This window comes from Beta vulgaris, chromosome 4 (assembly GCF_026745355.1).
Source record: "Beta vulgaris subsp. vulgaris cultivar EL10 chromosome 4, EL10.2, whole genome shotgun sequence".
Lineage (NCBI taxonomy): Eukaryota > Viridiplantae > Streptophyta > Magnoliopsida > Caryophyllales > Amaranthaceae > Beta > Beta vulgaris.
Window position 1 is genome coordinate 27,516,911 of NC_079205.1, and position 72,089 is coordinate 27,588,999.

Here is a 72,089-nt window from a genome sequence, read left to right on the forward strand (position 1 = left end):
AGTTGAGAGGAACTGTTGTTAAGGGAACAGTGGCTCAAGAACTTGAGTTTAGGAACTCAAGGTGTGGCTCGTAAGTAGAATTAGATTGTAACAGAGTTGTTCGGCCTAATTAGTGAAAGAGTTGAGTTTAAAATCCCTAGTGGTCGAGGTTGTTTCTTCTTATTGGGCCCAAAACATTTTTCCTCGTAAAAATCCCTTGTGTCCCTTTAGCTTGTTTATTTGTTTAAGTTTGAATTTCCGCAAAAAATTATGTTTATTTCTACACATACAATTCATCCCCCCTCTTGTAGTGTTCCTAGTAGAGATGACAATGGATCTTGGACCCGTTCCAGATCCGTGGATCCAGATCCGTTTTGAAGGATTTGGATCTTAGCATTTTGGACCCTGCGGATCTGGGTCGGATCTGGATCTCGCACAAAAAATACGGAACTGGATCTGGATCTTATGGAGAAGATCCAGATCCGATCCGTAGATTCATTTTTTATAGTTTGAATATTTTAATTAGTAACTTAATGCTATTGTTTATCTTATTCTCATATAAGATTGAATATTTTAAATGTTGGTATGTTGCTATATTGTAGTTTGGTGAATGTTATAATAAATATATCATTTAGTGATAAAATATTGGCAATTATTTGTACAACTTTTTGGGGAAACAGTTATATCCAGATCCGTAGAACCGTGAATCTAGTGGATCCGGATCTGGATAATGCTTTTTAAGATCCGTAAAATACGGTTCTGATTTGGATCCATGCTCAAAAAACGGATCTGGTACCACCAAGATCCGGTCTAGATTCGGCCCGTTGCCATCCCTAGTTCCTAGTGAAATAACAGCAAGCCTATTATTCTTAATGAAATGGGAAAGCCTATTGGTCCAGGTAAGAAAACTGTGGATAAATTTTCAAGATTCTTGGTTACTTTAGCTCATAATTCTTCTCTAGCGCCATTAAATTAAACAAGCTTAATTGGCATCATGTGGTAGACAAGGAAAATATTTGGAGTTATGTTAAGGTATACGCCTCTTAAAATGCCCTTTTTGATTCCCTATTTTCTTTAATAACTGTATCTAACAGTGTGTCTCATGTTATTGATTATGCTAGAAAAAATATATGATATCTGAAGAAGGTAAAGATCTTGTGTTGGCATCAATTGGGAGGCTTTGGCGTAGACATAAGTGCATGCACCATAAAACTTCTTATTACACTTGAATACTTTAGCTGAGTAACAACTCTATCGTTATTCTTTTCAAGCTCATAAGAAGAATCATAAGGGGAGTTAGCCTCTTTTATATTCAGATTAAGTATTGTATCAACATAATGAGGTTGACTCAATGTATAACTCCATTATGTTTTATAGCTTTGATTCATAATATAGTATCAACTTTATCGAAATCTTTCATTTGAAAGCATGAAGATATGTATTTCATAGTTTCATCAATGCCTTTCATATTGGTACCAAACATTAACATATCATTTACAAACAATTACAAGCATACTATGATTCCATAATCTTTTGTAAACTTTGGATAAATACACCTATCCACCGATTTGTAAGTAAAAACATGTGACATAACTGCATGATCAATTTTTTCATGCCATTATTTTGGAGCTTGTTTTAATAATCCATATAAGGACTTAACTAAAAATCATAAAGTAATATTGTATTCTGAAGAATGTTGGTGACTCTAGAAAACTTGATCGTTAGCCGGGACAAACTTCTCTCGATGGAAGGAGACTTTGAAATTTTTTCTCATTACTATGAAGATTTTCTTACATTTTGGGTTATGACGTAAAGCCTTTCATGGAACCAAGTGCAGAGGATATATATTCTGCACCATCTTTGTGATCATATGTATGATCTTTACATTCTGGTCAAAAGGGCAAAAGAAATATGGGACTCCTTGGAAAAGAAATATAATTATGAGAAACAAGGGACACATGTTTATTACTATGTAATTTTTGGTATTTACTATGAATAATGAAAATTTTCTTCTTGATCAAATTTATGTATTTCTTATCTTGACCACAAAATTCATGAAAACCTTATCTTTCTTGCACACTCCTCTCACTACCTCATTACTTTTCCTTTTATTTTAATTTTATTTTATCATTTTTCTTACATGGAACCAAATGAAAATCTAATTTTGAAATTGTATTTTCTATTGTAAATTGTTTTTTCACGATAATCATTTTACCCCGAAAATGTTTTTACAATCAAGCAAATGTAGATGTAGTCATAATTCCACCTTGGCACCGGCCAAGAAGCAGTTCCGAAATTATGTCACATGGCAAATGGGGTACACAAATTATTAGAATAGGCGGTCTAGTTTTAACATAAAATTAGACGAACCCAAAAACCGAATTTTTCTAACAAGTTCATTCCATTTCGCTCTAACCTAAAATTATCTTAGTCATCCCTTCTCTTCTACTTCCTTTTGTTCTTGATTATCGAACTACAACAGATAATTTCAAAAAACTAACTCGAGAATCTTACCAAACGGATTAAACTAGTCACTAAATGGATTAAACTAGTCACTGAATGAATTAAAGAATATCATTATTAAATAGATTAAACTGATAACGAAATAAATTAACCTGATCCATAAATATATTAAACTAGTCATTATATTAAAAAAGTTGACATGTTCTTTTCTTAATATTAGGTTGTCTCTTGCAAGACCAACTGAATGGGGGTGATTTAGGAATAAAAGAAACGAATACATAGTGGTGTCAAAACAGGTTCTCAAACAGGTTCTAGGAATACCTAGGCCGAACTAGGTCAGACCAGGACAGGTCAGGATTCTGTCAGTCAATGTTCCAAGTCGTGATTGGTCAGGTTTTGTTCAACTGGGTCGATCACATTTGAGTCATGGGATTGTCGGGTGCCGAACAGGTCTAAACGTTCCATTTACAAGTCGATCCATTACCGGGTATGATCGCTTGTGGATAATTTTTAACCGGGTTTGCGCAAGTCGTATTTGGGTTTCATGCACGCTTGGGTTGAGTCAAGTGTACTCAAGTTGAATCACTAATGACCATAGTTCGATCATTGTGAAGCATCGGGTCCTTCGCTATTGAACGTTAATTCAACTTCGATTGACTCCTTGTCGGGTCATTTTGATTTTGTTACGGATTTTGTAAACGAAGCATAATATTAAGCATTAAGATCGACATATATATACATATGTAAGTGTACGTGCGATAAATATATGGATGAAAAAAAAAAAAACTAACAAAAACAATATATTGTTTACCGTGATATTTAGTGTATTCTCTTAGTTAACTCTTATTTCGACTAATCAATTGTGTAAAACCACTCTAACGAGTGAAGGAATAGAACATCTCTTCATATGTTCTAATATTATATATTATAACCAACGACAATAATAACAAGTAGACGATCAATTCCAAGGTTTATATAAATGATTTATTATTATAAGCATTATAATTGATATATAAGTTTGTAAATAGCTATGATGATAATGAGAATAATAATAATAAACATAAAGCGATAATGATAATGATAATGATAATGATAATGATAATGATAATGATAATGATAATGATGATAATAATAATAATAATAATAATAATAATAATAAATAATAATAATAATAATAATAATAATAATAATAATAATAATAATAATAATAATAATAATAATAATAATAATACAAATAATAACAGTAATAGTAACAATGCTGACAATAGTAATAACAATACAAATAAGAACAAGAATACTAACAACAATCACAATATAAATACTAATAGTAATAGTAGCAACAATGCTAATAATAACAACAACAATAACAAACATATATAACATGGTATATATGTATTATGTTGTGACTATATATGGCGGAGTATAAACAAACTAGTTTATCAATATGTTTAATCATTTTAGTAGTACATTGGTATTCATATAATTGTAAAACCATTGTGATACTATATTGATTATAAATTAGTACACGACTCTTGATCTATTATGATATAATAACAAATGACAATCATATATTCATAACAATATTTCATATGAGGCCTAACTGCCTAAGTGATTATAACGAGAGTTAATATGTTGTACAATAATAACAATAAACATAACAATAGTTTATATAAATGATGGTAAACATAACAACCATAAGTCAATAAGTTAACAAGTACTCCCTCCGTTTTCTAAAGATCTTCCCACTTACTGTTCCTACAGATACCAAGGTAAATCAAGTTGTGTGGGGCATGGTGTGAGTAAAGTAGGAGAAAGAAAGGGGTTAAGATAAATAAACAAATAAAAAGGGGTTAAAGTAGGAGAGAGAAAGGGAGTAAAATTGAATTAATAATGTAATGGTGGACCATATGATAGTGACATGAGAGGGTAAATAGGGAAATTTGTTTTGCCAAATAAGGAATAAAGCAAAAGAGGGAAGATCTTTAGGAAACGGAAAGAGGGAAGATCTTTAGGAAACGGAGGGAGTACTTACTAGTTAGTAACGTGTTAGCAAGCATATGTTAACTTAGCATTTAGTCAGTTACTCACTTAGAATAATACCAACTCAGTAACTCACTAACTTGTTCCACGGTAATTGAAAGAAGTTGTTACTAGATAAGATTAATGAATCACTAGTGGAATAAAACGCAAGGGCTACGTTTTTGGCCAGCAGCCCTTTCCATAGTAGCCCTTCGGTAAAAATGAAGGGTTGCGGTTTTTAACCTCAACCCTTCACAACAAAGGGATGCGGTTTTGACCATAACCGCAACCCTTTTGACCCAAAAAAATTATAAAAAACAACTTTTTTTTTGCATTTTTTTACTCCTAGCTAAATATACCAAGAATAGCTGAAATTTACAAACGAAATTACTTGTGACCGCAACATTATATAGATGAAAGGAACAAATTAATACTTCAACAAAACGAAATTATAAATTAACAATTAACAAGAACATCAAATTAGTTCCACAAAATACAAAAAAAAAAGTCACAAACGCTCAACTAAACATTAAATATCACAAGTAACAAAAAAATTACAAAAAAAATTAAAAATGATAAAAACTAAATCTGACCAAACCCTAGATTTCGATCAGCAACAGCGACGTCCCAAATTCATCATTCTCCTCCTCCACCTCCCGCCGTCGCCGGAAATATTTAACTCTAGCGACTCGGAAACTCCGGCAATTCGAGCTTTGTGTGAGAGAATTTGACGGTTGGAAGTTAGATTTGTGAGAGAAGAGAGAGAGGAGAAACAAAATTTGAAAAGAAAAAAATCCGGCTATTCTTCAACTTCTTCGCACGGTGTGAGGGGTTTGAGACGGACCCAATGGTGGCGCAACAACGCGTATCGATGAGCTTGTCGACGCCAGAGGGGAGGCGGACGAGGTCGCGACGAGAAAAAGAGGGTTCCGGCGGAATGGACGAGTTATCGCGGCCTACATTGACGGAGAGAAGGGGAAGGAGAATTGTGAGAGAGAGGAGAGAGGAGAGAGAATGAGGGAAGGAGATTGTGTTGTGAGATTGTGAGAAATCCTAGCCATCCCACCTTTTAATTAAGCCCATAAAGCCATCCCACCGTGCGATCAAATTGATTTCAAAATTTTTTAAAAAAAGCGCATAAAGGGTTGCGATCAACCAAAAAACCGTAGCCCTTTATTATTTATAGGGCTGCGGTTTCGGCTAACCGCAACCCTTCACTAAAAGGGCTGCGTTTTTCTTTAAAACCGCAACCTTTCCTTTTTTTTTCCCCTAGTAAATGTATCAATATAGATTATAAGCTAGTTCAAGAACAATACAATATTTTATCTAATAGTCTTCATGTGAAATGTATTTCGAAACTAAAAACATGCATTTGGATTGAAAAAAGTTGTTATTTGACGAAATCAATAAATGTATCATTGTAAATCGATAATCTATGTCAATGTAACACTACTTATAAGTTTAATTAAGTAAATATTATTGTACTACTACTTAATTGAGTAATTGACAAATAGTTGTATAAGTAATGCTATAAAAATTCTAATGTTAGAAACTCGATTTATAACTCCAATTTTCATAACTCCAATTAAATAATACTTAAACACTAATCATAATAATTTCAATAAAAATAACCAAAATTTCAAATTAATAAAATAATTGACTAATTATTAAAGTTAGAAGTTACTAAACCAAGACAAGAATTAGTAAGATTATAAAAAATACTCCCTCCGTTTCTTTTTAATCTACTCACTTTCCTTATTAGTCCGATTCTTTTTAATATACACAATGTTGCTTTTTCTATTTTTGGTAACATATCACATCTCACTAGTAGAAAAAGGTCGATTTGTGTCGGACCCTGGACCCCTATTTGCGTCGGACTTTGGTCCGACGGCAAAGGTCTCGAAGCAAATGACCCAGAACTGATTTGCGTCGTATGCGGAAACACATTGCACAAGGTGCGACGCAAATGGGTCTTGCCAGCCCCCCAATTCCATCCCCAGCAGCCAAGGTCAATGTGCGTCGCACATTGCCCTGCTATCCCAGGCTAGCCTGGGGGGGGGGGATGTGCGTCACACATTGCACAAGGTGCGACGCACATTGGTAATGTGCGTCGCACCCAGGCAATGTGCAACACACATTGCCCTCCCCAAGCTAGCCTGGGATAGCAGGCCAATGTGCGTTGCACATTGCCTAGGTGCGACGCACATTACCAATGTGCGTCACACCTTGTGCAATGTGCGACGCACATGGTGGAGCATCTGCGTCGCACTTTGTGCCATGTGCGACGCAAATGTTTGATTAATTTTTTTTTCGTTTTTTTCAGCTTTTTTGTTGGTTTGTTTACATATTGCTAAAATTTGATGATTCACAACTAAACAAGCATTCATATTAATAATTGTGAGGGGAAAATTCGGCATAGTCTCCTTTGTAATATGGATAACCCAAGAAATCGTTGGGAAAAAAAAAATATATATATATATAATATATATATATATATATATATATATATATATATATATATAATATATATATATATATATATATATATATATATATATATATCAAAACCTGTTTCAATACATCTCAAATGGTCTCAAGCAAGCAACCAATGTTGCAATAATCAACCAATAATGTACAACTACTACACTTACTACAGTAACAAGTTACTTGGCCCTTTCTTCATACATGAGATGTTTAAAGTATTGCGCAAAATGGTCTTTGAGTTCGTTGATATCTTCTATGGTGTATAGCTCAACGCTTGAAGGAAAATCCTATAAATATGTTAACTTAGTTAATAAACTTTAAAATTATATAAGTAAAGTAACGAATTTACAACATATATATACCGAGAGTAAGGAACGAGAATGAGAGAGAGGGAGAGAGAGAGAGATAGAGAGAGTCGCACCAGAAGAGGAAGTCGCCGACGAGATTGAGGGTGCACCGGCGAGATTGTGAGTGAGGGTGCGCCGGCGAGAGTGTGAGCGCCGGTTTGTTTGAGTGTGAATGAGAGTGTCGCAGGAGAGAGAGATAGAGTAGAGCAGTAGTTGTATTGAGTTAGGGCTCGAAAAAAAAAGGCCGTTGGGAAATTTACAAAAAGGAGGGAAGTAATTTGCGTCGGAGAGGTCAGAGGGTCCGATGCATATTACCTTTGTTCGTCGCACCCATCCCCTAGTGCGACGCACATTAGCCTCACTTTACTCCCACTACACGCAGCAATATGCGTCGCACCATAGTAGCATGCGATGCAAAAAGGTAATATGCGTCGCACATACTGAGGGTGCGACGCATATTGCTCGTATCCTGATATGGTTTTTGATGTTTTGCGTCGTACTCTGTTTGTCATGCGACGCAAATAGGTTTTTTTGCGTCACTTCCATGTCAGTGCGACGCACATCAGGAGACGCAAATCTTCGTTTTTCTACTAGTGTCTACTTTCTCCTCGTTTTCCACCCATGTCATTCACTTTTTAATATTTTAACCCACTCTTTTATTTATTTCTCTCACTTTTCAGTTTCTCTCTCCACCTTTTCAATTTATCTCTCCACCTTTTCAATTTATCTCTCCACCTTTTTAATTTCTCTCTCATACTTTTGTACTTCCTCCTTGGTTCTCTCCTAAAGTGAAATGAGTAAATTAAAATGAAATGGAGGGAGTATAAAATTGTCAATCATGGGATAAGTCATTAATCCATGTGTTAGGTCATTCTCTTTTCATATTGGCCAAAGATTAATATCATGGATCATGAATTAGAACCCTTGATTTGAGAAGGATCAAAATCTAACCATCAATCTCTGAAAGACTCAACCCCATTTTCCATTTCCCTTGTCTCTCTTCCATATCTCCTCTCTAAAACCCTAATCCCCATCCCCCTCTCATCCGCCCACCTCCGATTGCTTCGATCATTCTCTCTTCTTAGTCTACCATCCACTCAACCACCTACTCAACCACTCCTCTCTCGCTACACTCTCAACCACACCACGACGTTGGTCGTCGAAGACTGCACTACCCCCTGAATGTTAACCAAACGATAAACATGCTTTGAGATTGTCACCTGAATGTTAACCATTCATTGAATTGAATGTCAATCTCTAACTCTCTTACAGAATGAAGAATGGTAGTACTAATTACAAATTTCTTCAAAAAACGCAAAAAAAATAAAATTCAGTGGATGATAGTTGTATTAGAAGTAGAACAACCAATCAGTTTCAGTAAATGAGAAGGGATACAGAAATCGGTCAAATCGAGGCAGGTAATATGAGAGATCTTGTCTACATAATTTCCATCTGGTCTAAGACACCTTGTCATCATCAAATTACATGCTTGAATGGATAGACAACAAAGAGACGAGGGTAAGTCGTCAGAGAACTGAATAAGCTCCCTGCATTCTCGTATCTCAAGTTCACGGAGGTTGACTACACGTTGAAGCTCCTTACAATTGATTGACCTTAGCCTCTCAAAATCGTTAAATAGTCGAAGGAAGTCGAGTGTGTTGGGCAGGAAAACGACTCCACATCATTACTTCCTTCAATTTTCATAATATTAAGAGAGATGAGTCCACCAACTTGTCAATCTACATATTTTCGACAAAGCTTCCCACAGTCGGCAACTGGCGTTGACTATAAGCTAGGAAACAACCTACCTAGAGGAGATGAGTTAAGATTTTGACAACCCCTGATTTCCAAGTGCTTCAGGGTCCCACACAGTCTATCAGGCAAAGATGCAAGACTGTTACAATCATTTATGTTCAAGCTTTCAAGGTTAGCAGGTAGACCACTTGCAGGAAACCACGCAAATGCACAATTGTTGAGAAAATGATTAGAACCCTCTGGTTCTTATCAATCTCTCAAATTATGTGGTGTCCAAAGGAAGTTTTAAGTGCATAAGTCATTCTAATTTAGTTTTCTTTATACTTTGTTTCTTATCAAAGGGTTTGATTAATTTCTGATTTGGATTCCAATTAATTAGTATTACTTAAATGTTGGTAATATTGAAGATTGAAAAGCCTTACAAAATCAGTTTTATGATTTATGGAAAAGGGTTTAATTAGAATATGGATTCTATTGTTGAGAAATATTAGTATTGTTTGAGGGAATTGGAGTTAGCTTATAAGGTTTAAGTCAATTAATATATCTATTTGAATAATTTGCAGGTGTATGTCGGAGGCTTGATGTGGAGCGAAAAAAAGAGTTGGTTATGAAGTTGTAATTAGATTTAATGATTTAGAGGTTGTATTTAGGAGTATATATATATATATATATATATATATATATATATATATCCTTATTTAAGAATAAAATATTATATTATTTTGGGAATCGAGTAAAGTATTATGTAATCTGTAATTTGATTTTGAAGATGATTTGTTGTGGGCCTGACCTATAGGTCCAAGATCATATAAAAAGGTTTTGTTCCGCTGCAAGATGATGTAAATCCGAGTTTATTGAGATGAATTAAGATTTATGAAGGTTAAGTGTGATTAGCTAGCAGCTCGGAAGTGCGGGCTGTTAGCGGTCGGTATTGAGAATACCTATCGAAGCTCCAAATCTTTGTCGCCGTTCAGCTACAAATGTTTTGGGATATTTGGATAAGAATGTCATATCTGGTTACAAGCTCATTGTTGTTGTGTAGTATAGGGTTACGAGAATTTGAGATATTATTTGGTAGAAAATTTGGTAGAATATTAAAAATGGGATAATTTGGTAGAAAAAATGGAGAAATTTTGGTAGAATATTAAAATGGGATAATAAATTTAAATTATAGGGTTTAACCAGATATTTTTTAATATTATTTGAAAATGGGGAGATTGGGTAATTAAATAAAAATATAAACAAGTACATGATATTCAAAGTTTAACCCTTAAATTAAATATAATATAATTTTTTATTTATTAATTATTAAAGGTAAGAAATTTTATAAATTAATATATTAAAATGATTTTGTGGATATAAAAAATAATTGAATTTTAGGAATATCTGCTTGAGTATGGTCGGGTTCGAGTTTGAATGTAGGTTTGTCTGGTCACATCAACCTATAATCTTGTCAGGTGCCGGTCAGGTCTAGATAATCCCAAGTCAGATTTCGATCAAGTCTCGAGACTAAAGCTCAAATCAAATTGACCCAGCAGTCAGATCTGATTCTGACACCCCTGCGAATACATGAGATTTAGAAAACATTTTGTCCCTCCCGAAAGCCCCTCCTCTATCATTGAGCAGGGTTCCACATTAAGGAAAGAAAATAAGAGGAAAAACCCATTTTCAATTTATCAACCATCAATTTTCAATGTAGATTGAATTTGATTGTAAAAATACAGAGAGGAAAGAGGATTCCAATTTCAAATAGAAATCTAGAGGGTTATTGATCAAGAGGTGGATCGTGCATTAGCGGGGTCAGAGGAGAGAGAAAGACCCCGGTAAAAAAGAGAATGCCAAGCGTAGCGGTGAAGTTATACAGCGTTTTTTTCAAATTCCTGTTGAAGCACCGTCTTCAGAATCGAATCCAAAGCACGGCAGATGAATCGGTGAACGGCAAATTAAATAACGGGTTCGGAGTCACGACTCGGCCTGAGGAATCGGTGGTAGCAGCAAATCCTGTGTTCACCGACAGCGTTGCTACCAAAGACATCCACATTGACCCTTCTACTTCTCTCTCCGTTAGAATATTCCTCCCTGAGACGGCTCTGTCATCAGCACCGGAGTCCAGGGCTCCACCTAGGGCTTTCAATAAACGAGTCGAATCAAGTCAAGAAGAATCCGGATCTTTTATCCGGAGGAAGAGCTTTGGACCGTCCTCCGTTGATCCGGTCAACGGGGATCATTCTTCCAGGAGAAATAGTTATGGTATTGTGGGTGTTGAAAATGGGGTTTATAGGGGTTACTTGCCGTCTATTGAGCATAGCAAGGGTGATAAGTTGAGGAAATTGCCAGTTATGTTGCAGTTTCATGGGGGTGGCTTTGTTAGTGGGAGTAATGATTGTGTTGCCAATGATTTCTTCTGTCGCCGGATTGCCAAATATTGTGATGTTATCGTATTGGCTGTTGGCTATAGGTTAGCGCCTGAGAATAGATACCCGGCTGCTTTTGAAGATGGTTGGAAGGTTTTGAATTGGCTTGCTAAGCAGGCTAATTTGGCCGAGTGTACCAAATCATTGATTACTAGAGGTGCTGGTGGCATAGGAGGTGGAGGTAGTGGCGACAGCGGCGCTGCTGGTGGCGAGAGTAAGAAATCAGATGTGCTTCGGCATACTGTTGCGGATACTTTTGGCGCATCCATGGTGGAGCCTTGGTTGGCTGCTCACGCAGACCCTTCCAGGTTAGTGTCTCCTCTCACCTTCATCTGTTTCAATCAGCTCTTTAATGGTTTAGATTGTTTGATGCATAGAGCAACTAATTTGAAACTGGAGATTTTTCCATCCACCAACGCACATTGTGCTTGTGTTGTCTGGTGCAACGAGGCAATGCTACATGATACTTCGAGTCTTGATAAGCTCCTTGGTATGCTAGAATATTATCTGTGTTGAAACCCATTGAAAGGCCCACTTATGAGTGTCCCACATTGGAAAAAGAGGAGAGAATAAACCACTTTATAAGATTAGGAGTACTCCTCCTATCACCAATTGGTTTTAGGATGGAACCTCCTAGCTTGTAAGTGGGCTAAACTCTCCTCTTCCTTATTGGGTTACCAGGCCCATTTTCATATAATCTAAAAATTAACAATCTGCCAAGCCAAACCGCAAGAAAAAAAATGTTTTGTGTTTTCAGTTTTATTGATTTATGCTATGATTGAATGACAACAAATAAAAGTCGACTTTGGAAGATGTGGGTAGGCAGAACATTGTTGCCTGATGGGAACTTCCCCCATATTGCTATCAATGTCTTCATGTCGCACGACCTCTTAACATTACACCACTGAAGCCCCAATCCTTTGCTTGCTGCGCAGTGACAGTACCAATATCCACTAATCGTTGTTTCCAGATACGGGATCAAAATTTAAATTTTAATGAAACTCTCAACCAAGTAGGAACAATGGAACTAAGATTTGATTGGGTCAAGAATGATAGAACCTCCTAACACTCACAAGGAGCTAATTAGTTCTTAAGTTTGAACCGTAAAAATTATGTAGTTAACAAGGAGATTCAAGTGTTAGTCAGAAGTGAAGGTATTTGGCTAGTCTATCTCAATTATAGTACCAGGATCTTGAGGAGTCTAATTATCCCTAGACATCACTCTTACCCAAACGATAGGAAATAGGACATGGCAAGGAATTACCGAATAAGGGGTATACCAAATTTTGAGTCCTATCATAAGTAGCATGAGCAACCTGTATCTCTTAGGATTGATTAGTTTTAGGTAATTTTTTTATTTGAGAATGGTACAAATTAAGATATGTGATCTTTTTGCTCTGCCAATTTCTAATTCTTTATTATGTTTGAGTGTTTGGAAGCCTAAATAGTCCTTAAATGTAGTTTTGTACTTTGATGCTTTTGACAAATGCACACATACGCTAACATAACTCACTCCTCCTTTTGTGCTTACATGCTTAGTATCCAACATTTAAGGCAACAATTAGCCATGTTTAGACGTGTGACTACCTTTGGACTGGTGTGAACCTCTAATGCACATGTTGGAAAAATTGAATATTGAATTAGTGGTTTGCTCAAATCTGGTCAAATACGCTCCTCGTAGCAACATTTGCAAGAGAGGATGGTCTTTCTATTCTATAAGGGAAGAGGAGGGGGACATCCGTACCCCCATAAAAAACAATATCTCAAGTTCGTTAAAAACATAATGATAATAATAAAAACACAAACCCACAAATGACTACTTTACCTGGAAATAATAATTTCAATATTATCAACATTAATTCTTTTTACAGAAAAAATCCCTAAATTAATGGCACAACTCTCTCTCCATGAGTAATTGGCACTACTTCGTCACATGTTCATCCTTTCTCTCTGCCTACTTAATCATTGAGTCTCTCTAATTTAACTCCTAGGAAATTGAGATGGAAGAACTTGGATCTTTTTCACCAAAGTGGTTTTTTATGAAGCAACAACCTTGCTCTTTTTTTTCTACCTTGCAAAGTATAATTTGTTGCAAAACTCTACCTTTGGCTGGATTATGGGATTTTAGACTCTTTTTGTGGCTTTGACCCAATGACTTGCCATGGACATGTTTATGACCCTTCTCTTTGCTTTCACCTTCCATTTTCCAGCAGCCCTTAACTCCCCTTTTTCCCCTTGCCTTTTTCTTTCGTTCTTCCCTATTAGCCGAGAAACCTTGCTTCCCCTTTTTCCCATTCTCCATTTGATCCTCCACCCTAAATTTTCTGACATGTTTACGTCTGACTACGATAGGAATACCATCTGTAGGAAGCACCACTATTTTCCGAATACTTTGCACATGTCCTAGTTGAATTGCGGATCCTTTATTGAGATGTCTCTTCTTGCACCCACTTGACTTCCATTAATCTATTCGTTAAAGTAATCTCCATCTATCGTTTATATCTTCATCGGGACAAGGACCCGTTGAGTTTTATTCTTCACATACTTAACCATAGAGAGATACCAAATTGTCACATAGTATCCTTTTATATTATTTATTCTTTAATATAAGGAAAAATACGATAGTTAGGTCAATGTTATCTTAAGAACTCATGAAAAGAAAGAAAATCGGAAAATTCATTATCTAAAGTTACAACATAGTCTACATGATTGGCTTCCTCATAGACATGCCTTAAATCGGTGGTGTCAAAATCGTTCGGGGTTCTCCTTCTAATTATCTTATAATATAACTTTAACCATTTCTCTAAGTTCAATTTAGTGCATAGGTTCTATATATTTTTGAAACAAAGTCGAACTACACTCCCATCCCAATATTTTCTCCTTTCTAATCGGTTTGCTACTTTTATGTTCCAATCAAACAATGTGGTACCATTAGTGATTTGTTGTCCAAGCACACACAAATTAATGCCCTAAAACAACTAAGTTGTTAATTGGTGTAAGTAGGGGTCGATCCCACAAAGGAAGTGTTAGTCGGCTAATTAAGAATAAGATTTAAGACAGAGACACAACAAGACAAATAACATAAAGGTTTGGAGAAATAAGAATAGGAACTAATTAAAGCTAAAACTAATTACAATAGGAACTACGTGCAAAACGAGGAACTAATATCGGAACAATTGAAGAGACTAAGTCGGGACATCTTTAGCAGCATTAAACTTCCATCACGTAACATAGTCTAATCCTATATAGATTGACTGTGGGACATTTCCCACTATCTTCCCTTATGTTTAGTTAGTTTAGATACGACCTTCACTAACTCTATCAATGAATAACCCCAATACTACGAGCATGAAATTCAACTCAAGGACAACATATAAAACTAGAAAGCACCATCCTTAGACGACCAGCATATTATCAATGACTTGATTTTTACATAAATTATGGACCCCCAATTGGAAAGTTTTAAGGTATAATCCCCTTGCAATTGGTTGCTACTTAGACAAAGACCCTTAAGCAATTACGGACTCAGAGTCCTTAGTTGTAGAAATCCGCCTCAAATAAGTAGTTGGCCAGTAGGCACATTCACATACTCATTCGAAGTTCTCATAGATGTAATCTAATATATAATTTACAGAAATTTGAAATTAATAATTTCTGTTCAGTTTAAAGTGTCTCATAAACTTCATTACATGGGTCGGATCTAATATATATTGGGCATAATAAACTAAGGATCTATAATAACCAAATAGAGAAAAAGAGAAGAACTTAATGAGGAACAACATATTCGAACAGGTGTTCGTTGCCGGCTGTGTTCTTTTTATTTTTTATACTAGAATCATTGTCTTAAAGCCTCATTGATGAGTTAGAATTGGGGTTGAACTAGGGAAGTATATAAGATAAGATCTTGGAAAATATGTCATTTTCATATCTTCTTAATCACTAAAAAATTATCCAAATATGATTTGGATATTATCTCTAGCTATAGATAATTTAGATTATCCTTCAATCACTTATGAATGCGATCCAGAGTAGTTAGCAAACTTTCTAACATTCGCGCCAGCAGTTGTTTGCGCATCAGTTTATTGCACGAGGAACAGAGATAGTTCTTCTTGAGGTAGACAAAACCAATGACGTTCTAGGCATTATGTGCTGAAGGCTGGAGCGGAAAAATGTAGTAGACTGATTTTTCTTCAAAAGTTGTCTTCTCCAAAAGTTGTATTCTCTAACGGGAACGCACAACTAAGAACAACAGTGAGGAACAAGGATCAAGAACTTTAATTTCTTTCTTTTGGGACAATTCCTTCTTTACTTTAAATGATTGAAATACCTACAAAAACGCACAAAAGAAAAATGAAATACAAAATACTAAAACTATAATAAGACACTAAAATCACTTAAGGAACTAACCAAGCACATAGTAGAGAGTATTAGGAACTATGCTATAAATGATGTTTTATGTATTGGGGTTTTCCCCTTTCATTCTCTTTAAATAATCCGGGCTACAATGGATTCGATTTTTCATCCATATTCACGTAGATTTGAGGTCCTTCTATGAGGCGCAATCACTTTTGTAACCACTGTATCACTAAAAAAATTTAACACTAATATATTTTAAGGCCTCTCTCTAATTGTCCTCCATGCTATTTTGGTAGTTCACGAATATTGTCTAGTTACTTCAAATGGAAAATTCACCCCACCCAACCTATACTACACATGTGATATGAGTTCCTTTGCTAAATATGTGTCTCTCTCATACCCTTTCTTCATATTCATGTGATAGTGGGCAATGGGGCCGTCCATCCCCCTTACTAAATCAACTTTGACTCTATTGAACTAGAAAGATCTCCACTCCCTTATCATTTACTCGTAGTATGCCTGTCCAAATATACTAAATGATTAAGTGAGGATGGAGGAGGTTTTTCCTCTTAGATTTGCTTTAATATGAAGGTGAACTCTAGTATAGGATTACCTTATAGTTAAGGCCACTCTTATCCGTATGTGTGAAATTTTGGACAATTTTCGTACATGGGCGTATTGCTTATTATGTACCAAACTTTCCTCCATCCTTATAGTGTAACTCATCGGTGCACATACATTGTCGGAGTGCCCTTTTTGGTTTTCGTTCTTTACCTATAAATGTAAGTGTTTAGAAAGACATTACGTGAGATGGAGTTAAATCAACTTACCGAACATATAAGAAAGAATTGCACTAAGTGGCTTGAGCCAAGCTCTCACTTGATATAATTAGAATGTTTGCACCAGAATTAGGCGATATACAACATTGGAATATAAGGCATCCTGTGTTGTTTGCAAACACCAAATAATTTGAATTTATATAGCCAATTTTGTTTTCATAGTTCACAAATTAACAAAATCATCTTTAGGAGTAGGACCCTCTTTTAAACTCTTAAATCCAAAGTTTTATCTTCAGTATTATTCTCTAAGTTAGTATTATTCTCTAAGTTAATTACTGTGTAGTTCATGAAATTGCACCCTCCTTGGTCATTGTTGCGCATGCTAACTCTTGCTAGTGAACTAAAAGGATGAAATTTTTCCTTCAAGAGAATGATAATTTTAAACATATTATGGACCTTTTGTTTCCTTGTTAGGGACTTAGAGCCATAACTTCCATTCTAGTAATGTTTTTCACATTTTGGTGTAATTCATTTTTTCATTTTTAAATAATTAATAAAATTATAGAGTATTTTGTAACATTTCTCGAAGGTTAAAGCCGGGTTGTGTGATCACTAACATTGATGACTATCTTTTAAAACCATATATTCTTAAATTTGAATGATAATAAATGTATGAAATTACCTTTTAAAAATAAACCTAGCTTTGATAGTTGAACACATATTCTTCCCCCCTCCGTTTTTACGAATATGTCTTATCTAAGATGTTAGCATACAGCCATGTATAGATCATAGATATAATATTTACTTCAAAAGGTAATGGATATCTGCGTGATGTGGTCATAACACTGATGTGGTCCCCAAAAAATACAAAAGTATCCCCACATCTTGTCATAACCAGTCATAACAATGATGTGGTCGCTGCTTGCTTATTAGATCATACAATCGACTTTCCTATCTGCGTGAGATGATATTTTGGCACTGCAAGCTGCTTAAAAGACGTTAAATTTACTGTATGCCATCATGTTCCAGTTAAATATGTTCCCAGGTCTTTTTTTCACATAGTAGATCCCCCTTTAGTGTCTCCTCTACAACACCCCTAACGCCCACTTGGTAAATACTGGTAATAGATCTCAGTGTAATTTTGTAGGATAATTTCCATGCCGAAGCCCCATGGTAATGGAACTTTATCAACATTTTCTTCATAGATTCCTGACACCACTCTATGCCACCTTTCAAGATGGTAATGGATGTCATTGATATATTATGAAGGAAAAGGATATGCTTTAGGGTAGACAAGAATCATGATGGATTATGGATATTGAAATGGAATAGCCCTCGCAAGTTACACCAACATTCTTATCAATCTTTCTATTGCTCACAGTATTCATTTCCTATACAGCTTTCTTCAAGGTGCTAGCATTAAGTGGGTAGTAGTTTAGTAGACCTGTTAACAAGTTCAATGTATCTTTTACCCGTCTAAAACTAACAGACCCTTCAATTAGAAATCACCTTTTCTTTTTATAACTTGCATACTCATACCTAAACTCATGCCATGACTGTAATTTATCCTGCCTCAACAACTTCAGTGTATCTTTACCCGTGTAAAACTAACAGACCCTTCAATTAGAAATCACCTTTTCTTTTTATAACTTACATAGTCGTACCTTAAATCATACCATGACTGTCATTTATCCTGCCTCAAATATCGAAAGTTACACATAAAAAAACTAATATCAACTCAATTGAGAATGACAAACAGAAGCCATATTTAGTTCAGTGACTTCAATAACATGGTAATGATCCATATATAGCAAGTAGGAGGCAGATATTGGTCGCTAGAGTAAAAGAAAGTTGCCTCCACTGAAGTATGATTATATATTAGCAACAAGCTTAACAATGAAGACACCAAAATCACATGAAAATTTTCACCTTGGGCTACCACTTTTCAACTATGTTTTAGCAACAAAATATTAGTGGTTAAAGATTCGATTGAATCACAACAGTTAATTTAGATACTAAGATAACTAACAGTTTTGAAGCCATGTTCTGATTTCACCACCCTAGTGACTCACACAACCGGAAAGTCGAAATATTTTAACTTATTTATGGCTCTATTAGTTGGCAGCTGGGTCAACTTTTTTTAGTCTCCCAATCGTAGCTCTACCGTGATTGCTCACAGGACCCACCATTTTGACTTGTAGTCTTAGTTTTTGTTAACTCAACCATGTGTAGAAATTTGTGTAAATATTTTATTATTATGCATTGCCAACGATAGCTAAGATAGCTAGGGTGTAGAAATCCATACTAAAAAAAACAATAATATGAGTCTATAATCAAACTAAGATGGGATGTGGTTGTATTATCCGAATCAAAATAACTACTACTTTCGGTCTTTATTAGTTTACCTGTATTTCTTTTTGGGATGTCCCTTATTAGTTTACCCATTTCTTTTGTTTTTATTTTTGGAATGGGACCACTAATTTTCCATCACACATACATTCAACTTTAATATAAAATAATAGTTTATCTTTCTTTCTATGTCCCACGATATTATTTCTCCTAAAACTCCGTGTAAAAGAAACGGGTAAACTGATAATGATCGAAGAGAGTACTTGTTAAAACCTTATTTTGCAAGCTATGATTTTTCACTGCTCACAGATAAACTTAGGTCCTTTAGGTCCTTATTACATAAGTTCATATTTAACAAACACTAGAATTATGACTCGGTTTGTTCTAAGTGATTGGTTAGAAGTGTCTATCTTTATTGTTTGCGCATCACAACGACTTCATTATCATTAGAGGCGGATCGAGGTCTAAAATTTTGGTGAGGCACCCATTCATAAAGAAATGCTCCAATTGTTTTTATATACTAAAAGCAATACTTTAAATTTCAAGCCCCCCCCACAAACAACTTTAACCATTGATATTGATTATCTATACTAAAAATAAATTGGAATTTCATATACATTTCGTATAATACAATGAGGCAAATCTTACACGTCTTAAACAGTGGCATTTGTTTTTGTATATTAGTCAAAAGATTTTTTCGTTAGCTTTAAACTCCCTTGAAAGACAGTATTCTTGCTCCCTCGAGAGAAGGTAAACCCTACCTTATTCTTGATGCTGATCTTTGCCGTTTTTCCGGCAAAATTCTTCTATCGCGATGGCCGATGAATTGGCAACCTCAACATTGAGGATGATGCTGATTGTCTTTAGGAGGTGCCGGATTGACAGAAGTCAATGATAAAGTTACGCTGATGTTAATTGGACGTTTGCTAATAACACGCTCAATAAATTTTGATGCTTTTAAACGTACTATGACTCAATCATGGCATTTGCAAGGAAGATAATAATTAGAATTATTGAGATAAATCTTTTTGCTTTCCAGTTTTTTCATTTGAGAGGTAAGAGAAAATATTGGGAGGAGGTCCTTGGTGTTTTACTCAGCAATTGTTGATCTTGAACACAATTATTGGTAACGAGCATCTGCATCAGGAATTTCTTGATTACTCTCCTTATTGGGTTCGAAACTATAATCTGCCATTTAATTGTCGATCTGATGATGATGTGAGCGCTATTACCCCAAATATGGGGGATTTAATCGAACTTGAAGAAGATGAGTATGGTCTGATGCGTCGAGTTAAATAATTAATCGATGTCAGTAAATCGTTGCGACATTATCAATGTATTTGTAATAAGAATGGGGAGGTGGTTCAAATTGAGTTTAATTATGAACATGTACCATTCTTTTGTTTCTTGTGTGGAAGATTTGGACATAGTGAAAAGTACTGTAGCCATGTTAATGTTGAACAAATGGAGAAGGGTTTTGGTTGGGGACGCTGGATCAAAGCTTCGCCTCGCAAAAGGTGTAAGCGTGAGAAAGAAGAGGTTCAGGCTCTGTGTGCTCAGAGGAAGAGTTTGTTTGTGTGCAAAAAACCGCTGGATGTATCACCCTTAGCGTCGGGGAACGAAGAAAGTCAGGAGGGTCCATATCCAGTACATAATGAGGGGGCAATGTTGTTGTTCAACCATCGGTAGGAGGTGATGATATGAATTCGGTTAGGGATCCTAGCTTAAGTTTTCACAAGCTTCACTCACTTATGAATTATGATTGCTTAAGGGTTCTAAAACAAATTAAAGGCTTTACTCACCTTAAACCTGATTTAGATAGGGGTTTAGATTGATTAGTTTGGCTTCATTCACCAACTAAAACAACCTAACTTAAACTAAGCTTCACTCACTTAGATTAAGGGTTTTATGTTTGAGTTTACTCCTTAAACACAAGAAAAACTTGGATAAATACCTCCAAATTTGAATAAGCAACAAGCTCACCTTTCATTCATCAAAGCATGCTCATACAAGAGAATACCTTAAGGGTATTTATAGAGTTTCTAAACTTACTAAACTAATAAAAAAAGGAAATTACAAAATATCTTCCTAAAGCTAGCTGAAATGAGCACACTTGCTTAGGGGTGTAAGTTCGGTTTTTGGTTTGGTTTTAGGTCAAAACCAAACCAAACCGAAATAAATTCGGTTTTGAAATTTCCAAACCAAATCCAAACCGAAATTCGACTCAATCCAAACCAAACCAAACCAAAATATGAAACCAAAAACCAAACCAAACCAAACCAAACCAAACCAAACCGGATTTTTTTATCTTTCAAAATCCAAACCAAAACAAACCAATTTTTTTCATATTCCAAAATCCAAACCAAACCGAAATGAAATTAAATCAAACCAAGATAAAAACCAAACCGAATTTAAACCAAACTTTCTGATAATTTGTATTTTAAGTGACAATATTTTTGTATTTTCATAATTAATATTAAAAAAAGAAACACAAAAAAATAATAGACAATAATTCGGTTTTTTCGGTTTTCCAAAACCAAAACCAATCCAAACCGAAAAACCGAAAAAATATTTTTTTTGAATCCAAACCAAACCGAATTTCAAAAAAAACCAAACCAAATTACTAATTCGGTTTGGTTTGGTTTGGTTTTCGGTTTTTAACCAAATAACTTACACCCCTACACTTGCTAGCTTCCTTTCTTCACTTGGACGTGGGGTATAAGGAGGGAACTAATAGGAACCTTTCCTATACATGAAGAAATCTCAAACCAAGAAAAGAGATCATTGCTTTGTTGTAAAATACACTTGCACAAATCAGCACAAAGGGGCTGCTATTACACACCTATTTAGGAAGCTTTGTGTGTTTAGGCGAATAGGAAGCTTTCCTAGCTAGGAAGGAAATCTTATCATTGGCTCCATTTCTACAAGTAACCTTAAGCACCTCCATGAATAAGCTAGGAGCTTGTATGATCACATATTACACATCCCATTACATCCTAAACTAAGCAAAATAAAACCAGTTGTGCAAAACAGAAAATTACAAAAAATGATTGAGGAGCTAAGTAACTAATAAACATAATTAGTGAAAGTAAAGCATGTTTAGAACTAAACTAACATTAATTAGCCTCAAGCACCTCAAGCACACACCTCACCACCACTCATAGACAGCTGCTTGCTTCATCTACTTAGCTTCTTCGTCATTTGTCATAATCAGTGAAATGACTCCTCAATTGAAAGGCTACTGCAACTTCGTTTCTTCATGGAATCTCACTAAATTTGGTAGGATGAAACTTCAAGATGTTAGAAATCCAACAAAAAAAGAATCTCTGGGAAATGATTTGTAGATTGCTCACAATAACCAAAACAATTTCACTGTGCCAAAATCTCCGGATGAATGTGAACGTCTTCACTTCTATTCTACTTATTACAAAATGAAGCTCATACTCTTACTTAACATACAATAATTAAGATTAAGATGAACAAAATATAGATATCAGTTTTAAACAAAATAACTGAAAGAAACAAAATGGGATGTGAATCCAATATGCATCAGGTGATTTGTTGGGAAAGGGGGATGATGTTGAGCAGAGATTCCTGAATAGGTCAACCATTCGAACTTCTGCTGAATCCATGGGCATGCAAGAGATAATCTGGCGAATTGATGTGAGTAGGGTGGAACAACAAAATAATGATGATGCTTGTATGTCTCCAGCACTAGGAATTGGTGTGGTGGGTGGATGTAGTAGATAAAAAGAAGAAATTCTCCAAGCATGGGTAGCAAAAGGGTGATACACACTTACACAAGCAATCTGCAATGGTGATTTCGGATTATAATATGAAGTGTAGTAAAAGGAAAGAGATGGAGGATGATTTTGATGCTGAGATGTTGGAAATTAGTGATCCGAGGAAGAAGTTAAAAATGTTCATTGATGACAATAAAGTAGCGGAGGTGGGTGTGCTCTGTGACCTGGGCTATTGTGGTAGTTGCTACACATGGCAAAGCGGAAAGTCTCCGGGAACTATTGTGAGGGAAAGACTTGACAGGTTTCTAGCTAAAGAGAGTTATATAACAATGGTGGAAAATTTTGAAGTCATTAACATGCCTATTCACCAGTTCGATCACTCGCATATTCTTTTTAAAGCAGGGAGTGAGGAGCATTTCAAGAGGGGAGTTAAGGCTTTTAAGTTTGAAGCTTTATGGCTCTCCACGGAGGAGTGTAGAGAAGTGGTGCCTCTAAAAATTACAAGAGTGGCTACCAGTTTAACAAAGTGACAAAGTGACAAAGTGGGCTGGGATAACTTTTTGGGATGTGAAGCGCCAAACAAAGGCGACTGTAAAATCGCTTAAAGAAGCCCAAAATGGGACGCCAGATGCTGCAATGCTTATGCGATGCAAAGAGTTATCTTGTAAGCTTGATGAACTTCACAGACTTACGAATCACATGCGTGTGCGAGAACAAACGAGCTTGAAGATGGTGATAAAAATACAAAGTACTTTCACCATAAGGCATCCCAGAGATGTAGAAGAAATCATATTTGAACTGATGAGGCAGAGGGGCTTGGGTGATTTCGGATGATGGAATGACGAGTGTAGTTTAAAAGTACTTTAAGAGTCTTTTTGAATCTAGTAATCCGGAGGATATTGAGGAGGCTTTGGAGGGAATTAATCACGTTGTTTCGTCTGAGATGAACATGATGCTAAACAAGGAGCCCATTGGAGAACAAGTGAGAAATGCTTTGTTTCAAAAGCACCCTAACGAAGCGCTTGACATTCACGGTATGCACCATAGTTCGAAAATACAGTTTTGGTCACGGATGCGGTAACGGTCACGGTGATGCAAGAACGAGTGTCATGCGGTTGTCGTATCGCTGAATGTTGGCTTAAACCTTGAAATATCCCTAAAAAAGTCCCTAAAATGCGGTTTTTTACAACTTTACGTTGCGGGTAATATTGGATCGGTAGATTTGAAAACCTTTACGATACAGGTGATACGATACGATGCAGCCTTGTTTTGACACCATGGTATGCACGCATTATTTTTTTGAGATTTTTTGGGACATTTTGGGTGGGGATATTGTGGCGTATGTGTAAAGTTGGTGGGAGGGAGATAATCTAGATGAGAGTAACAAAACTTGTATACTTCTAATCCCAAAGTTTATGACCCGAAAATTATGGGTAAGTTCCGTCCCGTGAGTCTGTGTAACGGGATTTACAAGATAATCTCTAAAGTGATGGCGAATAAATTGAAACCATACCTTTGTTCGATTATTTCTCCAAACCAAAGTGCTTCTGCCTCGAAACGTATAATTACGATAATACTTTGGTGGCTTTAAGGCAAAGATGGTTCGGTGGCGCTGAAACTCGATATGAGTAAGGCCAATGATAGTTGAATGGAGCTTCCTTAAGCGTGTTATGTATAAAATGGGGTTTTGTAGTTCTTGAGCGGCTCGTATCCTGCGGTGTATTACAAGTGTGTCCTTTTCTTTCAAGCTCAATGGCTCTATTTCGGGCTCCATAACACCTTCTCGAGGGCTACATCAAGGTGATCCAATTTCTCCATATTTATTTCTAATTTGTGCTGATGCTTTTCTCGAAAGCGGCTCGTCGAAATTTGATTCATGGGACGAAAATCTTCAAGGATGCACCAAGGATATCACATCTTTTCTTCGCGGATGATAGTATCTTATTTGCCAAAGCTAGTCCAGAGGAATGCTCTATAATTGTTGCTATTATCAGTACATATGAGAGAGCTTCTGGAGCAAGACGGAGGTGGCTTTTAGTAAATGTGTTTCACAAGTTAGAAGAGGAGAAATTGTTGCTACGCTTGGTGTCAAAGAAGTAGAGAGATGTGAAAAATATTTGGGTCTCCCGACTATTATAGAAAAATCAAAGAAGGTTATTTTTGCGTGTTTGATAGAGGATATGGAAAAAATTGCAGGGATGGAAAGAGAAGTTGTTATCCCGGGGAAGGAAATTTTTATTAAAGCTGTTGCACAAGCTATTCCTACCTATATGATGTCCATTTTTCGCATTTCTGATGGGCTTATTGATGAGATTCATGGTTTAATGGCAAGATTTTGGTGGAGTGCTAATGGAACGGAGCGCAAATTGCACAGGCATAGTTCGGAGTCTTTATATCTTCCAAAGTCGATGGGAGGAATGGGTTTAGGGATCTAAAAGTTTTTCATCAAGCTCTTTTAGCAAAGCAAGCATGGATGTTATGCACTAATGAAAGCTCAATTTTACATTCTCTTCTCAAAGCCCGTTATTTAAAAAATTCTAACTTTCTTGATGCCGCTAAGGGATATGATCCGAATACTTGGAGGAGTATTTGGGGAGCGAAATCATTATTGTTGGAAGGATTGAAGTGGTAGGTGGGAAATGGCTTGAATATTAATGTATGGTCTGATTCTTGGTTGCTGGGGGAGGGTGCGTATAGTGTGCCAACTCCAAGAAGTGATAGTAACATGGAGATGCATGTTTCGGAGCTTAGTAACTATGAGCAAGGGTGCTGGGACGCTGTTGCTGTTGAAGCTACGTTTGCGGAGGAGGACAGGACTTTGATGTGGGATGTTCCTTTATGTTCACTTTTGCCGTGTGATAGCTTGTAATGGTGGTCTTGTAACAACGGTGTGTACTATGTCAAAACAACATATTGGCTTGGGAGATTGGGGAGAGTGAGATGGGATGTTCCTTTATCTTCACTTTGGCGGTGTGATAGCTTGTAATGGTTGTCTTGTAACAACGTGTGTACTATGTCAAAACAACATATTGGCTTGGGAGATTGGGGAGAGTGAGAGCATGGGAGCTGCAGCTTGGTGCGAGAGATAATAACTTGTAGAAGGTGTGGGGTGTTAAGAACCTCCCAAACTAAAACACTTTATATGGCGGGCTTGTAAGGGGAGTTTGGCTGTGAAGGAGAGGTTATAGCATAAACATATTACGGAAGGCATGAATTGTACAATTTGTCAACATGAGCAAGAAACTACTATACTCCATTCACTCTTTGAATGCACTTATGCGTGGCGGAATAGCGAGTTTAGGGAGTTGTTGGTGGCTGCTCCTTCTACGTCTTTTCAGGAGTGTTTTGAATTGGGTGTGCTCAAGCTAGATAAAGAGGTTGTGAGTACCTTCCTTGCTTTGACATGGGTTGCGTGGCACTGCCGTAACGTAGTCTTATTCGAAGAAAATACTCCGGATGTTGTGCGTGTGGCTACGAGTTTTGTGAAGTTGGTTCATGACTACAGTCAGTATGCTGCCAAAGTTTCAATGTTTATGCGGGTGGTGGCGTGTGTTGTGGAGTGGTGATTTGTGACTGGAAGGGAAGTTGGTTCTTGCATTTATCATTTGAACAAAATTACCTCTTTTTTTATCAAAAGCCTATAAGTGTTTCTCCCTTGTCTAATGTTGGTCACATGTCAATAACGATCAAAGACCATGATTTGCATCAAAAAGAAAGTCTGAATTTTCTACGGAAGCCGGCTCGAAATATTTGATCTTAGGTTCATAGGTAGCTTGACCGCCCTACTCTCGACCCCTATAGAGCGAAAGAGCTGCCTGGTGATCCCTAGCTTGTAGCTCGTCTCCGCAATACAACTCATTTACGCTAGGTGTTGCATCTATTCCTGTACTCGTTATGTTAATACATACATGTCAGTAGATCAAAGTTTCCGCTGATAATTTTTTCGGCCTTAAATCGGGACATAATATCTAGTAGTAGACCAGCTCGGGATTTGGTTGTGGCTCAGACACAACCTAACTTGGCATGGTGCAATTAGTAGGTTGGATCAGATTGGATTTTTCAAGCTTGTTATATGATCCACCGCTATATGGACTGAAATTTTATTTCTCAATCTGATCACATTTATTTTCTTAGGATTGTTTCGGATTTGAATCGGATTCATTGATCATTTAAGATCACGATAATTAGATTGTTAGAAAAAACTATGAATGATTTTAGTTGATTTGATCTTCTCAAATTGAGATTGAGTAGGACTAGGATTAAAATCAGACTGAATTGGCTTCTCTAGTCTAGCTTGTATCCCACCAACTCGGTTCAACTGGTCCCATCTTGACTGGTTAACTGGTTAAGTTTTTAGCCATTTTTCTTTTTTTGAAAAAACACAATTTTACTTCCCCATCTTTTGACGGACCTTGTTCCCAATTCAGATCGATCTGTGACCCTACCCACCTGCATAGTTTAGTGAGTCACGTGTTTGGTTTTTCCAATCTGGCCTATCGGCAGGGTACTAATATCCCATGTAATTGTAGCTACTTTAATATGTAGATTAAGCCATATGCAAAAGCTTAATAATCAAATTAAATAATCAATAATGGGTAATATGATGCTGCCTAGCCTGCGTCATACAAAATTGATACGACTCCAAGTAACCTATTGACCGAACATGCCATACTTTGGTTTCATGAAGCTTGAATGACAAATATATCTAAGTGTTAGTAATATGTTGAGCCTTGAGGGTTAAATCTAAGTTCTCCAAGGACTTGCACGTTGCAAGTTTGAAATTACCATTGAACACATGTTTTATCCACGCAAAAGATTGTATTGTTTAATACCTCACTTGTGATAAACAACGTAGTATAACGCAAATTGGCAATGATATCATCCACATTATGTTCAGATGCATTTATCAGATGCGTATGTTAATTGTGTACGTTAGTGGAGTCTTTCTTGGGGTAGAGGGGGGTGGACGGTGGTTGTGTATCTTAGTTTTGAAACTGATCTTCTGCAATGTTTTATGGTTAAATGTATTTTTAAACTTCATTTTGCTGATAAAAATACCTGTCCATCAGATGTGTTCTCCTTGGCGTTAGTTGTGGGGCAAATATCTCGGATTATGTGGCTAGGAAAGCTGTTGAATCTGGGAAGCTGCTCGATCCTGTGAAGGTTGTGGCACAGGTTTTAATGTACCCGTTCTTTATTGGTAGCGTTCCTACACATTCAGAGATAAAGTTGGCCAATTCATACTTCTATGACAAGGCTATGTGTGTGCTTGCATGGAAGCTCTTTTTGCCAGAAGATGAGTTTAACTTAGACCACCCAGCCGCAAATCCATTAATTCCAAATAGAGGGCCTCCATTAAAACTCATGCCCCCAACCCTGACGGTGGTAGCAGAACATGATTGGATGAGGGACCGCGCCATTGCCTACTCAGAGGAGTTGCGGAAGGTCAATGTGGATGCCCCGGTTCTAGAGTACAAAGATGCAGTCCATGAATTTGCTACCCTTGATATGCTTTTGAAGACCCCTCAAGCCCAGGCATGCGCTGAAGATATTGCCATCTGGGTTAAGAAGTACATCTCAATTCGTGGTCATGAATTCTCTTACTGAGTTGCAGATTCTTAAAAGACGTTTTGAGATTGCGTCTTTAATGCTGCTCTTGAGCTCATGTCTTCCGAGATTATATTGGAGAGTCAAAGCTGCTGTAATCAAAATAGGGAATCATGCATCAAAGGGGGAATTTTCTTGTTTACCTTGAGTCATTAGTCATTACCAGTCTCTATACGGTGTGGCATTTTAAAGTCTTATTCCATTTGTTTTTTGGTTGTAACATAGGGCTTGATGGTGATTGCGGAGTAGAATTAGCCACTTGTAATTTGCACTTGTAACCGCTGGTCACCAATTGGTGACGCTTTGTGAAAATTTTCTCCTGTATTAAGCTGTACGGATATGAAATGAACATTCACTTATGCTCCTCAAATGTCGAAAGAGAAATGTTATTTTTTCGAAGGCATGCCTTCACTTATGTAACAGAGGGGGTCGGGGGGTGCAAAATCTATTATGTACCTGTAGCTGGGGTTAATATCAGTTTGTAATTTTTCGGTAATTTGGAGAGCACTAGATGAACTACACGTAAAATCCAAAACTACTTGCAAACCATGCTCTAAACCAAAAATAAACTGTTCAAAAAGTTACTGATCCAATTCTTATGCTTATTCCTATTATATAAAGCAAACAAACTAATAAAGCTTAGGAAAATTTATCAAAAACAACTTTTATATCACTTCTTGTCAAAAACAATCTTTTATTATTATCTTGGTAGATCCATACCTTAATTCCTTTTTTGGCTTTGTGACAAACAACCTCAATTGAATCTCGAGTTCCGACGTTGACTCATTAAACACCTCCACATGACACGAATTTTCTCTTTTTTCACCTCTCCCTACCTTAGCCCTTATGGTACCTTAGACAAAACCCTTCCCCCTATTAATTCTCCTAATTCAACGATAATTTCGTCCATCAATCCAATTGCAGACATTAGACATTAATGAAACCAAGTTGCGGATGCGTTCAATTGTGTATATTGGCAGCCATCATTGGATGAACCCAACTACCTGGAGCAAGTAAGTTTTCAGTTTATGCTTTTGAATTTTCGAAAACTATCACCTTTCCTTTCTTCAAAATTTGATGAAAAATTATACTTTCTATCACCATGGACAAAGGCAAAGTAGCCAATGTTGTGTCATTATCAAAAGGAAGCAAGGGGAGGGGGACCAAATTCAGTACAATTCGAAAACATAGATAACCCTAAATTCCGTGCACAAATTAAAGTATTAGTTTTCTTCCCTTTGCTTGAGTATTTTATTCTTTTTTTGTTGTTTTATATGGACCAGGTTTATTTATAGGATAAAAAACTATCACAATTGGTAAAAGTAAATGGATCCCGATAAGATTAGGTTATATCATAGTGGTCATTTTGCGACAAAAAAGAATACAACAACATATGAGAAGAGGGTTGGTATTGCATTTGTTGATTTGATTACAAGTGAGTTAGCTTATGCTAAAGTAGGTTAAATATGGTTTAGGAGGCATGTATTTGCTTTATTTAGTGGAATGAAAGACATTAGGAGTGATGTTAATAAATCTCAATTTCTACAAGCACCTAAAAAAGATGGGTGGTACCATCTATACTTGGTCAATGAAGACAAGAGGGAGAAAGGGAATCATAATCGACTTGGAAAAAGGAGTTTCAGGTGAGGGTAATAACTAGTGGAGGGGTTTTAATAATGCTGAGTCAACAAGCACTACTATTGGTGGCCCACATGGTAACTCTTTAAGCCAGAAAAACCCTCTCCTTTTTTTTTATCATTCCATCTCTCATATAAGATAGAAACTGCCCATTTTTTTAGCCACAAAGACAAAAACCTGTGAGCCTCAAAATAGTGTGAGAAATCCAATGCTTGAGATTGATGAAGAAGATTAAGAAGAGACAGATGGGCTTGACAGTGAGGATTCTGATGTTAATGTTTTATTGAGTGATGAGGACTTTGATGAGGATGATAGTGATGATGATCTATTTCACAAAAATGTGGATCATGACATGTATGAGGTAGTTACAAGGAGTTTAGGAGGGTTTATATAGCAATCATAGGATATATGTGTGCATGGGCATTGAAAATGATTCTTGGGGATGCTAGCATGGATTATAAGAGGGTATGGGGTTATGCAAAGGTTGTAAGAATGTTCAATCCAAGTAGCATTGTTGTGGTTAAGGTGTCAAGGATATACGTGTGCCTCTAAGCATGCAAGGAAGGGTTTATTGTAGGCCCATAATAGGTGTTGATGGAGATCATTTGAGAGGACCTTATACTGGTATATTGTTGACAACTATAGACAAGACGTTAACATTAATTATATCTTGTTGCATGGGTTGTTGTAGAGACTGTGAGTTCAGAAACATAGGTAGAGGTTGGCATGGGCCGGATCGGGCCTGTTCACGGGCTCGGCCCGCGGGCTTGAGTAAATGGCGGGCCGGGCTGGGCTTGAAATTTTAAAAATCTGTCCACGGGCCGACCTAGGCCCGCGGGCCGGGCTCGTGCTTCCCGTGGGCCTGACCCATATTTTATGTTGTATATTTGAGAGTTTTAGGGTAAAAAACAAAAGAAAAGGAGCGTTGGCCCGCGGGTCGGCCCACGTGGGCTCGTGCTGGTGCGGGCCGGAAATAAAATTTCTTGATCGTGGCAGGCCCGCGGCCCACGTAGCGGACAACAGGTCGGGCCGGGCCCAAATCGTGCCGCCCCGGCCCATGCCCACCTCTAAACATAGGCTTGGTTGCTAGAGTTGCCGAGGAATGACATCATTTATCTGGCTAACTCCATCACTTGAGTGAATGAAAAAGATGAGCTTACCTACATGAGTGACAGGTAGAAGGTAAGACTTCCTCTTTTCATGTTCAATCATTTTTTTTCATGTCATTGATTTTGAACATTGGTTTTGAATTTATTTCAGGGTTTACTTGATGCCTTTAGTACAATGATGCCTAATGTAGAGACTAGATATTGTTACAAGCATATATAGTCTATATCAAAAACAAGTTCCGTGGTGTGCTATACAAGGAACATATTTGGAAGGCTGCAAGAGCTTCCACAAAGGTGTAATTATTGTGTTTTCACTCACACACTTGATTTCCCCCCCTCCAAAAAATGTACTATATGTTAATGTGGTTGCAGCATAATTTCAGGTTGCAAATGGAAGCTATAAAGGCTTTGATCTTTGAATATGGAGGCATTTGAGTTGTTGGAAGAAATTTCCACTTGCCATTGGTCAAAACATGGTTTTAGTTCATCTTCTAAATCTGGTATGCTGCTAAACAATTGTTGTGAGAGTTTTAATGATTTTTTGAGGGAGGCAAGAACAAAAACTATCCTACAGTCGATGGAATGGATTTGGAGGTATGTGATAATATTTTGTGCAAAAAGAGAGAGAATAAAGAGCTTTTATGGTTTGATTATGCCTCCTGTAGTGAAGATGGTTCATAAGGGATTAGAGGAAGTGACAAACATGAGGGTAAATCAAATCGACTTACATGAATTTGAAGTTATCCGTAAGGAATACACATTTGTAATGTATTTGGAAACCAAAGTGTGTGGTTGTTATAGATGAACTCTAACATGTATTCCTTATTGGCATGCAGTAACATATATCCAATTAAGAGAAATTAAAGAAAGAACTATGGAAGAAGCATATAACACACCCGATTGGTTCATCTTTGAAGGGATAAGTTGATTAAAGAGTTGAACCATCAATTCTAGTGGAAAGGGGTGAAACGAGATGTTATGCGGTTTGTCAGCAAATGATTGACATGCCAAAGAGTGAAGTTGGAGCATTAGAAACCAACCTGCTTACTATGGAATAATCAAACAATTTTTTAATACACCCTGAAAATAGTCAGTCTAAGTTGGTTCGGGACACACATAAAAAGACTAATTATTTAGTGACAAGTTATTATGCAAACATATTACAATGTTCCTCACAGGTTGTCCAATTTATCTGAATTAATTAGAACAATTCTTTTGGTCTTGTTTTAGCAATACATAACATGTGGGTGATAAAAGCAATAAAACATGCATAGAACAATCATATACTAACATGAATATTATGTACAAAAATAAGAGAAAAATATGTTAGAATTTACAAAGAGAAGCGATTATTACTTAAAAATCTACATCATGACAAGAGACGATTAGTAACTTCGATAAAATAAAATATAATTATTCAAGGATCCTCAGGATTATACCTATGCGGTGTAGATCTAAGAGCGCAATGACATTCAGGCGAAGCAATCTTGGAACCAGGAATATAGTATGAGTAGAAACAGGAATTGATTTAAAAGATTGAAAATAATAATTCAAATCTGCCTCTGATTCGGGAAATCAACTTGTATATATAGGCGAACAAACGCATGCGCCTCACGCATGCTCTACGCCAGGCGCATGCCTAAGTGGCGGACACAAAGACATGCGTCAGGCACACATTGGCGCACTGACGTGGTCCATCTTGTTAAAACACTACACGTGGAAACGCATTTTCGAAAATATAAAAAAGTATGTTGCGTTTCACGCAAGACTTGCGTTAGGCGCAAGACTCTGTGTGAGTCACAAGTACACGTGTCAGGCGCTCATTAGCGCGCCTGACACGAACTGACCAATGTGCTGGATCCATGTGGCGAGGGTGAGTGCAGCCACCGTGTCCGGCGCAAAATCCGGGATATTCGCTGTTGAACCCTAGTTTTATGATGACAAAGGAACAAAGATGCAAACTAAGTAGTGGACTAACGAGTTATTTAAGTGCATGAATTTCAAGGTATCATTGAAAGGAACAAAGAGAATACTAAGTCAAGGAAGAAATCAAGTTTGGATTTTGAAGACTAAGTGAAGATGTTTTCCTATTTGGTACTGGAGCAGCATTGGGGCAAGAAGAATAAAGCGAGGCGTTTTATTTCTAGTTCCATTATAAAGGAACGAGTAAAGATGGTAAGGAACTGTGGCAGTTTTTATTTAAGAATGATAGTTTGTTCCTTTGTAAGGGACAGACGAATTGGCACTAAACTAATGAGTTAAAGGAACTAACAAATAAAATGAACTAGACTTAGGTTGAAGCATTACAACGGTACATTGATGGCAGTTGAGAAGATAATGCCTAGAATATAGGTAACCGTTTTTATCTAAGGAAAAATATGATTTTATGGAAAATCTTTTTAAGGAAAAGATTTTATTTTTCAAAAGATAATAAAAATATTATTCGATTTTTACGGAATTTATTTAAAGATAATATTTTTATTAAAATAATTTAATTTCAGATTTAATATTTAATGTGTTTTAAATTAAATCTGATTTTCGAGTAATGCTCAAAGTAGTTACTATAATTAAGGAGCGGTAACTAAAAACACTCCTACGTCTAACAGTAATCATGGGATCATGGGATGTTTTGAGGAACGTGTTCCTTGGGGTAAGGAATATCGTGGGATAATGGTTTTTCACAAATGCATGCTTTAATTCCCACGTTCTAAATTACTATCAATATAAATAATAATGTCTAAGTAAGTTCCAAATTGTGTCTGACTAAGTGTTTTAGTGAGTTTAACTAATTAAAGTGTCAGTGCCTTCATTCTCTCATAATAGCCATTTGTTCTTTGCTTTCTTACTCTAATTCCACTAAGCTTATTTCGATCAACTGTATTTTGGTTTTTGAGGTAAGGGGACTTTGAGTGAAGTTCTGTAAGAGAGAAGCTTTGAGTAAAGCTAAAAAGAGTGAGAAAACTTCGAGTGAAGTTGAGAGGAACTGCTGTTAAGGGAACAATGGTTCAGGAACTTGAGTTTAGGAACTCAAGGTGTGGCTCATAAGTAGAATTAGGTTGTAACAGAGTTGTTTGGCCTAATTAGTGAAAGAGTTGAGTTTAAAATCCCTAGTGACCGAGGTTGTTTCTTCTTGTTGGGCCCAAGAAGTTTTTCCTCGTAAAAATTCCTTGTATTCCTTTAGCTTGTTTATTTGTTTAAGTTTGAATTTGTGCAAAAAGTTACGTTTATTTCTACTCATACAATTCACCCCCCCTCTTGTAGTGTTCCTAGTGAAATAACATTCGCTTTTTTATTCTACGCGTGCTTTTAAGATCCATTTTTATCCCTAAATATCAGGAGATCAAATTTTTACAGGTTGAAAATCTGATTTATGTTCTAAAGATAATAAAGACTTTGATGAGAATATTTATTAAAACAATAAATATTCAATTGGGCTTTAAAAATGGACTTAAAACATTTTACGGGTTAAATTTGCAATTAATCATCATGGATAATCAATTGGGCTCTTATAATATTATTTCAAAACATATATGGCCTAGTTATTCGGATTTTTCTCCATTTGGCCGTGCCAACTAATACCGCAGTATATTTCATCATTGGCCCCTTAAATGGGAGACACGGTTATGTGTCTATAGAAGCCCCTAGTTTGAGTGAGGTTTTCAATATTGAAAGTCAAAGTACACATGTATCAAATACCAGAGTAAATAGAGTATGGTGAATAGTGGACTATCGACCGACGTAATCACACTGGAATGCCTCAAGAAGTTGAGGTACATCGAAAGGGATGCCACCCCCCCCCCCCCCCTCAATCAGCCACTCATAGGCTTAAGGGAAAACTTGGTACATCCAGTCGGCTTGATAAAGCTACCCACTCGGATAGGAGAAAAAGGAAAGGGCAAAAGCATACTGATTGACTTCCTAGTAGTGGACATCCCTCTACCATATAACATCATAATGGGAAAACCAACTCTGAACAAGGTCAAAACCGCAATCTCCATCTATCAGCTCCTCATGCAATTTGAAGCCAATGAGGGTAAGGTTGGAAAGATCCATGGAGATCAGCAAGCAGCAAGAGAGTGCTATGTAAACAGTCTCAAAAGCAAGAACGACCTCGTCGGTTTCAAGGATTTTATAAATATATTTTAGTATTTATATATTTATATTTAAACACAAGTTAGTTTTAAAATAATTTGACTATTTAAAAAGGTTGACTATTTTAAAAGTCAAATGAAATTATTTTAACGATTTAAGAAAGTGAAAAATATTTTAATTAAGTATGTTTTGATAAAAGTTTTAAATACTAATTTCTATTGGAAAAGAAGTCTAATGGACTTGAGGAACCCAATAAGGAAAAGGAGTCATATTGATGATAAAAGTTCTAATTTGTTTATCATATTCATCATCAATTTTCAGTAAGCCCAATCTCCTTTTCCTAAGCCCAAAAGGGAAGGTCCTTATAAATATCTTAATATCCAATTATTTTAGGGAAATTCCATCTAGTACCACTCAGTTTTTGCAAATTCCATTTGATACCCAAATTTTAAGAATTGTCCAACTAATACCACTATAATTACACCCTAATTGCTACCATGACTTTACTATTAACAAAAAGTTAGGAAACATTATGTTAGTTAGGTTATGTTGAGTTAGATCCTTTAAAATAAAAAAGTAAAATATTAAAAACCTAATTACTAACCTAACTATGTAAACCTATTCAATTTCTACCATGACTCTACTGTTAACTATGTAAACCCATTCAAATTTTAAGAATTGTCCAACTAATACCACTATAATTACACCCTAATTGCTACCATGACTCTACTCTAACAAAAAGTTAGGAAACATTATGTTAGTTAGGTTATGTTGAGTTAGATCCTTTAAAATAAAAAAGTAAAATATTAAAAACCTAAGTACTAACCTAACTATGTAAACCCATTCAATTTCCTCCCTATTGCTACTACTCAAAATACAAAGCAAAACAAAATAAAACCAAAACCTATCTTCTTCGTTGCTCTGCTTTCTTGGTTGGTCTTCGATAATTCTACTCCACCACCGAAGGTTGATCGAGATTTGCTCTGGGACAATTCTACACTACCATCTGTAAGTCTTGTATTTGAGATTTTTTTTGCATGATTTGTTCAATTTTACGAAGGAAATCACAAAAAGCTTTGTTCAATTCTGTTTTCAATTTGCTTATCACAAATTTATGGCTTTTCAATTGTTTGATACTGAATTTTGTAGCTTTGAATTGTTGTGATTAGAACTGTTTGAAAATTCTGTTTTAAATTTGACTATCTTGAAATATTTTGTTTGGTGCAATGATGGTAGTGCATCTGATCTTCATTATAATCTATTTTGTCATGTACTGTAACCATGGATACTGGTGTTGCACTACATTCTTATATTTAGAAATAGAAGAGTATGATGGGTTATTTTTCCTTTGGAGATGTATAATTACTTTTGTTATTTGTGCTGCACTACATTAGGTTAGCAATTGTTTTTAGTTATCTTTTACAGGAAGTTTCCAAAAGTTTGAAACTTTTACAACATTGATATGGTTAGCTCCGAAGCTAAAATTATATCGATTAATATAAACTAACAAATTGATGTACTTGTTTTTAGTTCTAAATGTATTGAGTGAATGTTGTTACTATTTTTTGTTGAATTGTTGCTAAAATTCAAATAAAATTGGTGTTGATTAAAAGGGTTTAATTTCTTGCAGAATGGGGGTTGATGAAAAGTTTTTGAGGTTTCAATATGATGGAAACCATGTTGATGTTGCTGTTGATATGGATAGCAGTAATTTGCTGGATGTAATCATTGATTACGAGGATGAAGCAACGAAACTTGGGTATGAGACTGCTAGGAACCCGATTTCAACTATGTGTGGCAAATGAAGCATTGGCCATTGAAACAGGACAAAGACTTGATGGTAATGTTTGAAAGGATTCCCAATCATCAGATGATATACATTTGGGTAGGGACTCAATCTAAACCTAGTGCATTGAATAAATTGGTTGTGGATCTTAGGAAGAGACAGGACAATGCAAATGGTTTCCTTGAAGTGATTCATAATGGTTCTACTGAGGTTAGAGATCATGTAGGAAAGCCTAAGAAACTTCCTGTGAGAAGGAATGTCAGGACAAAACAACTCAAGGAAGTGACTGAATCTTTTGTTGTGGTGGAAAATCAAGTTAGTGAAGTCATTAAGGAAAAGAACAATGCTATGGAAGTGAGTGATGATGTAAATGATGATCTGAATAATGATAGAGTTGAGACACACATGAAGACATTTGTTTTCACTAGAATGGATGGACTGGACACTGAGCCTATCAACCTAGCAAATGAAGAGACTTGGGCTGACATAGAGCATGAAATACCACCTGATGATCCTAAGACATTTATAAAGTTCATGAAAGACATGCAAAAGAAAGAGAAGGCCGCTGCAAAGAGATTGAAGAAGGGGGCTTCGAAAACCACCAATGGCGAACAGGGGAATCCATCAGCTTCTACAACTCAACCTACTGAGGTTATGGCAACTATTCCAACTCAACCTGTTTCGACTGCAGCCACTGCTACTCCAGTTGCTACAAATGTAACTCATGTGACTTCAAGCTCAGTTCAAAGTCCTAGGAGGAGCCCTAGGATTTCAGCCAAGATTGTCAATGTTGAAACGAAAGAAAAAGGACCCGAGCGTACAAGGATGCAGGGATTGAAGCAACCTGATCCTACCTTATATGCTAGAAAAGTCCCAAGAACTACCGCAGTTAGGAAAGGGCTATGGGTTGGATAAAAAAAGACAACTGATGATAGTGTTATAAATGAAGTTGTGGTTGAAAGTTCAAGATAGATTGTCACAAGATCATTAAGGTCAACTTCCGTTGATGGAGATGATAGTGAAAGTGACAGTGACAATGACTTTGTTCCAGAGCACTCATCTCATGTGCATGCTGATGAGAGAGGAGAAGACTTCTCTTTGGCAACAGTAGAAGACAAATGGCATCCTCATCAATGGCATGATTTCATTGATCCTGATGACAATGATGATGACTACTTTGCTAAACTGTACAAGAATGGAGAAATTTATGAAGAAAAAGCATTTGGAAAGATAGAGCTCAGGCCTTGGATGATTTTTATTGAGAAAAGTCATTTTAGGGACACACTAAGGGTGCGTTCTGTTCAACTTAAAAAATTAAGTTTCAGGTCCAATAAGTTCAGATAAGTTTAGATATGTTCAGATAAGTTGCAATAAGGTCTAATAAGTGCAATAAGTTCCAATAAGGTCTAATAAGGTCCAATAAGTTCCAATCAGGTGCAATAAGTTCCAATCAGGTCTAATAAGGTCCAATAAGGTCCAAATAGTCAATGTTTAATAAACATTTGTATTATTGTCCACTATTTTGTTATTCATAATTTCATATCACTATTAGCGGATTATGTTATTATTAGAATTTTAATTAAAGTACCACAATGATTATATAGTATTATACTTGTATTAGTGTCTATTATTTTATTATTTATTTGTATTATGCCTATTATTTTATTATTCATATTACTATTAGCTGATTATGTTATTATTAGAATTTTTTATTAAAGTACCACAATGTATAGTATTATACTTGTATTATTGTCTATTATTTAATTATTCATATTGCTATTGAATAATATTATAATCATGGTCAAATAATTAAGGTTAACAATAATAATAATAATAATAATAATAATAATAACAATAATAATAATAATAATAATAATAATAATAATAATAATAATAATAATAATAATAATAATAATTATAATTACAATATTTTGCAATTCGTCTTTAAATAACTAGAGATAACATGTTTTCGTTACTAATAACTATGAAAGATATAAATGTTATCAATTGATTGCTTCATTATCATCATTGGAGTATCTTTCTTCATCGGAGTATCTTTCTTCATCTTCTACATCATCCTCTTCAATCAATACGTTTTCTTCATCAACAACCAACCATATTTCATCTGCAAATATATAAATAGTAATTTTTTTGTTAAATTAATTATCATAAGAGATAATTAATAATCATTATTTTTTAAAGGACGAATTATAATAATTATTATTCCATAAAAAAATTTGAGGGGTAGTATTTACGTTAGGTAATATTTATGTTATTCATGGTCAATGTTTTTGTCTAATAAGGTCAAATAAGTTTCAATCAGGTTCAATAAGGTCTAATAAGTTTCAATCAGGTCCAATAAGGTCTAATAAGTTTCAATCAGGGTCCATAAGTTCCAATAAGTTCCAATAAGGTCAATCAGGTTCAATCAGGTCCAATAAGTTCCAATCAGGTTCAATCAGGTTCAATAAGTTGAATCAGGTCCAATCAGGTCCAATCAGGTTTAATAAGTTCCAATAAGTTCAGTTCAGGTTCAATAAGTTCAGTTCAGATAAGTTCCAATAAGTTCAGGTCCAATAAGTTGAATAGAACGCACCCTAAAGGTTTACTGTGTGCAAGAAGGATTTGCAATCACAGTGCTTTGGGCTGATTCAATAAGGTATACTGCCATATGCACTGCTCAATGTTGTTGTTGGAGAATCCATGTTTCAAGACTAATAGATGGTAGGACATGGGCTATTAAGAAGATTTGGCCCAACTTTCACAATTGTAGGGGCCTAGAAATCTTCAACCCTATTTGCACTGTGAAATGGGCAGGAAGAAAACTGATGGATGACTTAAGAGCAAACGCTGACATTAAGGGAAATGATTTGAATGCAATGTTGTTCCAAAAATTTGGGTTGTACATGAAAAAGTCTTCACTGTACAACATGAAGAATTATGTGATTAATGAGCTTTTTGGAGGCCATGATAAGAGTTATGGGTTGCTCCCTGCCTATGTCAAGATGATACATGAGACTAATACAGGTTCATTAGCATTTTGTTCTTATGTTGATATTGGTCATCCACAAAGGGCAATGCAATTTGGGACTGTGTTCATCTCATTTGGTGGTCAAGTGAAAGGGTTCCTAGGAGGGTGTAGATCACTGATTGGGGTTGATGGGGCACATCTAAAAGGGAACTATGGTGGCATATTGCTATCTGTCATTGCAATGGATGGAAATAATGAAATATTCCCACTTGCTTATGCCATTGTTGATGTCGAGAATGAGGAGAACTGGGCATTCTTTTTCTGGCATTTATACAACATGGTGAAGGATGATGGCAGGAACAATTGGACAATCAAATCTGATAGGCAGAAAGTAATAATTTTCGAATTCTGTTTTTTAATTAATTTTCGTATTAGGATTTTGCTATAACATTTCAAACTTATGTTGTCCTTTATTTTCTTGTGTGTTGCAGGGAGTTGACCTTGCTTTGAAGAAGGTGTGGCCTGCAGCAAAGAGGAGATATTGTTGCAGGCATTTGAGCAGAAATTTCAAGAAGGCATTCCCAGGCCCACTTATGTACATTTTGTTTTGGAGAGCATGCAATGCTACAAATCCTTACACATTCAAGAATACAAAGGAAAGGTTGAGAAAGGAAGGGAAAACTGCATGCATGAAGTGGTTTGCTTGTCTTGGGAGTCAGTCCAAATGGACAAAACACAAATTTGATCCAAGTGTCTGTTCTGACATTAACACTTCAAACTTTGTTGAGAGTTTTAACTCAACCTTGGGTGTGGACAGGTGCAGACCTGTGTTGACACTTCTGGAAGGTAAACACCACTTATATACTTTTCTTTGAATCTTTCCGACTGCATCATACACTAATTTTGGTTATATGCCTAACTGTAGGCATCAGAAGGGTTTGCATGGTTCGAATAGCTACTAGGCAGTAGCAGGTAGGGTCTTGGGATGAAGATGGCATTTATCCGAAGATAGTGAAGATGGTGAAAGCAATTGGCCAGGCTACAAGATTCTGCAAGTCTCACATGTCTGCCCCTGGTGAGTTTGAGATACATGAAGGGAAGAGTCAATTTCCGCTTAGCTTTACCAATATGAAGTCTGCATGTGGGGCTTGGCAGCTTACAGGAATCCCTTGTAGGCATGCAATCAGGGTTATGATAGCATCTAAGATTGATCCACACATGTATGTGAGTTCCTGGTACTCAGTGAAAAAGTATAAGGCCACTTACTGTCACAACATTGCACCAATTCTCGATAAAGATCAGTGGCCAGAGTTTGATGACCTGCCACAAGTACTCCCACCACCACTGAAAAGGGGAGTTGGTAGACCCAGCAGAAATAGGAGAATAGAGGAAGGAGAGGAAGCTAAGGGTAAAAGGTCAAAAATAGTGAAATGTAAGAACTGTGGACACTTTGGTCATAACATCAGGACATGCAAAGGAGCACCTACAATGAGAGAATTGACCAACACTGAACCAATTGTGACCAAGAACAAGAGGAAGTCAACCTCAGCAAGCAACAACAAGAGCAAGAAAGCTAAGCAAAAGCAACAAGATCAGCAGGAAGTGTTACACAGTCTCCAAGACGTAACTTTGACCTTTAATATCTTCAATTCCGTATTAATAAAAAATACAAATGAGAATATTCGGTCAAAAATTTTAAAGTTTTTGGCCAACCAAAAATGAAGTAGGCACTATATTATGGGACGGAGGGAGTAATAATGAATTTTGTGTGATTTGAAGTTGGTTTATTATTGATTGTTGAACTATACTAAATGGAAAGTGAGTCTAATCAAAACAATTGCTCCTATTTTTGGGAATGCCTCTGTTTTTATGATTTAAGTGTTCTAAGTACCTTTTTGATGATTTCTTAAACAACTGAAACCAAATCTTTGCATGATATGTCAATGGTAATACTTTATGCCTGCACCCTAATAATCTTCACAGTGGGCGAAATAAGTTTTAGCTTTTGGAGGGAAGCACACATAAAAAAGAATGGGTATTAAATAAGGGAGGGAAGTTAATTTATTAGTTAAACTAAGCTAACATAATGTTTCCTAACTTTTTGTTAACAGTAGAGTCATGGTAGTAATTAGGGTGTAATTATAGTAGTATTAGTTGGACAATTCTTAAAATTTGGGTATCAAATGGAATTTGCAAAAACTGGGTGGTACTAGAATGAATTTCCCTTTATTTTATTCCACACAAAGATTTATATTCTCTTTCTCTCTCAAAATTTTCGGCCAACCCTTATTCTCTTTCTCTCCTTTCACTTGTTTTTTTTCTCTCACCCGAATCTGATTGGCCAAATTTCTCATAGTTCCGTTTATTTTTAGCCAAAACTTCCTTCTTGAAAATTGTAGATCTCGAAAAGTTATTGAATTTAGGCTCAAGAATCACTCAATTCCGATTCTTATTCTCAGTTATGGCCTCTGCAAGTTTCGCAATTCTGCTACCATATTTCACTCGCGATTTTAGTATATTTCACTCTTTTTCCCCCTTTTTCTTTTCTTCTTCCTCAAGATTCCATTAAAGACTATATTTTTATGCTTTCTTTTAATGTTAATCATGATTATTGGTTTTAATTTACTATTTTAATAAGTAATCTTGATTCATATATATTTTATATTATAAGAATAAAAATTCAGATTTGTTTATTATGGTTAGATTGAAGTTTTAATCATTAAAACATGGATTTTTAGGGTTTTAATTACTAGAAAACCATAGTAGCATATTAGATACTATGAGATTGATTTAGATTATGATTTTAAACATGTTTATATATGTTTAAAGAAGGTTTATTGATTTTTAAAGCTGCTGGAATTTTAGAAAGGTTTTTATTAATGGAGTTTTAAGAATTTTAATTACTAGTATGGTAGTACTGTGCTAGGAATTAAAAGTAATTGGAGTTTTGATATTAAAATCAGCTTTTGAATATATTTAAAGGGGATTTTAAATATTTTAGAGTTGCTCTATTTTTATGGAAGGGTATTGATTTTAGTTTATATTGATTTCTAGGCGGAGAATATTCTATAGGGCACTTTTAAGGAGTTAAAAGTGGCCTACCGACCATTTACACGAGGTACGTATGTTGTATAATATGAGCACTATAAGAGGGGGGGGTGAATTATAGTGAGAGAATAAGCACTACTTTTTGCGGAATTAAAAGTAAACTTGGGAACAAACAATGGGAACACGAGAGATTTTACGAGGAAAAACTTCCTAGGCCTAGTAGGAAGAAACAACCTCGACCACAAGGGATTTTAAACAACTTTCCACTATAATAGGCCAAAACAACTCTGATTACAACCTATTACTTTTCTCTCGATTCTCAACTTAAGTCACTCAACTCAAGTTCCCAACGACAGTTCCCAACAACTGACGTTTTCTCTCAAACTTCACTCGAAGTTCCTTTCTCTTTCTCTTTCTCTTTCTCTTGCTTCACTCAAAGCTTTCTCACACTTACAAGAGTTCACTCAAACCCTTTTTCTCAAAAATACACTTTGTAAAACAATGGAAGAGTAATGAAAACTCGATTAATGTAAGTATGAATTCTCTTAAGGAAAGGCACTGACACTTTAGATAACTTAAGACAAATTAACTAAGTCAGACACAATTTTTCTCAAGTGAATTAGGCGTCTATTTATAGACCTTTAAGACAGACATGATTTCCACTAACTTAGACCATTATCACATGTTCTCCATGATTTCTAATTAATTAATTAAATTAAATTATTTATTCTAAGTCATGTGCATCATCCACTAACCCATTACTTCATTTCATAGAAGCAGTAACAAAGTACGTGGTTTTGCAAACTTGGAGAATAATTAATCTTATTTAATTTAATTAAATACTTGGAGGATAATTAACTTAGGCCACTAAATCCACTAACTCCATAAACATGAAGCAGTAAATCATTTAGGCGTGTAAGCTAGAATTTAGGAAATAAATAAATAAAAATCCTTTAGCTAGTTTTTAGGAGAAAAAATCTTTTTCGAAATCTTTTACAAAAACCGGAAAACAGATTTTTTATTTCGAAAAATCCGAAGCTCTTAAAAATCGGAAATAATATATTTTCGAAAGTTAAATCTTTTAAATAAAATATAAAAGATAAAATATATATTTTAAAAAGATAAGATTTGAAAATCAGAGATTTTAAAATCAGAAAATCTATTTAAAATCTTTTCCTAACAAACTTAAACTAACTTCCTAAAATAATGGATCTTAGTCAAATTATCCCTAAAAACTCTAACAACTATATTGGGCACACAATACTTAGGCGCACAATATTAGTCACTTAGTAGTTCCTAAATTAGTTTTAAAGTCTTGTTCCCTAATTATTAAGTCTTGTTCCTAAGCCTTGTTCCTATAGTGCCAGGTCTGTTCCTTTCATGGGAACAGAACCAAGTTCCTTTGAGAATTCACCACGAACTTAATAAAGCTATTACTCAACCTTAACAAGAAGATTAAATAAATACCCTAATGTATTCTAATCTTCATTCCATGCTTGATTCTTCATTTCTCGAACATCTTTACTTCGATCTTGATTAATTCTCCGCTTTAATCTTCAATCAAGTATTCTCTTAGCTCGAGCATGAATTACCTTGCAACAACATAAATAAAATATACTATGTCTTTTGTGGTTAGGTCATCTTCAAAACTCAAGGGTCAACAACGTACATACACATGTGCTATGTGATTAGTATTATGGGTTAAGGAGAAAGAAATTTTAGTATCATGTATAGGAACTTATTATGTTCATATATATATGATTTCTAGTATTTGATTGTTATATGTTTTATGCCTGTGTGCAAGCATGTGATTTGAGATTTATTATGAGTACTATATTGTATGTTTATATGGAATATTTGATACAAGCATGAAAAAAGTTTTATTTATTAATTTGCATGAGAAATTAATATATGTTATAGAGATCGAATCATGTTATTCATGTATTCCCTGACAAGTTTTATTTTCACTATCTTATGAGGACTGTGGGCCTTATTTGGTAAGTTGATAAATTATGCCTTTGTAAAGGTAAGTTTGATTGTTGGCTATGCTCAACAAATAAGAAAGTTCATACTAAAAAGAAAAATAAGTCTTGGATTATAAGTTGTGATCACTTATTAAATTCTAAGATAAAAGAAGTTCAGTTGTGACTGTTTGATTATTATTTCTGTGTTGCTTGTATGTGAGTCATAACAAGTGATAATTGGAAATTAACGTAAAGTGTAACGAGAATAGTTATAGACTTTAGACTGGTGCACGTCTAGAGTTGGACATTAAGGGTTGGAGTACATGGTGGTAGCCCATGGCTTTTCTAGGAATGGATTGATCACCATCCGTCTTTTAGTTCAAAGGTTCCTCGATATCGCAGGTCATTCTGGAATACAGAGTCATGACCGTATTTCATCTTCTTAGTAAAGGCATTAGTAGATAAGTCAACTCGTTCCAATAACTATTCCATTAAAGTAACAAAAAGATGTTTAGAGTTTAGTTCAGTAAGAGTTGTTTGCAGAATGTTATATGATTATACTATTATTTATCCCTGCACGTTACTATTTAGTATCATGTAAGGAATGCTTATGTTTTAGTATGTAGTACTCAGCTTTGCTGATTATGTGCTTTGTTTGTGTGTGTGATCATTGCTTTGCCTTATTGATCCTATGATGATCCATTTTGGTGAGCAGATTCAGTACAACATTGACATTACAGGTTCGAAGATGTGCATCATTGCGAATCTGAAATGGAGAGAATGTGTAAGTAGTATAGTTTACTTTCTGCATTTAGTAAGAACATATTTTATTAAGTTTGTGTGTTTTGACCAAAGTAGGTTGTTTAAGCTCTAAACGCTTGTTTCTTTATTTATTGAGTTATAATAAAGTTAAAGTTTTGTTAATTGTTTTCCGCTGCAAAAATTCTGAATAAGCCGATAAGTTATCACACGGGCGATAATACTTGGGTAATTCTCTACTTGTGTATTATAAAGTAGTTTCTAAAAGGAGAGAATTATCGGGGTGTTACAAGCTCGGTCGGACGATGAGGGTAGGCAAAGCCTGGAGCCTAAAAACAAGAGAATAGATCATCTACGTACTCACCGGGTACAAAGATGTCTTTGCATAGGAAACCTCAAAAATGGGGCTGGGCCCCAAAATCATGTGCCACGAGCTTAACATCAAAGAGGGGTCAAGCAAGCAAAATTTGAGGCACAAGGTTCCTGAGAGGAATAACGTAGGCGCTGCGGATGTTAAAAAATTGCTTGAGGTAGGCTTCATATAAAAGTGCTAATATTTGGAGTAGTTGGCCAACGTGGTATCGGTAAAAAAGTCGAGTGGGGCATGGAGATGTGCGTGGATTTTACGGACCTGAAAAAGGCATGTCCAAAAGACAACCACCCTCTCCCCCAACATTAACAAGTTGGTTGACTCAACTGCAGGGCATGCTCTCTTGAGCTCATGGATGCAAACGCAGGGTACCACCAAATCCCAATGGTTGAGAACGACCAAGTCCACACCGCCTCTATCACGATTTAAGGGATGTACTGCTACAAGATGAATTCAAACTTAAAAATGCAGGGGCTACATATCAGCGAGCAGTGAACAAGATCTTCAATGAACATCTAGGTAGGAACATGGAGGTTTACGTTGACGACATGATCGTCAAAAGGAAAGCCATAGGGATCACCCCTCAGACTTAAGAGAGACCCTCGAAACATTGAGCCGGTTCTGCTTGACGTTGAATTTGAAGAAGTGTGTCTTCGAAGTGAAAGGAGGGAAGTAACTCGGATTTCTTGTGGATGAGAGAGGAATCGAGGCCCGACAAGATTAAAGCTATAATGGAGATGAAATTCCTTCGAAATGTTCGAGAGGTATAGCACCTAACCGGCTACTTGGTGGCCCTTGGATGTTTCATCTCCCAGTTAGCAGACAAAAGCTTGTATTTTTTCAAAGCTCTAAAGAGAAAAGAGTTCACATTGGACGACAAGGTTGAACAAACATTCGCCTCCCTCAAAATGCACCTATCAAATCTCCCAAAATTGATCTCCCTCTTGCCGGGGAAAACATTGTTCATTTACTTAGTTGTATTAGAATATGAACTAACGATGTTCTGATAGCTAAGAGAGAAGAAAAGCAGCACCCAGTCTACTTTATAAGTCACGCCTTTCGATGGGCGGAACCCAAGTACAGCGAGATAGAGAAGATGGTATTTGCCCTAGTGATGGCTAGTATAAAGCTCAAACCCTACTTTTAAGCCCATCAAATCAAGGTCCTTACCAGACAACCCCTCAGGTAGGTGACCGAAAGCCAAAATCACTCTAGTCGGATGACCAACTGCTCATATCAGCTCTCAAACTTCGGGTTAGAGTATGATCCAAGGAGGGAAATCAAGGCCCAATCATTGACAAATTTTATCACTAAGTGCAGCACCAGACCTCCGGTTGGTGAGTAGGATGGATGGGAGCTCCAAGTAGACGGCTTATCCACTAAGATGGGATGTGGAGTCGGTCTGGTCATCAAGCCCCGGGTCGGAGAAAAGATGGAATATGCCGTTAAGTTTGACTTTTTGTGATCGAACAATGAAGCGAAGTATGATGCACGCATACTCGGACTCCAACTATGCATCCTGAAAGGGGTCACATCCGTCAAGGCAAAATCTGACTCACAACTAATAGTGAGTCACTCATATACCCCAGTCGGAAAATCAACAAGCTGGCGCTTTGGCTCATATGGCCAACTTAGCAAAAGGTTAAGCCCCATCGGACCATCATGTGGGAGCTACTATATCAACCAAGCATCAATGCCAACGAACATCTGGTATTGAATCGAACGACCACATGGATGGAAGAGGTTTAAGTATCTGAGAGATGGGACACTACCCGAGGACAACAAAGAAGCCGAGCAGGTTAAGCACACAGCATGATGGTTCTTATGGCACAAAGACCAACTCTACAAGAAGTCCTTCACCCACCGTATACTCAAATGTGTGACTCCAAAGAGGGAGACTACATCCTAAGGGAAATCCACTAAGGAGCCTGTAACAGCCGGTAACTAATGAGGGTTTAATACGTGATTAAGTAACCTAAGTCACTGAATTTAAATGTGATCGTACGTAGATAATACGTATGATAAGTTGTATGTGAAAATGAATTGTGGATAAATTGTGCTTAGTGTAATTGTTGCCTAGAAGAAAAAAAATATATAATAATAAATGTATCATTACGTAAATGAGAATATGAATAATGTTATCTGCGTACTAGGATCGACATATTATTTTAAGGATTTGAAATTTGTGGGAGTTGAGAATTGTTGCAAGATAGAAAATTGAGATTCAACTATTAAGCACATTAATGGGTACGCTTAATAGAATGGACTTTGAAGTTTCTTTTAATGAATGGGCTTAGATAAATTAAGGAAAACTATGTTAAGGGTATTTAGAGTGGAATAATCATTTTGTGAGAATTTAGGCCACTAGCATGTAATATAATATAAAATTATGGATTAGGTTAGGACAAAAGAAGATCCGAAATTTTTGTGAAGGATCAAGTGTGAAGGAAGACCCCATTTAACTTGCTGAAGGGTAAATCACATGAAATAAATACCTCCAAACCTTGTTTACATGTACCCAAAGTCATCACAAAAATGTCATCACAAAACTCCAAAGAAAAGTTGATGCCTAGAAGAGATCTTCTCTCCCTTGCCTTCCTCACCAGACCTGCGGTAATGCAGGGGTCTGCGTTTGTTTTCTTCAATTTGTCTCTCTACAATATTTCATACAAAGCTTAATTCTTATTCTATATATATATATATAGGTGAATACAAGGAATGAAAGAATTCAAGGTTTAAGTACCAAAAAGTAAGGCCATCTTCTTCAATCAAGGAAACAATAAGTGTATTGAATGTTTTGGGTTAATTAATGTACTTCCTTTAGGTATTTTCTTACGAAAGTTTGTTTGAATGTCACCTAATGTTTTAGGAGAAGAAAGGAGCAAGAATCACACCTTGAGGAGAAGGAGAAGTTGAGTTGCTACCTTTGGAAGTGAAGGTACACAAAAATCAATCTCTTTTGGAGTATTAGTTAAGTGTAAATCTTGGAAAAATCACTAAGAACGATTTTAAGGATAAATTTCTTTGGTTTAGGTTATCATTAGCTACTGTATATTGGTATAAAATAAGGATTTTCATTGCATGTTCATAAACCAAGTGAAATTTCTGTTCTTTTTCTATGCTAGAAACTAGTAACATGTTTACTCGATTCTATTCAGAAGATTTTGTGTGTGTTGGTATTTGAAGTATTTTGGAATGATGTTGGTTGGTAGAGCAGTAGCTTAATTGATGATTAAGAGGTTTCATGTATAGGTATTCATGGTTAAAAAGAATTTCTTGTTTTTGTAATTGATTTTTACATTAAAAGGGCGACTAAACTACCTTGTTTTCATATTTCTTATAAGGATATGTTTAGCAAATGATAAATGAATGTTTTGGAATTTATTACAAAGACTCATGTCATTAAGTTACTGTATTTGAGTAGTAAACATTGTTTGAATTACTTCTTTATTCAATAACACACCAAAGGTGGAGGAAATACACTTAGAAATCACATTTTTAAGGACAAAATATGTTTAAATTTTCTATGAAGTTTCGAGAAATGGATTTCTTTACATTAGTTGGAAATTTCAGTAGGTTAAGGGTTTAAGAACTTATATTATCAAAGGTTAGTTTTAAAGTAATGATTTATGCTAATTGAATCTTCGTTTAGGAAATCTAAAAATCTCCTTTTTACTTACGATAATTCAAGTTTCATTACGAGTTGAACTGTATGGTCAAATCTTGATTTTGATAACTCATTATGCACCTCAATTTTCATTGAACTACTGTCCTAAGTTTCTCCAACCATTCCTATCAAAGTTAGAAAGAGTTTTCTTTTAATAAAGGAACATTTATGAATTGTTTTAGAAATTGTGATAGACTGTTTTGAATTCTTTTTGCATATCGAAGAGGAGTGTGTGTATGAAGTGTGAGGTATGTCCTATAAAAGCTTGCAAGCGAGTAAAATAGTAGGAGCTTAGACTCCGAACTGTGTGAAGGTTAGCACCTTAGTGCCCCTCAATGTGAAATCTCTTCTTCATGCGCTCTATTCAAGATAACAACCTGTGTTCATGATAAGACATGTTTCTGAAGAGCTCATTTTCATACTTTGTTTTATGTAACTAAGATAGTGATACCTTTTACATTCAAAGTTCGTTAACGAGAAACATTTGAGTGTGATTCTTCAACTCTAGTTTTCTAGCCACCAGTAATCATTTTGAGATTGATCTGTGTACTAGTGTAAGCTGATTTTGTTCTGTGAACCTGTCCTGGTGGGGGCAGACTTTTGTGCAAGTGTTAGCGAACCAAGGTAGACAGCTGGAAAGCTATAGATTATAATCTGGTCATCATCCATAGAAGCTAGAGCTTGAACATGATCATCGTTTATTTCCAAATGACTTTCGTCAAAGATACAAGAATGTATTTTGGGTGTTAAGATTTATTTTTGTTTGTAATAACTAAACTATATTCTGTGTTATGTATGGTTTTTATTTCTCTCTCATAGAGTTAGCTCAACCATATTAATGGGCTGACTTCAGCATGTGACATCCTCCATATCGTTTTTTCTTCGAGATTACTTCCGCTAATGCTAGTATTAGCAAACTTTTAATAATTTTTGTTAGATAGAAATGAAGGGTTGTTACATGTGATATGAGCCAAGGTTTTAACTTTTTCCTTTCTTTTAAAAAATATATATATATATTTTTACTACTTATACGCATATAGGTAGTATTATATGTTAAAAGCACGTATATTCTTGAAAAAAGTTTGATTGATCATGTTCAAGGGGATAGTTATGTGGTGATTGTAGATATAGTATAGCTGTTATAAAAAAAATGAATATGTGTAATTTGTATGTAATTTGAATATGTGTTATGTATGTGTAAATTAGAGGTCTGCGAGAGGCAATAGTAGTGGCAGTGGATTAAGAATCATCAGAAGGGGTAGCGTGTATTGGGGAGTAAGTAGGGATGGTACTCGTAGGTACCAAGCAGAACCGGATATGCATAAAATGAGGGACAAGACCCTCTCGAGTTTACAAAAGCCAAAATGATCGAGATAGAGGAGTATAATCTGTTATATGGAGTCGGAGATCGTAACCCCTTCACCCGTTCGGGAATCCAAGCATATAATTTAATCAAGACGCTGCCTCAGTACGAACCTTGGATAACCTTTCATCTCACTTACTAGAAGTTGTTCGCACTATATGTAGCAACATCGTCCTTCCTGGACGATGATACCACGATGGAAACAATTGACAAGAACTTGATACGATGGGACGGGAAATCGGAAGACGTGCTGATGGAGATAGAGAGAACCAAGCAAGCGGCCGGTACACGGGATATGAGTCGAGGGGCTGATTGTTGGGATGACATGTTTAACCGGGTATCTCTGCATGAATACAACAAAACGACAGAAGGGAGAGGTTCCATCCATACTCCTCCTGGATCTGCCGCTAGCATGACTCCGTCCCGACCACGGAGGTCGGATGATTCCGCTACTAGCATGGCTCCTCCTCGGTCGAGAGGCTCCATAGGATCAAGCAGGGATTTCGTAGTGCCATGAATAATGTTTCAAGGTAGTAAATCCCGAGTAAGCGATCTGGATTATGCTCTAGAGACTCCCTTATCTAGTAGTGACGATAGTGGTTACGCTGACGATCCCTACAATGTACGCTAGGCTAAAATGGAAGAACAAGTTGATTAGTTAAGGAAGAAGTTGATCAGTTGTTATTTCTTTTTAAGAAGTATCATGTTAAGTTTATGGATCCTAAGTTGTATGGTTAGGTGGTTTTATATGTTATATTAAAGGTTGCAATTATTATTACTACAATCAAGAGTTGTTGTATGAAGAATGTGTGTAGAACGTGTAGGAGGAAATTATTTCTTCAATGTAGTTAATGATTAATGAAATGTGTGGGTTAAATTGCTTATGAACCATTCGTTTCCAATTAAGTCAGTACTATTGATGGGAGCTACTAAGAATCTACAAATATTATTTTTTAGGTTATGGCAAACATCGAAGTGACCAATGAAATCCGGTAAAATGTGCGAACTACTGAGCAACAAGGACAGTCGGATAATTCGCGAGATGAACAGATACGCCAGTTAAGGGAGATGAATACCCGATTACTGGCAATTCTGAAAAAGCAAGAGCAGAACAAGGATAATGAGGACGGAAAATATTATAAGAGACTCGCGGCTCATAAGCCACGAGGATACGTTGGTGAAGCAGACCCAATGAAATTCGAAGATTGTGTAGCCTATATGGAAAAGCTACTAGAAGTAGTTAGTTGCCCCGAGAATCTGAAAGTAAAATTGGCATCTTCCTACTTGGAGGGACCCGCTGACATGAGGTTTGGAACAATCAAGAAAACCTCTACTCAGGCTATTTCTACCTAGGAAATATTTGTAGAAAAACTGAGAAATAAGTTTTTCCCTCCAGCCTTGAGGAGGAAGAAAGAGAATGAGCTCCTATTCTTGAGACAAGGACAAATGTCGGTAGTAGAGTACACTGCCAAATTCGTAGAGCTCTCGAGATTTGCTACAGATTTTACTAGTAATGAAAGGGTGAAGTCCATGCGATTCTTTGAAGGATTAAGCCTGAAGTATTAGAAGAGAATCGGGGGTTACAATAGTTTTGAGGACTTGTATGACTGAGTTTTGGAGCATGAATGCATTGAAAAGAAGGATGAAAGTTCGAAAAGAAAGAAGAGGGGAAACGAAAAAGTTTAGGGAAGGAGGTAATAAGAAATTCAAGTCAGATACAACTGGGACGTCTATGGCTTTAGTCCCTGCAAAGACTGCAGAAGTAAGGAAAAAGGAATGGAAGTGTCGCAGCTGCGGAAAGGAACATTATGGAAAAAATTGCGAAGGCCAGAACATTTGTTTTAGATGTATGAAGACGGGGAATAAGATCAAGGAATGTCCCATTTTGAACCAATTCGGGAATGCTCGAGGTAACCAAGGGCCTGGTGAAGTATTACTTCTCAAAGTAGTGGGTGAGTCAAGCTCGGGTCGCAACATCAAGGGGGGATCGAAGGCACCCGAGAGGGCATTTCCCTTAAAATCTGAACCATCCGAGGAACCGGAGATTATGGAATAAAGAGGTAACGTGATTACTGGGACTTTCGATGTGTGTGAATTACATGCATTTGTATTATTTGATTTAGGAGCATCCCACTCTTTTATTTCAGACGTATTTGCATCCTTCATAGAGCATAAACCCAATGTAACTTTATGTAATTTAAATGTAACTCTGCCTGATAAAACCACTTTCCGATGTAAATATATGTTGAAAGAATGTGATATTAAAATTGTGGAGGTGGATTTGAAGGCAGATTTGATAATATTTAACTTGGGTGTGTATGATGTCATTTTGGGTATGGATTGGCTGAGTAAAAATCGAGCTATAATAGAGTGTTATACACGAGTGGTGAAACTCCGGCTATTCCTGGAAGAGACCATTACCCATCAGGGTAGAGGCGGAGAAAGTGCCATAGAAGGACATATTTGTTAGGTAACAGAGCTAAGTGAAGTTGGATCGAAATTGATAAATATACTAGTAATTCGGGAATTTCCTGATGTGTTTCCGGAGGACTTACCAGGGTTGCCTCCACATCGAATAGTGGATTTTCATGTAGATCTGGTCCTGGGTGCTACCCTGATTTCGAGAGCTCCGTATAGGATGGCACCAACTGAAATGGTGGAATTGAAGAAGCAACTAGAGGAGTTATTGCAGAAGGGTTATATTAGACCTAACATGCCTACATAGGGAGCACCAGTACTATTTGTCAAGAAAAAGGATGGTTCTATGAGATTATGTATAGACTATTGGGAAATTAATAAAATCACTGTACGGAATAGGTACCCTTTGCCAAGGATTGATGATTTATTTAATCAACTGAAGGGTGCGAGTGTATTCTCAAAAATTGATTTAAGGTCAGGATATCACCAGATGCTGATTGTGGAGGAAGATATTTCAAAAACAGCTTTCCACACTCGATATGAGCATTATGAGTTTCTGGTCATGCCATTCGGGTTGACTAATGCGCCTGCAGCTTGCATGGATTTGATGCAACATTATTTCAAGCCGTTTTTGGATCAATTCGTGGTTATTTTTATAGATGATATCTTGATATACTCAAAGAATTGTGAGGAACATGAAGGGCATCTAAGAACAGTGTCGACAACACTCCGGAGAGAGAAATTGTATGCCTAGCTCCGGAAATGTGATTTTTGGTTAGAAGAGGTAAAATTTCTAGGTCATGTGGTGTCAAAAGAGGGTGTTTCAGTGGATCCAGACAAAATAAAGGCAGTAGAAGAGTGGCCAGCACCGAAGAATGTGTCGGAGGTCAGAAGTTTCCTGGGCTTAGCAGGTTATTATCGACGATTTGTGAAGAATTTCTCCAGAATAGCATTACCCATCACCAATTCAATTAGGAAAAGAACTCGTTTTACATGGAATGAAAAGTGTGAAGTCGCCTTCCTAGAGTTAAAGCGGACATTGACTAGTGCTCTTATTCTGACCCTTCCTTCAGGAACTGATGGGTTCGAAATCTATAATGATGCCTCTCAGGAGGGTTTGGGATGTGTATTGATGCAGCACAGAAAGGTGATCGCTTACGCATCTCGACAGTTGCATCCGCATGAGAAAAACTATCCAGTGCATGATCTGGAGTTAGCTGCAGTTGTCTTTGCTCTGAAACTGTGGCGACATTACTTGTATGGGGTTTCTTGTAAAGTGTTCACAGATCATAAAAGTTTGAAATATATTTTCACTCAAAAAGATATGAACATGAGACAAAGAAGGTGGTTAGAACTGGTCAAGGATTACGACATCGACATTCAGTATCATCCCGGAAAAGCAAACAAGGTGGCAGATGCACTCAGTAGAAGGCCAAGGAGTGAATTAAGCCTCCTATCGGTAATACTAGACGAACTGGGTAAAGAGATAGAGCTATTTAAACGCGTTTTAATCCGTCCAGGGGATGTTGGGGAAACAGTTAATGCTTTAACTATTCAGCCTGATTTATACGCTGAAATTCGAGAAAAGTAAGGTAAGGATGCATTCCTGCAAGGTATCAAAGAAAAGATGGAGAGTGGTGAAGCGCAGGATTTTGCTCAAAACGAAGATGGAAGTATTAGAATCAAGGGACGGTGGTGTGTTGCCGAGGACCAGGACTTGAGACAGAAGATTTTGGGGGAAGCTCATAGTAATCCGTATTCAGTGCATCCTAGTAGGGACAAAATGATTCGAGACCTTCAGAAGTACTTCTGGTGGAGAGGTCTCAAGATTGATGTAGCCAGACATGTGGTAAAATGTAATATGTCAGAAAGTGAAGTTTGATTGTCAGAAGACACCGGGGTTATTGCAGCCATTACCTGTTTCGGAATGGAAATGGGATTCTATCTCAATGGATTTCGTGTCAGGCTTGCCAAAGTCTAGGAAAGGAAATGACTCAATTTGGGTAATAGTGGATCGTCTCACCAAAACAGCTCGATTCTTTGCAATAAAGGGGAGCTCGAATCAGTCGCAGATGGCTGATGCCTACATCCGAAATGTCGTTCGACTGCATGGGGAACCGGTTACCATCATCTCCGATAAAGACCCTCGATTTCTGGCTCACTTCTTGGAAAAACTCCAGGAAGCTTTTGGAACAACATTAAAGTTTAGCACCGCGTTCCATCCTGCCACTGATTGTCAAACCGAGCGCACAATTCAAGTGCTAGAAGATATTTTACGGGCTTGCGTTTTGGAATTCCAAGGATCTTGGTAGGATCATTTAGCCTTGATAGAATTATCCTACAATAACAGTCATCAAGCCACAATTAGGATGGCTCCATATGAGGCTTTATATGGATGAAAATGCCGAACACCGATTTGTTGGGAAGATTTGAGAGATAGGATACCTGTAGGGCCAGAGTTGGTTCAAGAAACTATGAAACAGATCTGAATAATTCAGGAAAAAATGAAAATCGCCCATGATCGTCAAAAGAAATACGTAGACACAAGGAGAAGAAAACTGGAATTTGAGGTAGGTGATAAAGTTTTTCTTAAAGTTTCCCCTACTAAGGGCTTAAAGAGATTTGGTATCTGAAGAGATTTGGTATCTGAGGCAAGTTTAGTCCGAAGTTCATCGGACCATATGAGATTATGAAAAGAGTCGGTGAGGTAGCTTATGAAATTGCATTATCGACAAAACTGTCCCGCATCCACAACGTCTTCCATGTATCACAACTTCGGAAATATGTTCATGACCCCTCTCATGTATTATCTTATTAACCGTTGCAACTCGACGAGACTCTCAGTTATGAGGAGAGACCGATTAAGACACTGGATCGACGAGAAAAGGTTTCACGGAATCAGATCATTCCATTGGTTAAAGTATTATGGTCAAGTCATGATTCGGAGGAGGCTACATGGGAGATATAAGTTGATATGAGGAACCACTATCCGCAACTTTTCTAAGGTACGACATAAGTTTCGAGATGAAACTTCTTGAGAGGGGAAACATGTAACAGCCGATAAATAATGAGGGTTTGATCTGTGATTAAGTAACCTTAGTCACGAAATTTAAATGTGATCATACGTAGATAATACATATGATAAGTTGTATGTGAAAATGAGTTGTGGATAAATTATGCTTACGTGTAATTGTTGCCTCGAAAAAAATTAAATAATAAATGTAACTTTAGTTAAATGAGAAAATGAATAATGTTATCTAGGTACTAGGATCGACATATTATTTTAAGGATTTGAAATTTGTGGGAGTTGAGAATTGTTGCAAGATAGAAAATTAAGATTCAACTGTTAAGCACATTAATGGGTATGCTTAATAGAATGGACTTTGAAGTTTTTCATGAATGGGCTTAGATAAATTAAGGTGATCTATGTTAAGGGTATTTGGAGTGGAATAATAATTTTGTGGGAATTTAGGCCACTAGCATGTAATATAATATAAAATTAAGAATTAGGTTAGGACAAAAGAAGATCAGAAAATTTCTGTGTAGGATCAAGTGTGAAGGAAGACCCCATTTAACTTGCTGAAAGGTAAAGCACGTGAGATAAATTCCTCCAAACCCTGTTCACATGTACCCAAAGTCATCACAAAAATTTCATCACAAAACTCCAAAGAAAAGTTGCTGCCCAGAAGGGATCTTCTCTCCCCTGCCTTCCTCACCAGACCTGCGGTAATACAGGGTTCTGGGTTTCTCTTCGTTTTCTTCAATTTTTCTTTCTACAATCTTGCGTGCAAAGACTAATTCTTATTATATATATATAGGTGCATACAAGAAAGGAAAGAATTCAAGGTTTAAGTGCCAAAAAGTTCAAGAAGCAAGGCCATCTTCTTCAATCAAGGAAACAGTAAGTGTATTGAATGTTTTGGGTTAATTAAGGTACTTCCTTTAGGTATTTTCTTATGAAATTTTGTGTGAATGTCACCTTGTGTTTTAGGAGCATAAAATAGTATAAATCACACCTTGAGGAGAAGGATAAGTCGAGTTACAACCTTTGGAAGTGAAGGTACACAAAAATCAATCTCTTTTGGAGCAGTAGTTAAGTGTAAATCTGGGAAAAATAATTAAGAACGATTTTAAGGATAAATTTCTTTGGTTTAGGTTATTATTAGCTATTGTATATTGGTATAAAATAAGGATGTTCATTGCATGTTCATAAACCAAGTGAAATTTATGTTCTTTTTCTATGCTAGAAACTAGTAACATATTTACTCGATTCTATTCATAAGATTTGGTGTGTGTTGGTATTTGAAGTATTTTGGAATGATGTTGGCTGATGGAGCAGTAGCTTAATTGATGATTAAGAGGTTGCATGTATAGGTATTCATGGTTAAAAATAATTTCTTGTTTTGGTAATTGATTTTTACATTAAAAGGGAACTAACCCACCTTGTTTTCATATTTCTTATAAGGATATGTTCAGCAAATGATAAGTGAAAGTTTTGGAATTTATTACAAAGACTCATGTCATTAAGTTGCTATATTTGAGTAGTAAACCTTGTTTGAATTGCTTCTTTATTCAATAATACACCAAAGGTGGAGGAAATACACTTAGAAATCACATTTTTAGAAACAAGCTATGTTTAAATTTTCTATGAAGTTTCGAGAAATGGATTTCTTTACATTAGTTGCAAATTTCAATAGGTTAAGGGTTAAGAACTTATATTATCAAAGGTTATTTTCAAAGTAATGATTTATGGTAATTGAATCTTCGTTTAGGAAATCTAAAAATCTCCTTTTTACTTGTAATAATTCAAGTTTCTTTACTAGTTGAATTGTATGGTCAAATCTTGATTTTGATAAGTCATTATGCACCTCAATTGTTATTGAAAGTTCCTCCAACCATTCCTATCAAAGTTTGAAAGAGTTTTCTTTTAATAAGGGAACATTTGTGAATTGTATTAGAAATTGTGTTAAGACTGTTTTGACTTCTTTTTGCGTATAGAAGAGGAGTGTGTGTATAAAGTGTGAGGACATGTCCTATAAAAGCTTGCAAGCGAGTAAAATAGTAGGAGCTTAGACTACTACGAATTGTGTGGAGGTTAGCAGCTTGGTGCGCCTCAATGTGAAATCATTTCTTCATGCGTTGTATTCAAGATAACAACATGTGTTCATGATAAGAAATGTTTCTGAAGAGCTCGTTTTCATACTTTGTTTTATGTAACTAATATAGTGATACCTTTTAAATTTAAAATTCGTTAATGAGAAACATTTGAGTGTGATTCTTTAACTCTACTTTTCTAGCCACCAGTAATTGTTTTAAGATTGATCTGTGTACCAGCGTAAGCTGATTTTGTTCTGTGAACCTATCCCGGTGGGGGCACACTTTTGTGCAGGTGTTAGTAAACCAAGGTAGACAGCTGGAAAGCTATAGTTTATAATGTGCTCATCATCCATAGAAGTTAGAGCTTGAACATGATCATCCTTTATTTCCAAATGACTTTCGTAAAAGATACAGGAATGTATTTTGGGTGTTAAGATTTATGTTTGTTTGTAATAACTAAATTATATTATGTGTTATGTTTGGTTTTTATTTATCGCTCATAAAGTCAGCTCCGCCATATTAATGAGCTGACTCCAGCAGGTGACAACCTCCATATCGTTTTTCTTCGGGATTACTTCCGCTAATGCTAGTATATGCAAACTTAGAATAATTTTTGTTTGATAGAAATGGAGGGCTGTTACAGAGCCTGTGGAAGTCACCAATGGGGAAGGACCATAGCCACAAAATCTCTCAGAGTTGGTTACTACTGGCCCACTCTGAAGTCAGACGCCCAAGAGCTAGTCAAGAGGTGTCGATCGTGCCTGATCCACTCGGATTTTCCTAGAGCACCAGCCACTCCTCTGACAACCATCCAAATAGTTCTACCGTTCGACAAATGAGGCATGGACCTACTCAGACCATTCCCCCCAGCTTTAAGCCAACGCAAGTTCTTAATAATGGCGATTGACTACTTCACCAAGTGGATATAGGTTGAGCCACTCGCCTTAATAACATATAAACAAGTTCATGTTTTCATTTCGAGGAATATCATCGTCAAGTTCGGAGTGCCAGGGACATTGATATCCGACAATGGATGATTGTTCAACAATGGTCCTACTTGGGAGTATTGCACTTAGTTTGGAATACAAACCAAGTTTTCTGCCATGTACAGGCCACAGACCAACGAACACGCCGACTCGGCCAACAAGATAGTTCTCAAAGGAATAAAAAAATTCTTAGAGGCTGAAAAAGGAGCATCGGTGGACGACTTATCAGGAGTCCTCTGGTCAGCTCGGACCACTACAAAGAAGACCACGGGTTATTCTCCATTGAGCCTTGTATATGAAAGTGAAGCAGTCCTACTTGGATCTATAATTTCTATGAGTTCGAGAAGAATGAAGAAGAGAAGTCCGTCAACTTGGATCTGCTACCAGAAACAAGAGGCAATACATTGCTGAAATTCATTCGGTACAAACAAACAATCACCCGATAATTCAACCGTCGAGTAAAATCCAGGCTAATCCAACTTGGTGATTGGGTAGTTCGGAAAGTCGAAGCTACCGGACTTTCACACCTGAAAGGAAAGTTGGTCGCCAATTGGGATGACCCTTACAAGGTGACACAATTGATCAAATTTGGCACATTCCGACTGGATTCCCCGGAAGGTGTACCCCTAGCCCGACCCTGGAACGTGGACAACCTCAACAGATTCTATTTGTAATGTTTGTTAACTACAATAGGGGCATCCTGTAACGAGTTGGACTATTAGACTCAACCAGTCGAAATAGTTCGACATTTATGTAACCATGAATTAACGAGTCGACAACTGTGACTTACCCAGTCAGAAGAAATGCAATAACTTATCTAGTTAAAAAGCTTACCAATTGTTTAACTTAGCCACTTATGCAAATACATAAATCAAACGGATATTCAAAAGGAAAAGAGAATATTCCAAATAACAAACACTTAGAGCTCGATGGAAGGTCGGATGCGTTGTCGTCGACCAGCTCATTAGATTGGGCGACCTCGGCTGATACATCGCAACTCGGGTCAGCCAGTGGATTCTCCTGGTCAGCACCCTCGGCTTCCCCGAAGTCCTCCTCCTCGTCAAGGGCCATGTCCGCCCGAATGGAAGCGTCCACGACCTCAACACTCACCTCGTACTTGGACCAGACGTCGGCCTAGGCTAGATTAGGGTGGGACTCGACCTAATCTTTTTTCGAGCGATCCAGGGCCTCATCCTCACCCATCTTGTGAGCCTTGCTGCCCACCTCGTTGGCGTAGACCTCGGAGGCCTGGGTATGCTGCCAGTTATTGAACCACTGCTCCTTGGTTTTCGCCAACTTTTTAACCTCTGCAAGTCGACCCTCAAGATCAGTTACCTTCTATTCAGTTGCCTTCACCTTGGCCTCAGCGTCTGCCTTAGCAGCGATAACAAAGTCATGGGCAAGGATAAGATTGACCTTTTCCGTGGCCCAGAGTTCCCACTCCTCCTTGAACCCCTGTTGATCAACCTTAATGTCCCTGCGCGAGCTTGGACCGGCGATGCGCTGGACCTCCTTAGCTCGGTAGAGGTCATCAAAGTGGTCTTCCCCTTTGCTTTCAGGTCCTCCACCTCCTCGGCCAGGTGAACCAGGTTTTGGGCAACATTGGCCAGCGGAGCCGAGAACTGTCAATAATATGAAGCCACAATTAGGCGAATGAAAAATCAAGGGGAGTTAGTAGAAATGTAATAAAAGGAAGGGATATTCCATTTGGTACCATTGTACTTTTGGCTTTTCCATTTGGTACCACTATTTTTCAGATATTCTACATGGTACCACTATAATTTGATTTTACTCTCTATTGTAGCATTCAACTAAGTAAAGTGTTAATTTAAGTTATAATAGTCTAGAGTTTTTCTTCGATTTACATATTTTAATTTGCGTTAAGGTTTTAGTAACCGTTTTAGTCGTTAAGGTCAAAGTTGAGGTCATATTTGACAATAAAAAGGCATAGAATATTATGATCATTTTTATGAAAATTTTGACTGAAAAATAGAGCTTTAAAGGTTAAAACGACACCCTAAAATCTTATATTATTAAATTTTCGCAACTGCAAATAGAAACATGCAAACCCAAAAAAAATCGTATTCTTGTTCAACCATTAACTAAAATTTTACTTAAAAAATGGTATGATAAAGATTAATATTAAATTAGAGTGGTATCATATGGAATTTTAAAATAACATTGGTACCAAATGAAAAAACCAAAAATTCAACGGTACCAAATGGAATATCCCTAAAAGGAATTTACCTCGACCCACAAGAGAAACAACTCGTTCGTTTAATTCTCCCCCCGAAGTTATCTTGATGTACTCTTGGTGAGCAGGGGTATAGATGAAGTCGATGGCATTAGTCCACCGTTTATATCCTTCTCTTGGTGGTTAAGTTCAAAAAACATTCTGGTCAGGACCGCAACCACATCATGGAACCCCCTTTGACTCCACTTGTTGGGGGAGAGAGGCGTGTACTGCGGACTACCCCCAATGCTTTCTTTCCTTTACTAATGACAGCTAAACATGTGATTCCTCTCAAATCCACCAATTATACCAAACATTGAAAATTACAACTACCTTCTTTTCCTTTTTTTTCCCTTTCTTTTCCTTTCTCTTCCTTTCTTTTGTCTCCTTTACTAAAAAAATACTAAACAAAGTGTAAATCCGAAAAATAAGAATGAAATCAGAGAAAAAGGAAGGTAAACTTACTCAAAGAAAATTTTTTAATTTGTGTGGTTTTGAAATTTAGTGGTGAAGGTATTTATAGTTTAGGGAGAAGTTTGGGTTTTTGTAAAAGATAAGTATTTAAATTCTAATATTTTCCCAAAACCTACTCAAATTATACTTTCAGAATTTTCTTTTCTCTCTATTTTTCTTTTTGAACGAAATAAATGATAAACTAAAATTTGATTTTGTTTTGACTAATTTCGAAATTTTTATATTCTCTTTTAAAAATTTTAAAAGGAAATAACTAATTTTATTTGAAATAGATTTTTCTAAGAAAATTTTGATTATATTATATTATTTTTCAGAATTTCATATCTACAAAATCTTATTATAATAAATAAAACTTAATAAAAATAGTTACAAAAATTTGGGATATTACAAGAGATGAAGAACAAACAGAGCACAAGACAAAAACCTCCGACGAGTTAGGGAAACGTCAGCGAGAAGGCAGCTGCAGGTGATAAAAGAGAGAAACGGAGAGGTTTCACGGGGAGAAGAGAAACAGAGAAACAGAGGGGTTTCACGAGGAAGAGAGATAGAGGATTTTCATATTTAGGGTTTGGGGTTTTTCACGGGAGAGAGGAAGAGGTTAAGGGTGTAGGTTATTGGTTTATCAATCCAACCGCCAAAACAGGGGGTTTGGGTTATCCAAACAAGGAAACTTAACTTAAAAGAATTAGTTCCCACTTTAGGTAGATATTGTTCAACTAATTTTAAATAATTAGAATCCAAAATATATTTTACAATAACTTCCTAAAATCACATTAAGAAATATAGTTCAAACATGACAAATAAAAATCATACTCCAAACCAAATAAAATATAAAATTCCGACACATATTTAACTTAACAAATATAGTTAGCATTTAATAAACGCTTTTATAAATAGGGCTATTACATAAAAAAAAAAACTAGAGTCTCTCTCTACATTCATTTTCTCTCTCTACGTTAATCATTTACTGACTAAGCATTGGAGGGGCGATCCCGAAATAACCCCTGGATAGTCTAACATTATTTTGCAGGATTCCGACGTACGGATAACGAAGGTCGGACGTATCTTCTTAGGGCTTACATCAAGTCTCTTAACCTATCCCAATCCCTTAATTTATTGCCAGAAAGCATTTTTTTAAATACATAACTACTAATCTTGCTAAGGTTGGATACTAATACATAATGTTCTCTTATTTTATCAAACATCCTGTTGTTACGACATGGCCTTACATTGTCTTGGGTCATGTCCTCATATGTTTGTGTACAGCATACTCTCCCTCTTCCCCAGATGCGTTCACTACTGCAATATTTTCTCCATCCTATCTCATTAGGAGTTGTTTGGCAATTAGTTGTTGGCTTTTGAATTTTGGCTGGTTTGATTGGCTTGTTTGTCTGGCTGGAAGCATTGGCGGTATGTATTAACTTTTTAAATTAGCTATTTGCAAAATTGTTTGGCAAAATTAATTGTGGTTGTTGGCTGTTTATTAGCGAGTTTATGGGGCAATAAGCCAAAAGCCAATCCAAAAAGCTGCTCCAGACAGCTTTTTCATTTTGGCTTAAAAGTCAACTTTTCCGCCAACCAAAAAGCCAATAACCAAACACTTTATTTTGGCTATTTGACCAAATTGAAAGCCAAAAGCCATTTACCAAACATGGCTAACCTTTATCACGTTGCTCTTTACAGTTATTAGAATTGTTTTATTTAGGTTCCGTTTGGTTAGATATAAAACATTTTTAATGTAAAATGTTTTTTCATGTAAAACATCTTACAATTGAAAATTCAATTGCAAAGCTAATTTTTTCATGGGTTGGTTCAATTTAAAAGATGTTTTGAAAAAAGAAAAATGAAAGGGAAAGGAAGAATATGAATAAGATGAGAGAAAAAGGTTGCTAAAGATGAGGGAGAAAAATATATTTCTCCCTTATTTTTGGAAAGGAAAATGATTTTCACCTATAGAAGAGTTTTTTCCCTTGATAGAAAACTTGGTTTACACTCTTACCAAACCAAACAACGAAAAACAAGACGAAAAGAAAAATTCATATTCATGAAAAACATTTTACACCCTACCAAACGGAATCTCAAGGGTGGCAAACGTACATGGTTCTCGAACAACCCACAACAATTGGATTTTTTAGAATTTCAAAAAAGACCCAATTTTAATTTGGGGTTTTTATATCACTTTAATTAATTCAGAGATTGTTCGAGTGAAATTCACTCAATGGTTGCTAAAATATATGGTCCCTGAATAGCCCACAACAATTGAGTCAATTTAAATTACAGTAAATAACTCAATTCATAATGACCTAAAAATTTTGATTTGAAAATCTTTCTTCCTACGAAGTATGGAACGCTTTTCATAATAGGTTCTAGACTTCTATCCAACTTTCATCGTTCACCAACGATCGTTGACCATTGACCATCATCACACTAGGGCCTGGGAGGCTGGGAGGAAAATTATTTCTAAATATTTTCTGCATTTTTAAAAAAATAAGTTAGTCTTTTCTTTTACTTTTTTGATAATTATTGAAATCATTATTTTTCTCTTTTTGATAATTACGGAAAATATATCAAAGATAAGTTTGGTATTTTCTAAAACAATATCAGAATTTTTGGGTGAGAACTAAAAAACCATGATTTGGCAATTTGCTTGGCTAAGAATGCACATGGCCTACACTATCAGTGGTATACTTCAAACCTCAAAGTATGATCACCATAGAATTTTTGCCATAAAAACGTCTATACCATTTCATTGCTATTACACCTTAAAGAATTGAGGAAATGGGAAGGACATGGAAAAGCTGTTGGAGTTTATAAGTGTTTATAGTAGAAACTCAAAATTTGTTTCAAACGAATATGAAGAGTTATTTGTCCCACATTGAAAGAATAAAGGAAAGTTTGTATCTGTGGAAAGTGCACTCAGGTGTCTAGTGACCTGTGTGCACCTGGTCCAAACGACATATTGCAAAGAATAAAACACAGAGGAAATTTTAGTATACTGCTGCAACATGGATTAAAATCCACTAGTAATATAGTTGAAATTTAGCTACTAACTCCGCCTCTACCAAAATAGGAGATAAGCTTTCTTTTCCAATTATTTTGCTTTTTTTTATTGTTACTTTTGGTAAATATTGCTTTCTCCCTCCAAAAATATTTCAAGGTTTGAAGCAAATACTCTAATCTTTTGCCTTTCATCAATAGATTTTATTTTTATGTAAAAAGAAAATAAGTCGGTGACAAAAAAATTAAAGAAACATTATTTTTATTTTATTTTAGGCGATGCGTGACATAGGTCATAAAAGATATTAATTAAAATTAAAAAAATATACATAATTCAAAATTATATATCATTTAATAAAAATGAACATAGTTCATAATGAATAAAAATTTGAAAAAACATATTCAATCACATTAAAAGAGCATATTATCTAGGTAAAAAGAACATATAATTTAAAATTATCTCGTTTCATAAAATGAACATAGGTCATAACGGGAAAAATTAAAATAAAACAACATCCCAATTACGTTAAAAGAACATATTTTCTAGGCAAAAGAACACATAGTTCAGAATCATCTCATTGTATAAAAAGAACACAAGTCATAGTAGAAATAATGATAAACAAAGTAAAACAGCATACCTAATTACGTTAAAAGAACATATTGTCTAGGTAAAAAGAAAAGATGCACAAACATGTACTAGAACATCATCCTATGCAATTTTCATAACAGAATCCAAATTTTGTTTAAATCCACATTATCTCGAGATTTGAAGTATTTTTTACTATGTTCAACTATAATCTTTTTGTCCGTAATTGACATATATCTTGAAAAAAAAATTGTAAATTTATAAAAGAACATACAATTCAAATTTAAAGAACATACTTTCTCTGTAAAAAGAACATGTCTAATTTATAAAAGAACATAGGCCGTAAAAAAAAATAGTAGAATAAGGTACAAATAAAATAAAGATGATGTACTTTTATAAAGTCAATGAAACAAATAATTTACAATCAAATAACACGTCTAATAATATAAATTTTTTTTTATGTTTGTATTCATTATTTATATTTTTTATAGATCCGTGTTTCTCAACTACCTACATGTATTGGTTTTTTTACAATCCATATGGTGTTCTTTGTTCCATTATATCATGTTCTTTTTATATTTTTATTCATTTTTATGATACTATCTAGTTTTTTGTTACCCAAGTATTATGTGCACATGTTGTTTTATTAGCTCTTTAATTGATTCTTTCATGTTCTTTGCATATGTATTATTTCAACAATTGCAAATATATTTTGAAATCAAAATTAGTTGTCTCTCTATAATTGTATAAAATGGTAGAATGCTAAGTGAATGCAATCCATGTACTTCGAAATAATAGTGTTAATAATTTTGTGAAAATTTACTCAACTAATAGATAATATTAGTTAATTTTTTTGAGAAAAAAAAGAAAAGCTTAATGCAATCATGTCGAAAGAGATGAGGATATTTATTGAGTTGCCACAACCGCATGATAGGTTGTCGTACACCCGTCAAAGATAATTCCTGCAAAACCTTCTAACAATGTAGTAGGGTAAGTAGGGTCGAATCCACAGAGAGATGGTTATTTTAATATAGTTTCTAAGGTATGGAGAAACTAAACAAGATGAGCAATAATTGAATTAAAGTTCTAAACTAATCAAACTACGAAAATCAAATCAAAAAGATCTAGGGCAATGGTACACCATGTTTATACTTATAAACTATCAAAATATCATCACAGTTCAATTAATCATATATCTAGAGCATAGGTTAATCCTTGGTCAGACATTAACGCCCTCAAATCAACATATGCTACTACGGTCGCTTAACATAATCAGATTTGCTAATTGCTAGTAAGCCTCTAAAGAGTACTATTTCTCGATCTATGACTCGATATTAACAATATTTAATCAAACAATTGATCAGGTTGCAAGATTAACAATAAAACAGTAATCAATTATAGAAATCAATAACTAATCAAACCACGAATATATATCAATCAATAATCATATCATATAAACATGGATTCCCAAATCCTAGAAATAAAAATTACTCTATCATGACATACATAATGAAATTTAAATCTACAAAGAAAAACATAATCAAAGAAATCAAGGAAAGAAACTAATAGAATTCATAAATTAATGAAGAAGAATAAAAACTAGGGTTTACAAATAAAAACTAGAGAGAAAACTAAAACCTAAAACCAAAAACAACGTGAGAAAGGGAGGAGGAGAGAGAAAGAATGAAAACTGATCTAAATAATATTCAATAACCTAATATGACTTGTAAAGTAATTTACAAGATAAGGAAAGTCTTAAATAAATCATTAATAGGCGGATTAGTGATCCGCGCGTACGCGTGGCAGATTCCAGCAGAAATAGTGCAATCTTCCGGAAAGCATAACTCTTTGACTAGAAGTCTCCTCGCGGTGTGCCATCTATATTTGGAAAACTCTTCAAGTCTAGTTTCCAAATATGCTGGAATTACTCGATTTTAATAAGCACATAAAAAGTTATGATCAGAAGAGTATACGTAACTCTTTTTCACATTTCTTCTAATGATTTTCTGCTTCGTTTTTTCTCAAACTCGTACTATGACATATCCATACAATCCTTATTCATTGTATCTTCTTTCCAAGTGCTCCTAATCCTTAAGCTTAGCTAATCATACTCCAAATAAGTCTTCAATGCCTGAAATTCATCAAAAACAAGAAAACATACCGAATAGAAATAGAAAAACATAACTTAAGAATATAATGCAATAATGAACCTAAATATGAAACTAAATGCTCTAAAATGCAACCTAAATGCACCTAAAAATATGAAACTCCTCCAAGCTAATCCATTGCTTGTCCTCAAGCAATAAGACGTAGATATCGAAAAAAGTTAGACAACCTACAATATGGGACTACAACAGGGCTAAACACTCAATTGAAAACACAAGAGATATAATCACTACATAAACCAAGCATCGAAAAAATCTCAAACAAAGCCGCATAGCATGTCATGTATCGCAATCGACTCTCCGGCCAATCATACCACATTCAAGGTAGCTTCTCTAAACTCCGAAGAATGGAGCCAATACATGTAATAAGAAATAGAACAAGAGAAGGTTACTCGACATCTGGACATAGCACACTCGCTCAATATAGGCTTGAATCCAATCTTCCGCCACCGACTATGACTCAACCCTCTAAGGTCAAAAGGACTTTTTAAGGGTGGTAACGTAGGCTAGGGGTAAAGGGTGTGAATAAATTTGGATAGTGGTGCTCAATCCTAATATAGTAAAGTCTTAACTAGGAGTGAAAAAGCTAAATAACCATAAATCACAAATCAACTCAACCATTTAGGGTTAGGATTCCCCCCCCCCCCCAAACTTATTCAATAAAAAAAACATGACAATGAAGAACAATTTTTTGAATTTTATTCCCTCTTTTTATTTTTTTTCATTTCCCTCGTCTTCTTTGACTTTGGGTGGCTTTTTTGTAAGAAGTTGCAATTGCATTTATTCCAAAATATACACAAATTTCCACTATACCACAAGAATTATTTCATCTTCTTCTCTTTTTTTTTTTCTTTCACTTTTCCTATTTTTCAAGTATCACTCAAGACAATCGCTCTAACTTCACTATTCACTACAAGAGTGAAAAATAAAACAATAAGGTAATTGGCTTGTATTGGGAGTAATAAAAGAATAGGACAAGGCTCAAAGGGTTAAGAGGAAGGTCAAATGAAAATAAAAAAACAAAGTCAAGAAAAAGAAAGTAATAATAAAGAGCCTAGAACTATGAAAATAATAAAATAAAGTCACTGAAATGAACGCCTTTATCTTTCTCTAGAGTGGCTCGGTCGCGATCTTGGATAGATTAGAGTCAAGTTCTCGATAAAAGTATGTAATGTTGAGGATCCATGCACTCAAACTAGATGTTGGGGCCTTTTTAAAGTTCTCACATGGGATTATCAAACAAATACCACCTTTTAGGTTTCAAATCACTAGAAAGAGCAACACCATCATACTATAATTCATGAATTAGGGTTTTTGTGCTCTTAAAAAGTTCTAACCACTACCTTAACATAGAGTATCCTAAAATCAACCATAAACATCTCGAAGCATGTGGACTTCTAACATCTAAAAATAAAAGCATTCAAAAAAGTGGAGCTTCAATGATTGCTCTTAACTCAAGAGCAAAAGAAAGAAATAAAAGAAGAAATTTGCCTTGATTGATACGATTCTTTGTTGCTTTTCTTTTGTTATAAAAACACATCATCAAACTCAAACATAATTCATTAAATATTAACACTAAACATCAAACAATTCTAACCCTCATGAAGTACACCCCAAAAATAAAACCTACCCTCTAGACACTTAGTTATTCACTACCCTTTTAAACATCCCCACCCTTTCAATAATAAGCAAAAGCAACCCCCCCCCCCACCCCACAAAAAAAACTTATCAAAAACACCGTCCTCGGTGTGTCAAATATACACATAGGCGGGGAGGGCGGGTGAAGGATGAAAACGATCCTAATCCTCATCGATTGGGTCATCACCCGGTAGTTGAGAAGCGGGAGGACCATGGGGGGACCAACTCTCATCAAATGTAGGATCGTCAAAATGGTAGGAAGGATCGCCCCTTGGATCAGTCCCACGCGACACCATGTAGTCGTATGGTGGTGGTCGAGGGGGCCAAAAGGGGTAGGTCGGTTGACCATTGTTCCACCCCGAAATCGGTCCATATTGGGGAGGCATGTTGGGGTAGTTGACAAATGGCTCAACTAGACCTTGCTCCACATGATAATGAAATTTTTTATTTTGTTGGAGGATGAGAGTGCCAATGTCTTGTCTCATCCTTTAATATTGGTCATTGAGGTGACTAAACCCTTGGGATTGAGACAATGCGATGTTGGCTAGGTAAGCCTCCATTGAAGACATGTTAAAAGAGGGTTCACCTTGGCCGGAGGAGGAGCCGACACGAGAAGAAGAAGGGCCAGCTCGGGAAGGAGGGGGTCGTGGAGGTGGACTATCATCACCACCTCCTTGGGGTTCTTGCGGCATTTGATCCCTAATAGTTCTATCAATGTAGTAGGGATTAGGTGCATTTTTCCTAAGAGAAGTGATAGAAAGGTTAGGAAGGCGGCACCATGAAATTTTCTCCGACCCTACCAAAATAATGTAGGGACGAGTGTCATGTTCACTTTGGCGAATGAAGTTCATGGTCCGCAATTGTTTGATATTTAGGTAAATATCGTTAGAGATAAGGAAGATGGTGGCAAGCTCATCACCAACACCAAAATGAAGGGCAGTGTAATATCCTTAGTTTTACTTTTATTTAATTAATAACTAATCTTAAGTATTAAACTAAAAGTGAACCAATTTTAGTAAATAAAAATTACTAAGTTAATTTCTAAGATATTTTGTTTGGTAATTTTGGGATAATGAAGTTCATAAATTAAATTACTAAATCTTAGCATCAATCTTATAAATGATGTAAGACTTAAGGTTAGCAAAAATCCTGGTGGACCCAATGCCCAAATCCTTTGAAGCCCAAACAAAACAAAAAGGCCTAGCACTATTCTTCTCCAAAAATCAGAAAATTAAAACACAAAATTAAAAGGAAAGCAATAACTCCATCTTCATCCTCCTCCATACGTGGAAGGACAATAATGGAGTTTGCTCAACAAAGTCAAAAACCACCTCAGTGTACTTAATTGAGATTTCACTCTCTCAACCACCCTTAATCCACTGGTTTTTCTCAAAACCCCTGAATTTAGCCACTTGTTTTCTTGAATGGTTTTGGTAATTTAAAATTCTGAAATTCATCTACAGAGATGGAAGTTCCTCTATAAATAGGGAGGAATGGTTGAGTTTTTCAATCGCAAATCGCAAACAAAATTACAAAAAAATACAACCAATGGGAAGAATTTGAAAACAAAACTTCAATCTCTAAAATCTCTGTTCTTCTGTCCAACCACCAAGCGACCACCACCACTGCCGCCCACTGCCGACCTTCCCTCCAAAGCGGAACGCCGTCACCCAGCCTGCACCTCCACACTCCTTCTTCTCGCTCCTCTCGTGCGTGTCTTTGAAGACCACCAGTGGCTCTCATTTTCTTTTGGGTAAGTTTTATGTTTGTGAAATTTGTTTCTCAACCTTTTATAAATGTATATGTAGGTAGTATTTTAAAATGACCCACTTAATAATGTTGCTCATATTACAAAATCACTCATATTTTTTTTAAAAAGATTTTAAATGATATATTCCCATGTAACATATTTCTAATTGCTAAGTAATGCCAAGATTAATATACTCATGTAGTAGATAGGTAAACCAAAAACCACTTATAAATTATAGGTTATCAAGTCTCATGTTATTTAAGTTATAACATATTTTAACATATATTCTTAATTTAGTTTAAAAGTTATAACACTTATAATTTTTATAACTAACTCACTTATATGAGTACAACTATTAAATTCTAAGCTTTCATAACATGATAATATGACTAAATTATGGATAATACGTTTGATTTGATTTCTAAGTAATATCTATCGATTATCATGAGATAAGTATAAAGGTTGTGGATAAACTATTATAACATCAACGCATTACGTAATCGTTAAATAAGTTAGACTTAATAACTTATATAATCAATACTATAAACTAAGAAGCATACTTAAAGAGCACTTATATTAATGTTTCTATTAATTTCTAACTTATAAAAAATACTCGTTCTGAAACTTAAAAGAACTCGTTCCTCGGAGCTCAGTAAGGACGATATCAAGGACTTAAGAAGAGG

At 35.9% G+C, this 72,089-nt stretch overlaps 2 protein-coding genes and 1 long non-coding RNA gene across 3 annotated transcripts; all 3 read left to right on the plus strand.

The window, feature by feature from the left end:
• Positions 1-8,221: 8,221 nt before the first annotated feature.
• On the plus strand, positions 8,222-9,776 carry LOC130590969 (uncharacterized). The gene is made up of 2 exons (XR_008968859.1): positions 8,222-9,226; positions 9,611-9,776. It is a non-coding gene; the product is annotated as an uncharacterized LOC130590969 (long non-coding RNA).
• An 855-nt stretch (positions 9,777-10,631) lies between these two features.
• LOC104907293 (probable carboxylesterase 11) lies at positions 10,632-28,665 on the plus strand. The gene is made up of 2 exons (XM_010696209.4): positions 10,632-11,769; positions 27,758-28,665. Exons 1-2 carry the CDS (start codon positions 10,883-10,885, stop codon positions 28,293-28,295), a joined length of 1,425 nt encoding a protein of 474 aa, XP_010694511.1. The 5' UTR covers positions 10,632-10,882; the 3' UTR covers positions 28,296-28,665.
• Positions 28,666-39,528: 10,863 nt separating this feature from the next.
• On the plus strand, positions 39,529-41,493 carry LOC130590970 (uncharacterized). The gene is made up of 3 exons (XM_057393766.1): positions 39,529-40,282; positions 40,383-40,737; positions 40,817-41,493. Exons 1-3 carry the CDS (start codon positions 39,749-39,751, stop codon positions 40,858-40,860), a joined length of 933 nt encoding a protein of 310 aa, XP_057249749.1. The 5' UTR covers positions 39,529-39,748; the 3' UTR covers positions 40,861-41,493.
• The last annotated feature ends 30,596 nt before the right edge of the window (positions 41,494-72,089 follow it).

Coding starts and splice junctions, on each gene's coding strand:
- LOC104907293 (XM_010696209.4), top strand. CDS start 10,883: ATGCCAAGCGTAGCGGTGAAGTTATACAGCGTTTTTTTCAAATTCCTG. Junction 11,770..27,757: donor GCTCACGCAGACCCTTCCAG/GTTAGTGTCTCC, acceptor CCTGTCCATCAG/ATGTGTTCTCCTTGGCGTTA.
- LOC130590970 (XM_057393766.1), top strand. CDS start 39,749: ATGGATGACTTAAGAGCAAACGCTGACATTAAGGGAAATGATTTGAAT. Junction 40,283..40,382: donor TCAAATCTGATAGGCAGAAA/GTAATAATTTTC, acceptor TGTGTGTTGCAG/GGAGTTGACCTTGCTTTGAA. Junction 40,738..40,816: donor TGTGTTGACACTTCTGGAAG/GTAAACACCACT, acceptor GCCTAACTGTAG/GCATCAGAAGGGTTTGCATG.